Source organism: Passer montanus, unplaced genomic scaffold (assembly GCF_014805655.1).
Source record: "Passer montanus isolate IOZ18808 unplaced genomic scaffold, ASM1480565v1 scaffold27, whole genome shotgun sequence".
Taxonomy (NCBI): domain Eukaryota; kingdom Metazoa; phylum Chordata; class Aves; order Passeriformes; family Passeridae; genus Passer; species Passer montanus.
In genome coordinates this window covers 10,730,016-10,802,104 of record NW_024367372.1, presented here as the reverse complement: position 1 = coordinate 10,802,104, position 72,089 = coordinate 10,730,016, and the positions used below count along the sequence as shown (strand labels likewise).

General features: G+C 39.5%; 2 protein-coding genes across 2 annotated transcripts; one reads left to right on the top strand and one right to left on the bottom strand.

The window, feature by feature from the left end:
• Positions 1–7,521: 7,521 nt before the first annotated feature.
• Positions 7,522–14,770, top strand: PSMC1 (proteasome 26S subunit, ATPase 1). The gene is made up of 10 exons (XM_039712919.1): positions 7,522–7,543; positions 8,336–8,389; positions 9,213–9,309; positions 9,616–9,751; positions 10,191–10,224; positions 10,569–10,665; positions 10,839–11,028; positions 12,145–12,296; positions 13,549–13,703; positions 14,466–14,770. The coding sequence occupies exons 1-10, from the start codon at positions 7,538–7,540 to the stop codon at positions 14,598–14,600; spliced, it is 1,056 nt and encodes a 351-aa protein (XP_039568853.1). The 5' UTR covers positions 7,522–7,537; the 3' UTR covers positions 14,601–14,770.
• Positions 14,771–17,603: 2,833 nt separating this feature from the next.
• NRDE2 (NRDE-2, necessary for RNA interference, domain containing) lies at positions 17,604–44,197 on the bottom strand. The gene is made up of 14 exons (XM_039712507.1): positions 43,978–44,197; positions 40,177–40,285; positions 37,884–38,102; positions 35,660–35,809; positions 34,685–35,147; positions 34,084–34,486; positions 30,392–30,525; positions 28,275–28,395; positions 26,096–26,271; positions 25,032–25,418; positions 23,745–24,673; positions 21,456–21,594; positions 19,022–19,093; positions 17,604–18,381 (listed from the first exon to the last, which is right to left on the bottom strand). Exons 1-14 carry the CDS (start codon positions 44,054–44,056, stop codon positions 18,256–18,258), a joined length of 3,507 nt encoding a protein of 1,168 aa, XP_039568441.1. The 5' UTR covers positions 44,057–44,197; the 3' UTR covers positions 17,604–18,255.
• Between the last annotated feature and the right edge of the window lie 27,892 nt (positions 44,198–72,089).

Sequence of the window (72,089 nt, the reverse complement as noted above, 5' to 3'; positions counted from 1 at the left end):
CGGGCAGTGGGACCACAGAAAAATGCATCTGCTTGGACTAGCAAATCCACCCACTCTAGAGATTCCTGCTTCTAGTTTGTCTTGCTTATAATATTGAACAGTTTGAAAACTTCCACTGAAGTCCACAAAAGCCATGACTGATATTGTTCCCCTTCCCTGTACAAATGCATCATTTGTGTACCAATTTTTTTAATTCCATTTATCCTGTTGGAATACAGCCAATAACCCAGCCATGAGGTGAAAGACAGATCAGCTGCTCCAAATATCTTGGGGAGACACAGACTGAAGTTAGTTAATAAGAAGAGAGACAGTCTTCTTACAAGGCAATGAGTCAGATTCTTTTTTAATTTCCTTATATTTTATAGATAGCATTTTGATTTCCTTCTTTCTTAAAGACAGCATATTCATAACTTGGAATCTAGCATAAGTGAAAATACCATGACTATACATGCTACAGATTTTTCTGTCTGAAGAACAGATATTTAACACTAGGACTTCTACTAAACTATCATAATTGCTTACAGTACCATGCCTGCTTCTCATCTACTTTGCTGTAGTTCATACTAGTACAGGGGAGTTTGTAGTAACTATAGAGATAAAGGTCATAAATTTAGAATTTTAAACGACTAAATTTCTAATTGGACATCAGAAATCCGCTAAAATCCTCTGGAATCTCATAGTTGTGAATTCCTTCTTGTCACCTTTTGGAAATCATGACTTTCACTTGGCTATGGGAAACACCTAGAAAAAGTCAGAACCTCCAAAGCAAGATTCACAGTGTTGGGCTATGTTTAAGCCATGTTGTGTAATATCTGCTGTAGAAGAATTCTGGCATCTTTAAAGAATAAACCAGGACCAAAATAAATGGAATTTTCACTTTCCTGAATCACAGCTGATTCCTGAGACTTACCAGCTTTCTGGGAACACATCACTGCCTTCTAGGTTTCAGAGGAGAGCCCTACTTTTCTTGTAAAATCACTTTGTAGATAATATGGTTTGCATTTGCCCAAGCCGTGGCATGGGGATTTCACCCTTATTGGGATACTCACTTTCAAAGCTTTGATTGTTTCTCCACAAGAATAGTGCTTATGTTAAGCAAAAAAGACAAATAGTGTCTCATTAGCAGGAAAATGTAAATAAAAGTAAAAAAAGAATGCTATTTGTCCCTCATATTGTCGAGAAGGAAACTATTTCATGTCTTTACAAAGTCCTCCCCCCAGAGCAGAGAGGAGGTGGACTAAAAGTGGAAGTCAAAATAATGGGAGAGGGCTCTTGGCTGCCTTCCAGGGAAACAGTGAGAGTTTGCATTGAATTGCAGTACCAGCAACTTGGAAATGCTTCCAATTTACCATGCAGTAACTACGCTCCAGTCTGAACAGCCAAAAGCCTGGACTGGTTGGTAAAATACCCTGAAGTCCCTGCGAATAGTCTGGAACTTAAAAAGCTTAAGCAGAAGACAGAAAATGAAGTATAAAAATGTTGGCAGTGTTGCTAAGGAACCAATAGCAAATGTGGTATGTTCCCCTTGATTGCTTTCTGTAACCTTGATTGCTTTTCTGTAACCCTGCCCCACAGCTGCCATCACAACTGTGCAGAGCTGCTGCATGGCCAGGGCCAACCCCACCCAGCTGGCCAGGAGTGAGACACGAGGATGGAGGGAGAGTGCCTTGAGGGTGCTTACCAGCTTTGTGTAAATAAAATAACACTACCCCTTGAATGCTCCATCTTTGACAGTCTTGTGCACTTTTGGCATTCACATAAGAACCAGAAGTGATGATTTGGGTCAGTCAGAGCTGAGGGACCACATGAGCCAGCAATGTGAGGAGAGATTTGCATGTTCAGAGGGCACTTCTTAAGAAAACTCCACAGTAAATATGTAAATATCTGAACTCAGGGCTGTTTTCAGGGAGTTTACAGAGCCACAGGCAATACAGTTACCAAGAATAACAATGCAGGACCAACAAATGGTTTCCAACAGCTGCCTAAATGCAGAAAAGGGAAGAACTCTGTGACTGTGTGATGCAAAATGCAGTGTTCCCAGCTGTTGAATGCAGAACTGAATTTATTTTATTGCAACAGTGCTACATTCAGTCTCAATTAAATGCTCTCAATAGACCCATTTTCAAGTGTTATTCATACTATATGATCAATTCTCCATTTACAAATGGAGCATCTTGAGATAAAAAGACCACAAAATTAGTAATTCCTTTTAATAAAACAAACAAACCCCAAGAAAGCAGGTTTCAAAAGAAGGAAATGATGTGCCACATACTACTAGGAAGCAGACAGGCCAAACACTTCACACTATAACCATTGAATCATAACATGTTTTGGGTTAGAAGTGATGTTAAAAATCATCTCATTTCAACCCCCCTGCTGCACAGAGGGATGCCATTCACTACATCAGGTTGCTCAGGGCCTCATCCAACCTGGTCTTGGACAGAGTATTAAGTATATTATCCTGATAAGTGTAACATTTGAGTAATATGGAGGAAACCAATATAGAAAGCTGTATTTAGAGGAGGGAATACAGACAATTTAAACAACTATAAATATATATCTGAAAGCCTTTGACAGGGCTGACTTTATGTGAGACTGGGGCAGAAAGAAATCTATATCAGAAAAGGACAAAGTTTTTTTAACAGACATGTTTGTAGAAGATAAAATACAGCTTGAGAGCCACAGCACCTGTGCAGCTCCTATACTTTTCCAGAAAAGATTATTATCTCCAAATACTCCGGAATTCATCACCCTGCCAATTATTAGAAAAGCCCATATGAAGCAAGATCCAAAGCAAGCAGGGATCCCTCATTTGTCACTTTACCTGCCAGTAGCACACACATTAGACTGAATTCAGGGCCTTCTCCAGATGTTTTGGATAGACAAGATTCCTGCATAGCCTCTACAGTACATGCTGACACATCCATGAAGGGGCTGTGGCTCTTACTTGCAAAGTTATCTTTCAATAAGAGTATATTTTCTGTGAAAGAGCAAAGGAACACCCCTCCTGAGCAGCTAAAGGAACCATCTGTAGAAACTGCTTCTTGAGGATGACTGACTTGACTAACTCAACAGATTCAATTTGCATTATTAACAATAAACATAATTACATAGATATATCAACAATGCTTCCAGATAGTGCTACAATTACAGGCTGATTGAACACACTATGCATCATGAAATCAAAGCCACAATTACTCAACAGAGAATGTGAACATGGTGAGACACTTGTGCAGTATTAGATTACAGTGCTGCAGGAAATGACAGAGGAGCCATTGCATTACAGTCAACAGATTAAAGCAGAGCCAGTACCTCTACTACTAATTGCTCTGGGGAGGAGCAATTAAAGCCAACATATCTTCAGTTCCAGTGGCAAGGTGCTGAAGCTAGTGGCTCCTAGGTTACCAGGAACCTTGCTTTTCTGATGTCTCACACAATTACTTCCCATTCCCCTACACTGATGATAGCTCTCTCCCTTCTTTCCAGTTTCTACTGCCTTTGATACTCCAGTGCATTCAGCCCACTTATGCTTTTCATTGTTAGTCAGCCTTTCTTTCTATCTGCCTCAGTGGGCTATGGGACTGTCCCTAAACACTTTCTGATTTAAAGACTCTCCTCCAAATTCCTGTCCTTAACAACAGCTTTGCTGGTGTATTTGTGTGGATGTGCTCGGCCCTCTGGCCTCTCTGCACTGCTCTGTGAGGAGAAGACCTGGAGCAGGCATAATGACTTTCCTGGGTTTTGCAAAGCAGGCACACTTGCAGCATTAGATGAGTAATTTAACAACTCTGCCCTTTCATGACGGAAAACATACGAATCATTAGCAGTTAATAAAACAATGGAGCACACAGATTTGGCAAACCTTTATTACTGTCTAGGAATTTCAGACTCACAGCCTCAGTAGTAGTCAGTACAATATTTAGAAAGCATTTGTGTCTTTAGAAGTACTGCTTTCTCAGAAATGAAAGGCCTGTTTCTTTTTCTTCTCTTTTCATAAAAATTATTTCACTATCTTTTAATCATTTGATTGAGTCCTGCAAAGTGAATCCAACTAATTTATGTGAACATTGGTGTAATTACTGAAGAAATGGTCAGTTTGTTAAAACCCTCCTCAGCTATTAGTGTATCAATGGGTTTACTCTGAGGAGCAATGTGTGATAGGATCTTTTCAACATCAGCAACCCTTAATTAGCCAGGTGAAGAACTCTGTATTCCATTTAGAGGATAACTCCATTTTTGATCACTTATCTTTTTCTCTTTGCCCCAAATGTAGTAAGTTTCTTATCCCATAGTCTTTTGTTCTAGCTTTCCTAAAGCTACAAAAAACTCTACAGAATTTTAAGCAGCTAATATGTTAGACTATACGAAAAAATCGGTTTCTTATTACATTTTCCTGCCATGCAACAAGAAAGCACCATAGCAACATCATTCTGTGCTCACTGCTGAAGTGCCACAGGATCTTCTCTTACCAAAATATGAGACCCAAGAAGCCACACCACCTGGCATTTTGCTAACCCCTGCACAGTGAGAAAGGACTCCCTTTCCATTGGGTTTAAGATTCCACTTTGCTCTTGTTCTGTTCTCACTCCTTGGAATCCTTTGGGCCAAACTTTGCCATCACTTATGGGAATGTATATACTTGCCAATTAGTAGGGGGTAGAAATACCTGCCACTTCTGAACTGTTTGCATAACTTGTAAGCAGCAGAGAAGCTTAATGGTTAATTTGATAATTTGACACATGCACACTTAAAAAAAAAAAAAGGTGCTTAAACCCTTGTAATTTTATTCATTTATTGAAGGTGATGCAAGTTTAAAGCCCATTTATGAAAAGAGGGTGTCCAAATTGCAGCTTTTGAAAATGCAACCCACTGTATGTAGCTGCAATAGCAAAAATTATATTTTTCCAATCTGTAGGTTTATTTCATTTTACGCAAACAAAAAAAGCTCAAGGCAGCTAGACATATACTAAGAAAGACAAATTAATATCAACAACATAAGCAGTCCTAGTAATTTCCTGTATGTGCAAAGGGAAAATAAACCTCTTTGCTATTTACTAATCCCAAGCCCAATACTCCCCCAGCCCTCAGCTGCCCTCTTCCTCCTCAGAGGCCTGGGAACAGAGCTGAGGGCTTTACAATATGCCTAAAAGATCAGCAGTAAGCTCACTGCAGAATAAAGAGGAGGGGTAGAAAACACTAACTAAAAACAGAGCCCAAAAAACCCCATCCTCTTTGAAGAAGTCTTGGTATTTTTTGATGTGAAGAGCTTTTTATGCCCCTGAGGCTATGTTCATCTCTAACAAACAAGGACTATGTGTTCCTTCTTGTTACCCTGGCTCACTCTTTTGGTTTTGTTTTTTTTTTTCTAGTAAGCATACCCCTAGAAATCAGAGGCCCTAGGATAATATTTCTTTTTATACAATATTTATTGTTGAAAGTTCCTAATTTGATATTATCTGTACCAAACTAAAATTCTGGATGTGTAAAGTTAAGGCAAGCAGTCAGGTTACAGAACCACGTTTCTATTTCACTTCTAGGTTGCCAGCACTATTCACCCCAAGAACTGGAAGCCATTAACCAGATCACCCCAAACACAGTGTTCCCCTTCTGCAGCTCATGTTTTCTGTCACAGCTGTTCCATGTGTGTCTTTAAGTGAATGAGCTGGGAGACAATCTTGCCAGATTGTCTGAAAAATCCTTTTACACTTGCTCCCATATATAATTTCCTAATATTTATTACTACTAAAAAATCAGAGAGGCTGTCACAGATTTGTCTTGTCAGCTTATAAATGGAAAGTTCAGCTTTTACATTCATCCTACACCCCTATCATTTAGGTCATTTTATGCCATAATCCTCACAGAAAATGTCTGCAAAGCTACATGGCACTAAAATCAGGCTTTCCGAAATAAAAAGTGATAAGAATTCTCAATCATAACCAGAACTAACAATTACAGGTATAATTTAAAATAAATATGGGTATATCTTAGTCTAAAGGGAGGTTAAAGGGAGAAGAATTGTGTGAGGGAAAGAATGTTCTAGCATCTTTACACTGTAAGGTTAAAGAAATACAGATGCAATCCTGTAAGACTGTAAACTCCAAAAAGTGAATGTTATTAAAGCAAAGACTACCTGTTATATTTTTGTTTCAATGCCCTTAAAAGTTACAGAACAGCTGATAGTGTAACAAAAAGGCAGCTAATTCACAAAACAAGGAAAACAATAGAAAAGTCAAATTAAATCCAGCACCACAGTAACCCTTGTGAGCAAATGGAACCAAACCAAAGTAAATTATCAAAACCTCACACCTTTCTACACAGCTAAGCCAGTGACATTACTAATTAATAAAGTTCCCTACCCAGACAGGAATTCTAGAGAAAGTGTGAAAGAAAAAACCAACATCAAAGCAAAGCAAAACAACCCCACATCCTACTGCTGCAAACTGAAGCCTCTTTTCGCAAATGCTCTGATCTCTACACTGAACACAGTGCTGGATGTAAATATAGCCTGTATGCCGGTTGACTGGGTGAGGGCAGGCTGGCAGCACTCTTAGGCTGTGCCCTCATCCTGGCTGTCACCTCCCAGCTGACAGTGGCGTCCTTTGGCCCGGAGCAGAGCACTGCAGGCCCGCCGGAGGAGGCAGGGCTCGGCCCGGCGGGCGCATCCCGGAGCAGCCGCTGTGCCCGCCGGAGCGGGGCACTGATGGAACAGGCGGGACACAAAGTGCCCGGCATCGGGAAGGGCTCGAGTCCAGGCCGAGCTTCGCCCTGGGGAACAGCAAAAGCAGACACTAAAATATCAAAGCAAGGGCGACTCTGACGTTGGCGAGAGAGAAAAAATGATGAGGAGGACTCCATCGTATCACAAGGCTAATTAATTACTTTATTCTACTATAGTGTAGACATTGGACCTGAACTGAATGTGCCTCGCACTCACCCTTGCTCACACCTGCACAGAACTGCACTCATCTCTGGCTCTCCCGTGACTCTCAGCTGACAGTCCAACATACACACACACACACTCTCCTGGCCCCGGGGCAGGAGATCTTTCTCCTTTTTAATGCCTTTATTAAAAAGAATCAGCTCAGGTGGGGAGAAGCTGATGGGTCACACCCACGCCGCCGGTGCTCCCAGGAATGGCACGAAGAATGGTGCAGCTGTGTCCGCTGGTCTGCAGGCAGAGCTGGGGCTTCCGTCCTCACGGCAGAGTAGGAAATTCCCCTTTTTTGGTCTAACACTCCAGGTCCTCTTTCTAGTTAAGACCTTAGGTTAGGGTGAGAAGTAAAAGGATTTTAGCAGATACTGGATTAAGTTCCTCGTCTTTAGACGTCACTTAGGTCTCTTAGTTCCATGTTGGCTCGTTGTTTTTAGGGGTTTTTGCCTGAAACTTACAGGTGAAATGCATTCTCTCATCTGCATACTAGCTCTGATGTCCCTCCCCTTCCCCTGCTGCCTGCGGGGTCTGGTATCACCCCTGCAGGCATTAGAGGGGACAATGGCTAATCACCATTAACAGGTAGTTGAAGAACTCTTCTGCAACATGCAGGTAACCTTCAATTTAACAGCAATTGGTTCAACTTTTTTTAACTTTGCAACCTTAAAAAAATTGATAACTTTTTATTTATAATAGCCCTGATAGGCCAAGGGAACAAAACATCCTCACTTTGGCTAAACAGTCTCCATATTGCGCTCCACTTTGGCACAACACAGGCGCAGCAAGAGATAAGAATTGTGTTTTCTTTCTCTGATGTTCAGAGAATGTGAAACCCAGAAATATTCCTGGGAAGAATTGTGCCTTGCTTTTCTCTATGAAGAGAATGTGGCAACACTAAAAGATTCTCCTGCATTTCCCCAGGAACACCACAGACCGGCAGAACTCAGCGTAGGTACAAAAGTTACGTTTTTGTGGAGGGAGAGATTTCCTGAAAACTTCACCCACGTTCCTAAAGTGCTGCCACAAGAAAAGCAATTCTTACAGCACACACAAAAACGTTTTTACATGGAGAAGGAAGGAAGGCTCAGGAGCAGGACAAAGCTGCTGTAACGCTGAAGGCTCGCCGCCCCGCCGCGCCCCGGCCGGGCCCGCGCGGCCCTCACAGCGCGAACCGACCGGCGGCGCCTGCAGGCCGCGGCCCGGCTCGGCGGGGAGCGGGCGGTGGGGCCGGGCGGGGCGCTTCTTTTCGGTTCTGGGCAACAAGCTGGATAAGTTAGTCCTTTTTTAGACAGGAAAAATGCAGTTACGGGATTTCTGTACGTGGACTTGCCCGCAGGCGTCTCGGTTCATAAAACTGCTCATGTGTGATGGTTTCTGCCTTTTGTTTTTCTGCCTTTTGTCTAGGGTCAAAGTCAGAGTGGCGGACATGGTCCTGGTGGTAGCAAGAAGGATGACAAGGTAACTGAAACCCAAATAAATACTTACAGAGTGAACTACAAGTGTGCTGCTACAGAGCCTAGCTGCAATATGCTTTAACATTTACTTTTAAAAATAATTGTTGTGCTTGGAACTGCATAAAATTATGCTCTTGCTGGCTCTAATGAAAGTCTTTTCTGGGTGTACATGGAGAAAACAAATATTGTTCATAAATAAAAAAGGGAGCTTAAGAAAAACTGAAACTTCTTCACGGTGACTTGTTGTTTTAAAAAATAAAACTATAAATGTGTGAGGGTTAGGAAAGACTAGTTGCCTTCAAGCTGCCACTTAAGGAGCTGTTGTTGGCTCGGAGGTGACATTGCACAGAGAGCTGCAGTGGGACTGTACTGCACATGTGGGACATCAGGGCCCCCTTTGGGAAAGGAGGGCACAGTGTCCATGGCAGGCAGGGGCTGGGCTGGGGAGCTGGCTGTGTCTGATTTACTCACTCAAGTGCAGCAGGAAGGTGCAGATTCAATATTTTTCTCATTGTCTCATCTCAGTCCTGTTTGTGATTTACTTCAGGCTTGAGCCTTCCATGTCCTGTATTCACTGAAAAATGGCAGGAGTTTAAATTAGAAAGAGGGATGTAAAATAAGCAGGAGAAGAAATTTTTGAACATTCTTAAAAAATAAGAGTAATGTTTCTTTTACCCTTCTTGCTGCAGATCATAAAGAGAAGGTTTTGGTATGAAGTCCTTCACCTTGAGCCCTTTTTTAGTCTGGGCACTTAACACAGTGTGTATTGTTTACTTTTTACTATCCCAATCTTTAAATTTTGTTGTTGAATTCTTTTCATGAATAAGGACAAGAAGAAGAAGTATGAACCTCCAGTTCCAACCAGAGTGGGGAAAAAGAAAAAGAAGACCAAGGGACCAGATGCTGCCAGCAAACTCCCCCTGGGTAAGCATTCTGCCTCTGTGGAGGCCACTAACACAATGCCAAATGTGATTTATTCCTAATTAACATCAAAAAGCCTCCCACAGAATAAGATTATTGTTTTGCAAGATGCAGCCCATGAACTCCCAGGTAAGAGAGAAAGAAATTAGGGGAGATGTTAAATCTGTTTTTTGCCAGGAGTTACGGTGGGACAAGTAAGGTACAAGTTACAGTCAGGAAAATAAAGCAGGATTTCTTGTGATGAATTAGTGGTTAGTGGGTGCTGTGTCAAACTTGTTGTAAAATACTGTGGTTCTGCTTTGGTTACAGTGACTCCTCACACACAGTGCAGACTCAAGTTGTTGAAATTGGAGAGAATTAAAGATTACCTCTTAATGGAGGAAGAGTTTATCAGAAACCAAGAACAGATGAAACCTTTGGAAGAAAAACAAGAGGTGAGGTTTGAGTGAAGTGTTATTTCTATTGTTACAGTAAATGCTCTTAATTAATGTGAGCCACTTCATGAAATAAAGTACCAGCAGTGTGCAAGTTGGTGCAGACATTCCAGGTTTAACACAACTCCTCATTAATTGGCTAAATCACCTTTGGAAGAAAAACAAGAGGTGAGGTTTGAGTAAAGTGTTACTTCTATTGTTACAGTAAATACTCTTAATGAGCCACTTCATATCAGAGCAGTGGAAATAAAGTACCAGCAGTGTGCAGGTTGGTACAGACATATCAGGTTTATCACAACTCCTCATTAATTGGCTAAATCGCTTTCAGGGCAATTGCTCATTTTGTTTTGGCATTTGTTTGTTGTTTGGCTGGGGTGTGTTGGGTTGGTTGGTTTTTTCCCTGAACTCTGCCTGAACCATGCTAAAACTCAACCCTTTTGTTCTGGATAGGTGTCTAAAGCCACAAATGCTCTTAAAATCAATGGTATCCTTATAGAAGGCACCCTTTCATAAAGAGTTCCCTGGCCCCAAGGTCATCCATGGTTGTTTGGGGTTCAGGAGCTCCAGGGTTCTAAATCTGGGATGATGCATTGAGGATGGAGGAGGGGGAATGTTCACTGGTGGAAACAATAGGAAGGCTTGTGCAGATGAAGTAGTTGTCTGCCTTAAAATGGGAGGCAGCAAGGCTCATGCTGTTTGATGTGTGTCTTGAAATCAGTCAAGTTCTATTTGCCTTCACTGCTTTCTTTATTGCTGTTTTGAAGATCCCTACAGATCTCTGTTGGAGACCACTCAGTCTTATAAAAACATGTTTTTCTTGTGCTTCAGGAGTCTGTGGAGCTTCCTCTCACCCACCCTGAATATTATGAAGAGATGGGTATAAAGCCACCCAAAGGAGTCATTCTGTATGGCCCACCTGGCACAGGTATTTTACAGTCAGTAACACCTTTGCTGAGATAACAAGTCAAATAATCTACACTTGGTTGGTATTTAAAGCACTGCCAAGTCTGTCACAAATTTCATACAACTGTTTTCTTTTTTCTTTCTCTTTTCCTTCTCTGCAAACTAATCGCAATGTTTCATTCCAACTAAAACCAGGCAAAACTTTGCTGGCCAAAGCAGTGGCAAACCAAACGTCAGCGACGTTCCTGCGGGTGGTGGGCTCGGAGCTGATCCAGAAGTACCTGGGGGACGGCCCGAAGCTGGTGCGCGAGCTGTTCCGCGTGGCCGAGGAGCACGCGCCCTCCATCGTCTTCATCGACGAGATCGACGCCATCGGTACAAAGAGGTACAGGCCTGAGCTCTGCACACACAGCACTGCCAGGGCTGCACCACAAAGAGGTACAGGGCTGAGCTCTGCACACACAGCACTGCCAGGCAGCACCACAAACGCTTCTGCAGCTGAGCTGAGACTCGCTGTCTCTGCTACATTTGTATACACTCTTCTGCAGCTGAGCTGAGACTCGCTGTCTCTGCTCTGCTACATTTGTATACACTGTGTGATGTAAGCATTTGTAACAAGTAACACTTCAATAACTTCTGTGGAAACACAATATATCACAGCCTTTTCAGACTAAATAGACATGACCAGAGAGAACCTCTGTTCTCTTGTTACCTGGCAGCATCTCCAGGAGAGAGTGTCAAAACCAGAAAGAGACACTTTGTATATGGGATTCTCCAGCTGCAAGTCTATATGCAATAATTTCCTTTAGTGATCCAATGGTAAAGCAGAATATTTAATACAGAATATGTCCATTTGTTGTTTGCCTCTCGAGTAGGTGGCTAAATACTTCTGCTCTGAGAGTCTTTTACAGAAAGTTGCACAGTGTATGTCATGGAGAAGCATTGCTTGTGCCACACTAAACTGTTGTTCAGCCCATATCCAAACTGTATTACTTTGAAAATTCTGTAGGTTTGTTGGAACTGTCCAATGCAAATAGTCTTTAAAGTAGTCAGTGTTTTTTAAATAAAAAAGAAGGTAAGAAAAATAACATGTTTACTACAAGGCCACCAACCCAAAGCTGCTACCAGCCCAAAGTGCCAGCTGCTGCCTCATGTATGGATGTATGTGCTTTTAAGAATTAGGTTTTTTCCTTTTTATGTTGATTTTGTTAGGTGGGAAGAAGATCTTTCCAAATATGTAAGAAACATGGGAAAAACCCCCCAGATCTCCTTCACATGATGGCTGTTACATTCCCCAGCTACAAGAATAGATCAGTGTCTCTTAACCTAGATGTCACAACATGATTGTGAAAACCTGTGTTTTGTTTATATGGATAAACATTAATGTTTTTATTTAAATGTCTTATGGATGTTTACAGACAAAATACCCCTCTCCCCCTTTTGTTTATACCTTTGTGCCAGTTCCTTAGTGCTTTTTGTAACTATGCTTTTTTTCTAAAAGGTATGACTCAAACTCGGGGGGTGAGAGAGAGATCCAGCGCACAATGTTGGAGCTGCTGAACCAGCTGGATGGCTTTGACTCTCGGGGGGATGTTAAAGTTATCATGGCTACCAACAGAATAGAAACACTGGACCCAGCTTTGATTAGACCAGGTAAGGGACTTCCCTGCTGTCTGTGCTTAAGCCACTTTTCTTGTGAAAGGACTTGTCATAACTTGACAAACACAGGCTGGTAAAAAGACTGCAAACTTGTTCTTATTCACCATCTCATCTATGAACAAGCTTCCAAATAGGAGAAAAATCTTTGGAAGAGAAGAAATGTGTTCATTCCTTTACTTATACATAAACAATATGAATATTTTTCCTTTCTGTTAAGATGGCACAGCCATTTTAAGTAATTTTTAAGCAAGATGTGTGCAGCAGCAGCACAGCTGCAGCAGCTGGGGAAGGCAGGGCAGCAGCACCTGTGCTTTTGGGGGTGAGAGCCTAGGCTTTCCCAGAGACAGCCTGGATCCTGGGGCAAGGAAAGCAGGCTGCTCTTATTGACCTGGCACACTCCTGCCATTTGGGGGATGAATGAGGGAGACATTGAGCTTGAGCAGGCACAGGTAGTATTTTCAAATGGCCACTAAAAATGTACCGAAGCATAGTACATCTGTAGTGTCTGTTAAGTGGGAGGTAGAAAACAACACAGAGATCAAAGGAATAAGCTAAAATACCTCCATGGTATGAAGTTGCTGAGGTATGTGTTTGGTGTGGTTTTGTCATAATTTAGCTTCAGCCCATTCAGCTCAAAGCCAGTGCTGTTAGAGTACAGAGGAGATAATACTTGGCCAGAATTGAAAGAGATAGTCTGACCTTGCTTTCTACCCCAAGACATGACTTCAGGTCATTGAGTCCAACCATTAAGGTGTCATGGCCAAGTCCACCATACTAAGCCACATCCCCAAGTGCCACTACTACACCTCTTTTGAGCATCCAGGGATGGTGGCTTCACCACTTCCCTGCCAACCTCTTCCAATACTTGAAGACCCTTTCCATGAAGGAATTTTTCCTAACATCCAATGTGAACCTTCCCATGTAAACTTTAGCCCACTTTCTCTTGACCTGTTTCCTGGGTGAAGAGACCAACCCCCACCTGGCTGCAGCCTCCTTTCAGGCACCTTATCACTTCAGTTGATAAGGTCTCCCCTGAGCCTCCTTTTCTCCTGGCTAAACACCCCAAGATGTTCCTTCAGATATTCCTCACAGGACTTGTGCTCCAGACCCTTCACCAGCTCCATTGCCCTTCTCTGGACATGCTCCAGCTTAAGAGTTACTGCCATTTAAACCCTTCAGGTGTTCTTGCTGCTGTTCCCAGCAGCTGCATGCAGGAAACCTAAGAGTGAACTTCTCTTTTGCCCAGGACGTATTGACAGGAAAATAGAGTTCCCTCTGCCGGATGAAAAGACAAAGAAACGAATCTTCCAGATCCACACAAGCAGGATGACCCTGGCAGATGATGTGACTTTGGATGAGTTGATTATGGCAAAAGATGATCTCAGTGGTGCAGATATTAAGGTCAGTGCACATCACCATTCTTCATACTTCAAAGCAAAACTCAAATCTCATTTTTGCTGCATCCAAAACCATTTTCACCTGAACTGTTCACCAATTTTCTGTGCATACATCACAGGAACAGTGGGATGGTTTAAAATACCTTTTATGAGTACCAGGTACACTGCTTTACAAATGGGAAATTATCAAAATAATTGTGAGGTAGCTTGTGTTGGTAAGAGTATGTACCTGTGTTACCTGAATATGAAATTTTAAAGTAGCAAAGTAGAAACTAAAAGGAGAGTGTGGAATCTTGTGCAAGGTATCTTAAACAGTACTTCAAATAGTGCAGGATAAGTAGCATTTTTAGGAACTATGTTGCAAGGCAGATAAAAATGCAACTGTATATTAGGAAGCTTCAGCGATATCCTGTCTGCTTTTTTAAAGCAGATGGAGCCCTTGCTACAGTTACCACACATGAGCTTAAACCAGCCTGACACGACTGTCACCTCCCTGCAGAAGGACCAAGCAGCTGGATGTGCCTGTCCTTGCACAGGGAAATTGCTGTTGTTACAAAGCTGCCTTTCTGTAACTTCACTGCACTCACCTGGCTTTATCCAGCCTGCTTCAGTGCTACACAACAGTACCCAACTTCAGAACCCAGATTTGTTAACAGGCCTCACTTGTGCAGTTACTGGAGCAGTAGGAGAGATGCAGCTGCCTTTGAGGGTGTGGTTTGAAGGGGTTGCACAGCAAGTGTAACCATTCTTGCTTCCTGTGTTGCAGGCAATTTGTACAGAAGCTGGATTGATGGCTTTGAGGGAACGGAGAATGAAAGTAACGAATGAAGATTTCAAAAAGTCTAAAGAGAATGTTCTCTATAAAAAGCAAGAGGGAACCCCTGAGGGATTGTATCTTTAAGTCATCTGTCTCTCTGGGAACTTTACAGAACTTTCTGTTCTGTGCTGGTGAGAGTCTTGGTAAATCCACACAGCTACTTTGCATTCATGAACAGGTTAAAAGCTGGTGAGTTGTGGGTTTTCAGTCAGTGTAATTCTTCACTTCCCAATAAAATGTTTATTTGAACTGAACTGCTTTGGTGGCAAAGCCCTGCTATTTACATGAAACTGTCTGTTCATTGGCTTTCAAGAAAAAGTGCTGGTCACCCAAGTGCTTGTCTCAGTGACCCACAGCATGTGGGCAGGGAGCAATGCAGGTGCTCCAAATCTTAGTCCTCCTTAGGCATAGCAGGCTCTTACAACTACTCTAGCATTGCTGTTGTTCTTGATTACCTTCTTTATCTTTTTTTCAGCGGCTAACTAGGATAAATGTCACTTTTGAGTAATCTCAGTGTCATCAGTCATTTATACATGAAAATCAATGACAATTATGCAACAGTGAGTAAGTGAGACACACTTTAAAGGTAGCTTATAAGAGCAAGATGGATGCTCATTAGTAATCTTACCTTAAACATCTAAACATGTTTGGATAGGGTACTTTTAAGATTAGAGTTTATAGATTTGTTTTTCCCAGAAGGGTTTCAGTTCATCAGATAACCATCAGAATGTCTCTGAAAAGAGCCAACACATAGGCCCAGGTTCCAGGGCCCCACCTGCCCAGGGCAGGATGTGCACACTCAGAAGGCACCAGCCCCAGTGCTGGAGGTGCAGGCTCTGGCATGCAGCAGATGTGCACAGAGAAATCCTAACTACAGGTCCCAGGCCTGCTGTTCTACAGCATAACCCTGAATTCCTCCCCCCAGACAATTCTGTTGCCTACAGCTCCACTGCCATGGGGGCTCAGTGTCTGCTGGCTCCATTGCAGCCATGCATGTACTGCTTATGAAGTATCCTGTGCAGTACTCTTCTGTGAAGGGCTTGCTAAGTTCTGAGTAATTCATTTCCAAATGTTGTACATGTAATCTTTAAGGTTTATTTAAAAGTTCCACATGCAAACCAGTTCTGCATTGTGCAGTCTTTGTTCTGGGAACTTTCTGTGGGAGCAAATGCAGGCCAGTGCTCCAACAACAATGGCAGCAGCAGGGCCAAGAGGTTTTATTTTTCTCTGTAAAAATTATGTGGCTCATTGTTAAAAATGAACTCTACAGATGAATGGAGTCCTTTATTTAATCTGGATGACAGAAATCCTGAAATAGAATTGTTTTTCAGCTGGAGCTTAGAAAAACAAGTTTTATTACCCATTCTTATAAACCTTAGGAGATCTGTCTCCTTGGACATGTCACAAAAGCCAGGGATTTTTTAGCACTTTCTAATCATGGCTGTTGATCTCAGTGTTGCTTGAGGGGCTGAAGAGCTTTATGACATGCATGGCAAGAAAGGCACTTTTCATTAGGGACATGGCTGTTTCTGCAGGCTCAAAGCAACAGCCACAAAGAGATGGGTTCAGCTGCCTGAAGAACAGCTGCATTGCATGAAATGAACCCAAGGACTGTTCTAGGACCCTGTCTGCCACCACAGGAACTGAAAAACTCATTTGAAAATTCAGTTCTTAGCTTTTGCAGCAGAATTTAACTGCTATCACTTTTGCCAGAGCTTCTGAACTTGACAAGACAAAAATAAAAAATATCAGGAGAAAATGAACAGCAAGTATGTTCCCCAAAAGGACAGGAAAGCTACTGGGGACTGAATTAAAAGGCAGGACCTGCTCCAGGAAGCCTCGGACCATCAAAAGGAAGGAAGCAGCCCCAGTGCTGCTTTGGGAGAAACTGCAAAGGAAAGGACTTGGGACAGGATGCATGGAAAAAAGAAAGGTGATGGAGAAGAAGTCATTGCTGCCATTACTGGAAGTTTTCAAATGTGACTGCAGTGAGAGAACTGCAAAGGAAAGGACTTGGGACAGGATGCATGGAAGAACAGAAAAGTGATGGAGAAGAAGTCATTGCTGCCATCACTGGAAGTTTTCACATATGACTGCAGTGAGAGCTTGTTAATCTCAGCTAGGCTCCCTGTCCCACTAAAGGTTGGACCAGATGATCTTTCAAGGTCCCTCTGTGACTCTAAGCAGGAGCCCAATCAAGCTTCTCCCCCTCCCCAGGGCCCTTTCAGGGCTTTAGAGGAAATGGCAATCTGCTGTGATGGGAAAGCATTAATAAACACAGGCATAATTTGTCATGTTACTGTTCAGGGTACAGAGCAACTTCTATCTCCAATTCAGGAGCTCTGTCATTTTTGTAGAAAATAAAGATTTAAAAAATAAACCGTATTTTTCACAAAGACTAATTGATTACAGTAAAATCAGCAGCACTTGCAACTACATCAATATTACAAAGGCTCTTCAGAAGTGCTGTAATGCCATTTAAATTTTACATATTCCCTGCAATATTTAAAACAATTTTAGAAAGGAATAGATGAAATGCAGCCTGGACTGAAGTGTACTCTGTCTTGTACTGTGGTGGCAAAGCCAAGCTAGAAGTTGTGTGTCTTGGTTCAGACACAGTTTCACGTGTAATAGGATCTCACCAGCTGCATGGTCCCAATTGCTTTAGTGCTGCTAGTGACAGTTAGTTTTCTCATGAAAACTGTCTGAAGCAGTTTTGGGTATTCTGTGGCTGCAGGTATACTTGTTTCAGATGAAAATGCAGTTTCTGAGTCCTTGGGTCTCAAGAGTAGGGATGCTACACAATCCTTTCCCTGTTTCTGTTTCACAAAATAAAAACATAACATAACTGTATCTTTAAATTGTTACCATATTTCATATTACTTTTCTAGGACCTTGCTAAAAGCCTCATGGACTATAAGCTCCTTTTAAAATAATAATGGAAGACTATGCCTTCTTGGTGAGAATCAAATACAGATCAAACCTCTACTTCTCTTACAACAATTGCCTGGAAATGAGTCAAAGCCAGTAATCAATTACAAAAATTTGTTTAGAAAGTGAGCTGCTTACAGAAGCATTATGGACACGTTTTCATTTTTAATACACTCAGTTCTATTAAATTAATACACAAAAAACAAGTCACTTTTGAATTTTCAAATATTCAGGTATATTTTTCAGAAAGATTTATATTTAAATGGTTATCTGTCAAAACATACCAAAACAGGTGCCTGCTCAAAGAAAAATTTAGCTTTTACAGTATATGTACAGATGTAATGGCTGTTTGACTTGGCAGTTGCATATGCACAGCCATACCATGCTGAAGGAAATCACTGAAGTCTGCCAGCTGGAGGACAGTGCAGCATCCATTTGGCAGATGTTTATTTCCTGTGCTGCTCATCAAGCCATAGCTGGCATGTACTGAACCTCTGCTGAACTCTAGGGAATGTAATTTCAAACAATAGAGTAAGAAATGCAGACAACTTCCAACAGGAGGCTGTTGAAGAGGCTATCCCAGAGACATGGATCCGTTATTGTGGGCAAAATGCAGTGCTTGATTCCAGAATACTTGCAGGTAGTAGAACTCCATTGTGATAGGAATTTATATAAAATATTTAACAACAAAAAATGTCAAGTACATAGTACCCAAGTCCCAACAGAGTTCCTGTATGAAAAGAGATGGATCTAGTTGTTAGCTTTGGAAGCAGCTTCTGTACTTCCTCCACTCTGCTACAGTCTTCTTTTAGATCTCCAGCAGCAGATCCAGCTCTTCCATAGGCACCCGCACTCTCAGCTCTTTTTCAGTCATTAGGTCAAGCGTCTCCTGCACATCCTCAGGGAAATACTCTACTGCATCCATATAGAGCACCTGGAAAGACAGCAGGAACATTTTCTGTGCTACCTCTCTAGCAAGAAACACAGCATAAAGTAGACAGCAACAAGTCTGTAGCAAGATCATAAGAAATACCACGTATTCTTGAAGGTAATAGGAACAGCATTAGTACTCCTTCAGTGACAGCCAAGTAGGTGTTTAATCAAGTCTTCCCAAAGTCATGCTGAGTAACTTTATTCCAAAAAATAAAATGGAGGACAAGAGGCATTGGAGCATTTGCAGCATGTACACACATTACCTGAGGAGTTGCAGGTTCTCTCAATTTTATGTATTATTACATAAATAATTTTTTATTTAGCTATGTATTTCTGATACTACCATGCTCATGATAGAAGTCTGAAAGACTCAATCATTTCTAGATCACAAAGGATTTCTTACTGCTGTGCCTCAATGCAACACCTTTCTGTTTGAAACACAAACTGCAGTGGCTATTGATCATGTTTCCATTTAAGATACATTTCTTATTTGCAGAAAATCCTAACATAACTTCCTCAGAAACCTCTCCTTTTATTTGCATACAACTTCTTACAACAATTACTAAAGCTAAACTTTTTTTCAAATACAAAACTTTAAAAAATAAAGTATGATGACAAGTTTACCTGTTTTCTGTGCTTACCTTTGCCCAAGGACAGTTTTGAAGGGCTTTATAGAACAATCCTTTACTTTTTTCTTTCTTTCCTAGTGAAGCCTATGTGATAAAAAAACATTCACACTTCAGTGCAGTAATAGCTGAAATACTGAAACAATTACTTCTGAGACAAAGAAATGATTGCTGAAAAGCTCAGTGTTCTTCTGAGAACACTGAAAATGAGAAATCATTTTCATTATATGTTGTGGTAGCTATGTATTCTGTCAGGTTACACTCTTAAATGTCTTACAGGAGTTTCAAGGCTTTACTTGTAAGACAAGGAAGAGAACCAGGGCTCAGCTACTCAAAGGAACCTGGGCAGACCAGGAGCAGAACACGGTGCTTTGGCCACTCTTGATGTGGTATCAGATGCAAACTTGCTGATGGTCCAGACTCATCATCAGATCCTTATGGAAAGGGCACTGGTGCCAGTGTCAATCCCTGGGCTGCAGCAGCAGTGGCTGGCCTGCAGCAGGAGTTCATGCTGCTGACTGCAAGCCTTCCAGCCTGGCAGCTCAGCCAGACTCCAGCCCACATCCCTGCCCACTCACCCAACCCACGTTTCATCAGCAAAGACAAAACAGATCTATAGAACTTAGGGTAAAACTGAACAAGCACAGCTTCTTCTATGACTACATCTGAAAATTTAAATGTTTCTGATTGATTTTGCTTCTCTAAACAATGTTATCCCAAACTATTACTGTATTTTCCTCTATCTTATTAGAATCTAGTAAATACTCCTTGTTGTTCTTGTGGAAAAGGTATCTTCCATGAATGAAGCACTAGTGATAAAATACATTATAGGTGATCTTCAGGATTTGTGCATACTGGGGTGTCATTATTAGTTTGTAAACAATAACAGTAATTCAGTTGTACATTCCTACATACAAAGTTGTATAAAATATTTACAAACATGTATTTGTGTAGAAATGGTCACAATTAACAGTCCCACACAAGAGATCTCAAACACAGAAGAAGATCTCTTCTTCCCCTGCCTCCCCTCTATTTCACAGCCTTCTGACTGCTGATCCCCTTCTGACAGCTTATTACACCAGGGGACAAGAACAGAAGAGTAACACTGGGGAATGAAAGTTATTACTTGAGTGTTTTCATCTCCCATATTGTACTTTGGAGAAGCAAGAAAACCAAGATGGCAAAGATGACTATATTATTTTATTTATGTACTTCCATGGGGAACTATGGAACAAACAAACATTATTGCTTTTCAGCATTAAACTGCAATGCCAGTTAAGTAACTTTTACATGCAGCTTTTAAGAATCAAAAGACTGTCAAAATTGAAGGCAAGTTACAGAAGCTATAGCTATGTTTTGCCTACCATGCATTTATTTTGCATATGAACTGCACCTCAAGTGCTGAGGGAGCTGGCAGATGTCACTGAGAGGTCACTCTTGACAGTCTTTGATTGATCACATCAACTGGGAGAAGGACCCAAAGACTGAAGAAAGTAAAACATCACTCCTGCTTTCAGGAAGGGGAAGAAGATGTACCAAAATGAACTACAGGCTGGTCAGCCTCACCTTGTACCCTGGGAAGGTGACAGAACACCTAACCCTGGAAACCATTTCCAGGCACAAGTGAGAAGAAAATCAGCAGCAGACAGTGTGAATTCACTAAAAGTCATGACTGACCAACTCAATAAACTGCCATGATGAAATGACTGGCCTGGATGATAAGGGGAAAGCAGTGGACATTGTCTATGTGGACTTCAGTAAGGCTTTTGATACTGTTTCCTGTAAGAGCCTCCTAAATAAGCAGTTGACAAAAGAACTGGATGCACAGACAGTGAGAAAACTGTCTCAAAGAGGGCCCAGAGGGTGGTGATCTGTGGAACAAGTCCAGTTACAGGTCAGTGACCAGCAGTACCCCTGGGTACTACTGGGACCAATCTCATTTAACACCTTTGTTAATGATCAGGCTAATGGTGCAGAGTACACCCTCAGCAAGCCTGCAGACCACACCAAACTGAGGAGTGGCTGATACACCACAGGGTCATGCTGCCATCCAGAGGGATGACAATGGGATGAAGAAATCAGCTGACAGAAGCCTCAAAGTTCAACAGGAAGTGCAAATTCCTGCACCCAGTATATGCTGGGGTCTACTCCACTGGAAAGCAGCTTGACATCCATTGGTATCTCATGGCATACTTTTACTGTGTGACAGACACAATGTCTGCATCTCTATTAAGACTACACTGTCAGGAGCTATTACTCCTAATCCACATGAATTACCTTTTCCCTGATGTTCCCAACAACAAGGAGCAGTACAAGTCAAATGTATTTCCTTGCAAACCACAGAGCCACAGCAGCATTTAGTATTCATTTTCCTAAGCAGTATTCCAGCTGTGTTCATGAGAATTTCAAATATGGCAAAACAAAACAAAACAGAAATTTTTCTTCTTACCATGAAGTTCAAATACATTCTCCATAGCAGTGGACAATGGGTACCATTTTCACTCTGAACTGCATGTTCAAACAGAGCTACAATCCGATTTGTTAATCCGGTTTCAGGAATAGTGCAATGTATTTCACCAGCATCTGCCCTGAAACACAGAAGAAACAACAGTCCTTTAAACCAAGCCAAGGGACCACATCTGGGTAAGAAGGGGTAGAGAACAATGCACTGTTTCTGTTCACAGCACTGTATACAGCTAGGTGTTTTATAATTTGTGCTACAAACTCAATGTTATAAACCAGATTTTTAATACTTGCTAATGCAATCAACACATTTCTAAATAGAAAAATTGGGAAAAAAATATAAATTAAGTTTGTGAAAAATTCCTGTAGTATGTACAAAAATAATTTCTCCTTGAACATAATAATCCACTATCATATGATCTTACAACAGCCTACTTCCAAGATAAATTATCATTCTAAGCTTGGCAGAGCAGCTCAAAAGAAATTCAAGTCTGGATGAGCACATCGTCTTCTGTTGCCCAGGCAAGTTTGTTCAAATTTACCCATCACTTTTGTAAGGCCATACATTGGTCTGCAATCAAGGTCAGAATTACAACTCTGGATTTCAACCACAATTACAGCAGCAATTTTCACCCAGAGATTCAAATCCCTGAGTTCCAGACAGAACACAAAAGCAGGTATACAGTTTTCACCAAAGCACTGGTTTCCTTCACCAGCTCATACAGACTGGCTTACTTTTGCTGCTTGAGCTCGACAAACCAGACTGGAGCACTGATGGCACATCACTTGTCTGTGCATGTTCTCTTAGCCTGCCAGCTTGATCCACTCACCATTAACACCTGGCTCCTAACCTATCTTTTTTTCATGTGTCTTTGAAGTAATTTTTCCTCTCATCTTAACCTTTGCCATGAGGGAAAATTATGTAACTTACTCTGCATGGAAGCCTTGCACATAACAGCAACTTAAAAACATTCCTGTTTTACCCTTTGTGCTCATTTTTCATCTGAATTCCATGCGCTTCAGGAGAAATACAAACCACAATATGAAATAATAGTCAGACACAGCACAGACATTTTCTTATTTTGTCACAACATCACAAAACATTAGTTTTATGCATGACTGACAGGCCACTTATCTCCCTGTTGCAGTAATTCAGCTCTGCTCTTGCAACCCCCAGCTTGAGCCTGATAAATATAATCTATAGGAAAGGCTTTGCTAGCAGTGAACAATCTGGAAAGGAACTCAACCTCACAGAGAAAATAATTCTGAAATTTTCAGTTCCAAGTAACAGTAATGAAAACCTATCATAGTGTTAATCTGAAATTAACAGTAAATCAAATCACAATCCTCCTAGAATTCTTATAACAATTTAGGATGACACAGACTAACAATTCAGGAATGTCACTATCATGTCTGAAGGCCTGTTGCCAGCCTGCAGCTGGCAGAGAAGTGGATGCACCATTATTTCAAAGTATACTGGTAATTGTGTAATTTCACCAAGTGTGAATATTGTGAGCTTACAGCTCTGTAACACTTCCAGGTAAGTGTTTCCTAGAAATCTGTTGTCATGCAGACACTACCAAACAAGCTGTCAATGTCACTGGAGATATGTAGGTAGCAGTGGACAGGCAGCTCCAAACAATGGTTAAGAGACTAAGCTCTAAGAATGAACATGTACCTTGTTCCCCTTATCTCCTACCCTTTTCTGCTTTCCCAGGAGCAAAAAATCTGAGCCCAGACCACTGTGAATTCATGGAATTTCCAGCATTTTCTACTTAGTAACAGCCCCATATGAAAACTAAACTCTCAAGGACTCACTATGGAAACAGATCTGCCACAACTGTATTTGTGATTCAGGAGCAAAGTAGGGCAGCCAGCTCAGGCAGAAACTGCAGCATAGCTCTGTGTTATGCTCTTTATTGCTGTAGTACTAAAAGGCAGCAGTTTCTAAGCTCACACTGTCTATCTTGGCCATCTAAGCAGGCTTAGTTATTTAAAAATTCCTTAAAGAAATGTGTATCATCCTGATGCTAGTAGCAAGTCATCAAACAAACTCAAACACAACCTGGCTCAGGAGAAAGGACATAAGGCTATCACCCAGGGCTTTTATTCTGTTCAAGATTCTGCCACTGACTCCCTGTTCAGCCCTGAACAAAAACCTCCAGCCAAAGCTTCTTCACCTGCAAGAGGAGAACTCTGAGAGCATTTTCCCTCCTATGTTGAGTGATTAGACAGATTCAAAACAGCATAATTGCAAGGGGCTGCAAGGTGTTACCTCTGGACCTTCTCTGTGAGTTTTTTTCTCATCTGCTCTGCTTGGATTGCAAACAGCCACGGCTCTAAAGACTTAGTAGACCTTGTGACACTATCAAAAAATCTTCGTGCTTTGCTGGCACTGTGAGACTTCCTTTGGATGTGGATGTATGACCTCCAAAGAGACTGGTTGCTAGGATACCGTTTCAGAGCCTCTGTTAGTGCCTCTCGCAGGGGATTCAAAGGATAAACACTAATTTTCATGTGGAATCTCAGCAAATTTGTATGCAGCAGTGTGACAGCTTCAAGAGCAGTGGGAAAATTCAGAATGCCAAAATTCTCTCCAGTATTTTCACATTTCTGTGAACCAGAAACTTCAAGTTTTTCTGAAGCCTGTGTATATATTAATACTGCAGCATCAATCCCAACAGTCAAATACTGAAACAGAGCATAACAACCAACCAGGTTAACCAGCTGATCAGTATCATTGCCCTGATCCTGATCAGAAACTGCTGTTTTACTTAAATAATCCTGCAGTGCATGTTCATATGTTTTACGAGCTTTCAAGACATTCACAGGCAACACCTGTCCCCTGTAGGGCACATAGGGTCCATTTTCAGTCAGTTTGGTCAATATGTGAACAGCACGTGACGTGACAGCTCCTTCCACACTTTCCAGCAGCTCCGCCTCCAGCTGAGCGTACAGCAGGCTGAGGCTGCAGAGCTGAGCACTCTGCAGTCCTCCTGTCCCTGCTGTGCCAAGAGCTGTGTCAAACACCTTCCTGGAATCCTCTGTGTTACCAAGCAGCCACTCTAGGTAGGCATAGAGCTTCCAGAGAGAAAGGTTGTTTCGGTTGTCAGCTGCTTTAAGAAAATTCTTGGCCAACTTTTTACTCTTCCTCCCTTGTGCTTTTAGCTTCTTTTTCTTTTTTGCTTGGAGACACTGAATTACCTGCAGGGAAGAATAAACAGAGTGTATTCTGAGAGGGATGGAAGCAGAAAGGAGAAAAAAGCCCCTCATAGCAATTTTTTATAATATAATTACAAAATCATATGTTATCATACAATAACATTATTTTTTCAAGTTTTGCATAAATTTGCTACAGGTATGCAGTCTTTAACATGTACTGAAGAAAAGGGGTTTTAGGTTTTCTTTTTTTCCCCTTGTGCAATCTTAAGTGGCATTTTCTGATTTGAATACTTAGTCCTGCAAGACAACTTTCATCAAGACTTCTTAAAATTCAGTATAAACATTATTACAGAAGAAAGCCACACATCACAACGTTGATTATAGGCAGACTCCTCATTACCTTAGATATTTCATACTGTAGCCAACAAATGGCCAGGTTAGATTTTTCCTTTCCTGTAAATATCTGGGACAGAACATGGAAGACATTCTGTATGAACTCCTCTCCTTCTTTGTAGTGGCCTATCTGATGTCTGCCTCGTGACATTGTATCCATATGACCAATACTGTTGAATCCAGAAAGTGGAAAATCCACAGAAGTCAGTGGTTTGTCATCATAAAGCACACTCTCAAAGATGTTATTTTCATCCATGGCAATATAGAGACCAGAAGGAAAGAGTTTACTTGTACATGGAACTCCCAGGAATTGCAAAAAAGAGTACAATAGCTGATGTTGGAGCTTTGGATTAGAAAGACGGATTAAAGATGGCCCAAGATCATCAAATAACACCTAAAAAAATCCAAATTAAAACAAATTCCATTAATTTATGCAACCAAAAGCAGCAAAACTAATTTATGTAATTAAAGAACCTTTTCAAATCAATAGTATTTAGAGTTATCATTAAATAGTATAAATGTCATTCAAATGAAAAATGGACAAGTTAAACAATCAGGTTTTCCAGTCAGGATGTAAATTTACTATCAAGAGATTTCTTTGCCTGTGAACAACAAAGAAAACTTTAAAAATGAAGGTCTGGAAGACTTTATTCATAGGCCTTTTAACACATTCAAATTTGAAAATCCATGTCTGACTTGACCTATTTCCCAAGGAATAAAAAATATCCAACTATCCGACTTGAAGGCAATGAAACCTTTGTTTATTTAATGCACATCTCTTCTTAAACACATATTTCTGTGAGATTTCTCCACACAGATGACAGAACCACTGAACAGCAATGACAGACTGTTTTGCCTGCAGACTTTCCAAAGTTTACCATGAGCCTCCCATGGTTTTCAGAAGTCTCAGCACAAAACCTCAGGCAAATTTTGAATTTCAAAGAAAAAAATCTTTTTTCCAAACGAAGAAAAGTATTTTTCTCCTAAAATATCCATAAACATGGCAATTAATTCAAACTAAAGCATAACTAGGCCTTATCATCTCCCCTTGTTCTATTATATCACAGTGACCTGTCTTTCTGGATCTTCACAATCTTCTTCAGTTTCCTTTTTGGTTTTGTCTGGCCTCCAAGGTAACCAATGCCTTGCCTCCCGGGAACATTCAACATCCAGCCAAATATGCCACTTGGGAAGAGTTTTATCTTTTATTTCTTGATCTTCATCTATGTCTTCCTCATCTTCATCATCTAAAATCAAATCAATATATATACACACAAAATTATTAAAGAAAAATTATCCCACCAAATCTAAAGGCCAGGTATGACATACACTTTAACTACTTTAACAATGGAAATAAATATAGTGCTAATAAAAAACCACACAAAACATAGCTGACATTTTCCACATCACAGTTCTGGGTTTTGACTCCAACTCTGAAATAGGAAGGTAGGAAGCTTCCAAACTTTCAGAAGCTGTGAATCAGTGTCAGCACCCAAACTTTTTCACAGAGGAGAAGGAAAAACACTGACAGCCTGTGGAGCAGTTTTATCAACAGCAACTTGCAAGCAACAGCCAAGAGTCAGTCATCCTTTTGTGCAATTTACATTCTTCACTTCATACCCGAGTACAAAATTTCAAGTATCAATACTAGCATGCATAAAACATTTTAAGAAAACCACTGAACATAAAAAATTGTACTTTAATATTAAACTCTGCAAAACAAGTTTGGCCATGTTGCTTTATAATAAGTGGTATTTTCAATATTTTAATTAATTTGCAGTTGAAACCACCCATGTAGTTACACACACACACACAAAAGGATGTGCTTAACCACATCCCACTTTTATGATAATCTTTCTGGACTATTGGATACAATTACCATATTTTTCCTCTTAGAGCAATATATTAATTCTGTGCAGAAACTGATGAGCATCTATAGGCAAAGGGAAAGCTTGTAGAGATGTTTCTTTTTTATTGCTGAGGAAAAAAATTGCCCTCAAAATTTGATGGTTGCCTGCATTATAAAAATCAAGCTATTTCTACACCACCTCCAAACTCTTGATCCTGGTATCTGTCATTAGCTAGGTGAAACACTCCCAATCCCAGTTCTTCTTAAATTAAATTTGTAAAACAAACAGGTGGATGCAAGATTTTTACTCTCTCTATATTTTTGTGATCAATAGTATCCCCTTTAGTCAGCAACTCTATAAAAAAAGACAGCATTTCCACAATCTAATCAAAGTTTGAAGAAACCTGACAGTTTTAATGAACACACTCAATTGAAAATTGCACCTGGACTTTAGGAGTTGACAAACATGGGGAAACCACTGGTATATACTGGAGCTGCCCAAGACTGGCAGTGGTCCTCTTCTCAATTTGTGAACAAAATGCCTACAGCCATCAAAAATAAAACTGCTGAACTCAGTTAGGGGCCAAGGAAATTCCATCTTAATCCAGGGACAAGGGAAGCACATAATTATCTTTCAGTTCCTTTGCTTACTAAAAGCAGACCCAAACTTGCCTCACCAGAGCTGCTACAGCAGGAGTAGCAAAAGCAAAGACCACTCATCTCTGGTCAGACATTCCAGCCTCCTGCTTCTCTGCAAGCTATATCTGCCTGAGAAACAGTCCTTGACATGAAAAGAACTACTGTAGCCCACCATACAGGGTGAGACTAAGCAGCAGGGAGTGTTTTCTGCATCCCTGCTCATCCAGAAGCACTTCAGACAGGTAAAGACACAATTCCTTCATTTTCTGCATCACAAAAAGAAAGGAAATGTTTTCCTCCTATTTTAGCAATACCTTTGCCTGAGAAACTAAAGTCTGATTCTAGAAATAGAATCATAAACCTAGGCATCCTTGAAACAACTGTCATCTAACAATATAATCCCACTTCACCTTAATAATATGGTGAAAAGGTCTTATGGGAAGTAGCTTCCTCTCACTTTTGATGGGTGTGACTCTGCCAAGTACTCACACCTCTGGCTTTTTCAACATGAAGTGGAGGATATGCCATCCTCCTCTAATTCTCACTGCAGGAAGGGCAACAATGTTCCATAAACAGTATCACACACAGAACATTCCACCCATGCTACTCCCTGTGAAATATGATACACATTCTCTTGATATCAGTAAATATATTTTAAAACTTGTATGCAAAAACATGACAAGAATCAGATTATATCATTCTAATAAAAAATGTTTAGAAGAACACATAGACATACAGCTACACATATTGAGACACACATACCAGGTTTAAGAACAACCCAGCCACCCTTTTCTTGTTGGTGCATCCATGCTTTCCAGCCTCTTGCTCCTTTTTCTCCAATTCGTGGTTCTCCACTATCCCAAAAGGGTTCAAAGAATTCCACCTATTGTTTTTGACAGGACCAACCAAAACAAAACACATAGAAAAATAATTTTTGCTGTTGTACAGACATTATCTCTGTCAACTTAGGTTTCCCAGACCCTACAAGCATGTATCTGGATATAATTTCTGTATCTGAAGACTTTGTTAGATACTGCTTAACATTCAGCAGGCACAACTGAGCACTTCAGTTATGGCTGTGGCACACAAGGACTGTCATCAGCTCTTCTCAGAAAAATAAAGATTGTTTTAAAAGGTAACAGGCTTTAAAGAAAGCAAAATACTTTTGTGCCTACAGTCCTTTATAGATCTTTCAAGGATAAAGATCCAAAGTCCCTAAAGTGTGGTTTTCAGAACCCAAAACTCCCCTCCTCCCTAACTTCTACAGCACCATGAAGAATTTGGCTAATGGAATGATAATTCAATCACACGCCTATGGTCAAATCAAAATGTTACAGTTGCACATAAATATGACTAAAGACAAGAGGAAAAAGATCTATAAGGACTTTAATCTTTCAGGATGGCCAAAAAAGGTCAGGGCACTGTCCAGTGAATCACAAGTTCAGGATTCTAATCCTAGTGACTTTGTCATTAGAGCTCAAGATACACAAAACAGAGGAGGAATTAATGAATCTAGAGATGACTGCATACTCGCAGTGACAATCTCTCACCCATTAAATGCTTCTGCTGTGTACCAACCCTTGGCTTGGGCACTGAGATGTGACTATTAATAAAAACATTAATAAAATTTACTCCAAGAAAAACCAAGCACCAACACATGAGAAAATTCTAGGCTTACAGCAAACTGCAAAATATAATTCTGCTGCTTGTGGATTTATTCTTTGCTGCAAGTGAGAAAGCGAACTGTGAGAACAGTAGGGAAACAAGTAATTCCAGACTGAGTCACAACACTTCAGTAAGACAGCAGAATGTGTGATCAGCTAGTAAAGACCAGTAAATCTGGCATTTTCCTATTTTCAAGAACTGCATTTTCCAAACTAAACATGGTCGTTTTGAATCAAGACTCCTTTTCATCCTGCTCTAAGATTTTTTAAATACTACAGATAATCATGCAGTTTTTCAAATGACTGGAACTGTAACTACATGTATCTGTGCAACTACACCAGCTCCTCCACGACAGCTATGACTGAACTCTAAATTTTAGCTCTTTAAAAAGACACCACTATTTTTTAACCTGTAAGATTGCTCCATTTGTGGGTATTAATCAAGAGAGCAAGAACTGGAGTCTGAGTTTCTGGGAAGACAGTGAGGTAACTACAGCAAATTTAATTTTATCTTCCACAGCAGCCCAGCTGCCTAAAGGGTGGCCTTTCTACCACTCATTCCAAAGGAAACAGTTCCTAACAGTTCAGTGGGATGATGCTACTGGCATCTAATATTAACTTACTTATTACTAGTAGGGTGCATGTGCAACATCCTCCTGAACAAATTAAGAGAAAAAGTGATTTAGTACTTCAACATTTACCATTATAAGCTGAACAGAATCTCATGGGTCAAATAAAAGGCACTTGAGAGCATCAAAGTCTTCCTAATGTAGCCATCAAATTAATGGAAATAGGTAACAGAGAACCTAAGAAAATTTGGCAAAAACTGTCTGAACTGAAAGATTTTATGTCCTATCAGCTCTCTCCATCACCAGTAACAAAACAACTGCATTTTGGGGAAAAGAAGCAGGGCAAGTGCTACCTAGACACAGACCTTGGTCAGCTAGCTCCATTTTTTCAATTTTTAATTATTAAAAAAGATATGAAATGACTGGTTATCACACTTCTACTACATACAGTGAAAGCAGTCATTTGGCCAGTAGTTCCAGAGGACCCACAAGCATTTTTTCAATGCAAGCATCAACTTGAAGAACATCTAAGTAAGCAGTTATCCAAAATGTTTCCCTATGGCCTTAAAAATTCATCAACATTTTTCTGGTACAGCATTTTTGGTAATACATAAAGACACACACCCATTTAAATGGAAATTGCTACCTGTCCCCTTGTTGGCAGATCTTTTACACTGTCAGGTTTAAAGAAGGTGAAGTCAATCAGAGCCTGAAACAAAGACACTGCTTTCTCAGAATGGCCAGCCTGTCTCAGAAAGTGGCATTGCTGAATAAATATAGCTGTAAAGAAAAGAAGATAAAGTTTTAGTATTTCAAATTTGTTGCAAAGTATTTTATGACAGCCCACAAACATAAAGATACACACACACAACATGCTGTAGAACATAATTGCTTTGGAACAGTATCAAAATCCAAACCATGGAGGGTAACCAGCATAAATGCATGTCAAAATGGTCACAGTTTAATGAACTTAACGATTGCTCACTTTAAAGGAGCCAAAGAGATGACTTTTTATGCCTGCCATACATGCACTGTCCTTACTGATGGGAAGTTAGACACAGTGCTCTGCACTTCACTGTATCCAACATCTGCCACTGTGTCACAGCTCTCTCTGAAGATGCTGGGCATTATCACAGTGCACACAGGAGCTGATAACAAGAAAAATCCTTTTTGCCTCAGTTTTGCATGAGATATTTACATTGATAATATATAATTTTCATTCCAATTGTCATTCCCTTTTTCTGTATGTAAGGCCTGAGTTAAGAGAAGTCCAGTCTTCTGGTCAAAATATTACTGCTCAAAAGTAGGGAAAAGCCCTATACCTCACTTTTCAACAAATTATTGTCTAACCACTGCCACAGTGCTACTGCACATTGAACTTCAGTCTCAGCTTAAAAAGGGAAGCCAAGTCCCAGTGTTCCTCTCCATATTTTGCAACGAGAGCCTTCAGTGAAGGAGTTGGAGAAGTAACAGGTATTATAAACACCCCCATTATGAGGCAGCTCAAGGACATTTCAGTGATACTCAATCACTCCAAATGACACTCCAGTCTTAACACAATGGAAGCCATTTAAATTGCTTTAAATCATAACAGACTTGCAAAAAACTCCAAGCCCACAAAGACTTAAACAAATCACTGACAGCTTGGAAAACAGTAAAACAGTTCTTTAAATACTACTGTTCCTTCACTAAACACACAGTCTTTGGAGGGTTTTAAACAATTCAAATATTAGGTGTCTAGATACACACATGTAACAACACAGGTTAGCAGCAACTGCTCTTAGTCATCATGATCTTCTATTTATCACAAGGGAAAATATTTACTCCTATTATCTGCATTTAGACATGTATCAGATACATAAAAACCTGAATTCAGCTAGAATATACACACTGGGCATTTAATCAATTTTTTTCTGCAAAGTCAATGACTATTCCTGCTAACAAAGGCTCAGATTTCTGAAGGTATTTAAACAACGAAAACAATTATTAAGTTTATAATAACAGTCTTCCCAAGTATTTTAACTAATTTAGGCACTGTGTCAAACTGACACTGAAAAAATTGTCCTTTTCTACTCTCCCAGCTTCAAAGATGAACTTTGATTGAAATACTCTGAATGTAGAAAATGCCTCATCAGGATTTGCTGCCAAACTGGTGCCAAAAATAAATTACAGTGCAAATTTTTCTGCATTTAAAGAAAAAAGTATTTGATGAAATGCAAGGATCAGCATTTTCTTTGTGGCAAAAACTGAAAACAGCATGAATACATACTTAATTCAGTCCATGATGCTAAGACAGTTCTGCAGCTGAACTGACCTAGAAGATAAGGATGTTTCTCCCCAACCAGGGGGTATAATTTCAAAACCAGAACTCTGTTTACAGAGCAAAAATTAAGAATACTTTCTATTAACCTGCTTTATATTAACAGTTCCTAGTAAATTTAAATTATTACAAATTATCTCAAAATTTATGTAAAAGCTGATCTACCATTTTAAATTCAGCGTTACCTTTTTAAAATTTCTCAATACTTAAAAAAACACCTACCTATTTCCAAGCAGCCAGTACTCCATACTGAACTGAACACTAGATGGCACAGTCCCACACTATTTAAAATTAGAGCTCTTACACTTTGCCCTTAGAAAAGGTCAAAGGTTGAAGATATAAGCTTAACGTACATCTACAGTGCTACTCACCTCATAATCAGTTTGTGAAATATTCTGTATATTTATCTTAATGAACAATTTGGTAACCTTCCTAATAAGTACACTGTCAATTAAAACTCTGCCCAAGAGTTACATAGTTGAGTCAATAATAAAGAAATCTCAAATCAAGAAGTCTCCCAGTGAAATTTCTCTAATCCTTTCATTTGAATTCTGAAGAGGAAAAATAAAATACTTGAGAGTGTTCATAAACAAATCACTGTAGGCTTAAGACAGAACAACAAGAAGTTACTTGTAGTTCCATTCCACTCATGAATTTGAGTTCACTTTCAGTTTTAGTTATCTATGGATATTGCCAGCAAAAAAGTATTCAGAAAAACATCAACCTAATATTAGTTAACTTGCTAAAGAAACTCTATTATAAAAAATTCTTATAGCAGTTGATGAACTGCTTCATGAGTTTGTACTTCATGAGTCACATACATTCAAATATGTGCAGGAAAACAAAATGGAAGAAAAACCTTCTTTCCAAAACCAGATTCTGAATAAAACCTTTGTCCTGAGAATCACTGGTTGGTGTGCAAAGTGACTGAAATATTGCAAATCAGACACGCAGAAGCAATTAGAATCAGGCTGCACAATATCCACTGGCCAGCAGAGCATTTTTCCTTTGCAGCACTTTTTGCAGTGCTTGATCCACAATGAATCAGCCAAAGACCAGATGAGATCTGAACACCTGAAATCAGTTTGATAACCCAGCATCTCCATCTATAAGTCCAGACTGGATATTGCATAACATCATTGCTCCAACAGGAATTACAGGAATGGATAAAAACAAGAGGTTTCTAGGACTATGATGCACATGAGAAAAAATGGACTCCTCCTTAGTCTCTTAGATTGAAAACTAATTTTAAAATAAAAAAATTTTTTAAAACCAAGTAAAAAATACTCATGGTGACACTAATCTTTCCCCGCCATCAATGTATTCACAGATCAATAATCACAATGACACACCAAGGTAGAGGAGTAAAATTGAAATGGATAGGTTAAGTCATGTAGCTCCAAATAAATTTAAAACCATGCCAGAATGAACTGAGCATGAACTCATTTCTTTCCTGAATCCACTCCAGCATCCTAACTATCTGACTTATTTTCCTTCCAGGGATAATTATATAATAAATTATAAAGTGGTAGATGTATGCATAGAAGAAATACAAAAGGCATGATCACATGGTATTACAGCTTAGAACTCCCTATCAGACTGGGATTCTCAACAAGATTTCACATCAGACTTGTAATGTTCCTTCTCTTGTCTGGATTAAAGTAATCAATTGTAAAACTTCCGAACAAGAGATAATTTCTCTTTTCACAAGTCTGCCTTTTATAAAAGCACATCTCCTGGCTGTTGGCTGTGATTCTCCAGTCTTGACATTGTACTATAAACCACTCAGCACATTAGACTTTAATGGATGCTGTATCATAAACTGTCCTGGGGAAGAGAAGGATCTGCTGTATCCATATTTGGTTGGAATATCTGCTTTAATTCTCAGCTAAGAAACCAGGATGCCTGACATTTTGAAGAGAAGAGAAGCTTCATGCAATACACAGAAAAATCTGTTCTTAATGCAGTTAAGCTGCTGCAAAGAACAATCTGACCATAATATGCAGAAAGAACCTTACCCAGCATAGCTTCCTCAGTGCCAGGCAGCAGAGGATGGGATACCATGCTGCCATCCTGTACAGCTGCCAGTGTTGTCAAACATTTTCCATAGAGACTGTTGATCTTTGAAACAGAAAAGGTAGTGAACTGACTTTGACAGAACAGAAGGTATTTCTTCCACATCTCTGGATTATTTGGATGTAAAAAAATTAGCTTCTGCCATTCTTTGATCACAGCTGGTGGTTCCCAGAATTCTGTGCAAAGCTTCAGCCTGGCAAGTTTCAGATCAACATTACTTGGATTGCTTTCAATTGCCCTCTCTAAAATGGCCAGTTTCTTTTCCAAGATTAACTTCAGTGATTTTCTCCTTAATTCCTGCTCTCCTGTACTGGCATAAGGGCTAGGTCCTCTCATTAATTCATCCTAAAACAAAAAAAAACATCATTACAACCTTAGGAAGAATGATCACTAGAATCACAAGTATGCTGACATTTGTGAAGATGAGTTAACAGTTCACTCCTCACCAAGAAAAGATATACAGTTCAAAACTAATGAAACGACAATATAGTGTTCATGTATTTATTAGTTATAATAAGCAACAAGGTCCGTTAAAATACATACCTGAAAGGAAATAAATTCCATCCAAGCATTAATATCTCTTGGGTTTTCTCTAACTTTCTTGTTATATTCTTCCACTTTTGTCATTAGACTGGAGTTCATGTTTATCCCAGGCTCTTGACTTGTTTGCTGTGTATTTACAGACTCATTGTCTGCACTCTTGCAGCCTTTTCCTTGTAGCCACACTGTGGTTGATGGATCATAAATGCCAAGAGGATTTACTTCTGGTGTGTCAGAAGAATCATCAGTTTCCACTTGGGAAACTGGTATAAAAGCAGGTGGATCAGATGGAGAATTTTTGTTACAAACAAGAATCCCATCTGTGTTCAGCATCTTCACATTGCTCTTGGTAAAGTAGCGCTCAGGTCGACTCTGTGCTTGCTTCCTTTTTGATGCAGAACTGTCCCAAATTATGCACTGTTTCTTTGCATCTATGCCAAGACAGGACTCCCCTTTCCTTTTATACCTTGGAAGGGGAAATACACATTAGAAAAGATAGCTCCTTTTTGAAAGAAATACTTTCATTCAAATTAACCCAAATAATGTATGCATAGACCTTCAACATTTAAGAACGTGGTAAATTTCTACTTAAAACTTCAACTTACCAATTCCTTCAGTACCATCACACTAAGCTTCCTCTGAATTCAACAATATATGTCATACTCAGAAAATAGCTCTTGCTGAGCTTGCCCAGGTCCCTCTGGATGTCATCCTGTCCTTCAGGAGCATTAACAGCACGACTCAGCTTAGAGCTGTGAAACTTACTGAGTGTGTACTTGATCCTGCTGTCCATGCCATTGATGAAGAACACATTAGGTAGCAGTACAGAATCCCTAGGGATATCACTTGCCACTGACACTAGCCCAATGCCAAATCAAATTTTGAAATAAGCTACTCAGTTATTTTTTCTCATCTTCTATGTAAAAATGCTGCAGACAGACTCAAGTGACTCTGTGATAGCTTGGGTACATTCCATACCTTGCTATGTCCCCACGATACAAGGATTTGTAGGCCCAGTTTGCAGGGTCAGGTTTCTTGTCTATCCGGAAGGTGTCTGCTCTGGGGTCCTGGATATCATCCAGCCAAATAGAGCCACTGCTGGCAACACCTGATGCTTTCTTACCTAGACTGCACACAAGGACAAGAGAGATATTCTAAGCATTTGTGCATATATTCAGCATTCACATAACCCAAGACACAATTAATTTCTGTAGTTCACAGTAATTTAACTTACTCAAAGTCATTGTGCATGATCCACTCTTGCAAAGTCAGTCCCACACTTTGAATAAAACAATTAGAAATACCCTAATACTACCATGAAATCAAAACACTGAAAGTCCTTGCACTTCCAAAATCTGAATTTGTGATTATGAATGGTAATAACCAGATTTAACCAATCAATTTAATCAATAGCTCGGCACACTATAATCCAAAAGCCACATATTACTACTTTCAAAATTTACTCTTGTCTTGGCAAGATGTTACAATCAAGAAAAACAAGATAATCTGTAAGAGGATTGACTAGCTGTAATTACACCCAGGCATTTGATAAAACAGTGTGTATCAAAGTGGTTTATGGATTACAGTTATACAAATGAACTTAAGTGGAAACTGCAACCTGCCTCTGAACTCTAGATAACTCTGAATTTCCAATCTGGATTCATGGTACAATTATGTGAGTTTTAGAGTCTTGAAGAGCTTTCTAAAACTTCACAACACTTTTCACATTCAGAGTAATTCTGTGAGACTTTTGAAAATTCAATATTCTCTCAGCGTCAACAATTTCTGGAAAGTAGTAAAAAAAGACACCATGAAAGAACTTCAACACTTGCATTTGGGCAAAGCACTGGCGGTCTGGCCCAGCGTGGCAAACAGCTCATGAACCACACCCAGGCACCCTTCCAGCATGGATGAGTGATGGGACTGAGCAGAATGGGTTTAGCACCCAAATTTTTACTGTCCTTCCTCACAGTCAAGGAAGCCTTAGCCACCCCAAGCCAACAAAAGTTCTCATGAAGGAGGAGCCACACTGGGCTGAAGGTATCCGACAATATCGGCAGTACCTCTGCCACTCTTGCACAGGGAAACGATGGTACCTTGGCACAGACACATGCCACCAACCGCCTTTCAGCACCTGATCAATCCCCCTTGAGAAAAGTAGCAAACTGGGGGGAATTCAAGACCACCCAGTCTACATCAATTGTAACCATTTCTTAATGTCACCTAACCCTCACTCTCACCCAGTCTACATCAATTGCAACCATTTCTTAATGTCACCAAACCCTCAGTCTCTCCACAGGAGTAGCTGCAATGTGTGAATTACAGCCAGAGCTGCTGATGCCAAAGAAAACACAGGAGCCAAGGAATCAGAGAAAGGCAAAATGGCTGCTCAAACTAGCAAACATGAGAATCAGGAGAAGGTGACTCACTGCCAACTGGACAGGGCCACCTTGAAATGTTAAAAACCCAGCAGCCTGAGGAAAGCACTGCTAGGTATGCCAAACCTGGATATTTGCTGCATTCACAGAGCCACTTTTGCTGCTCAAAGATCATGATAATCACTACATGCCTATTCCCTTGTTCCATAAAAAATGACATCTCAACTAATTACACAGTACTTTAGAGCTCCTGGAATTAACAAAGCAGATTTAACAAAACAATTTCAATTGCTCAAATACTCATACAGAAATATTACAAGCAGAAAGTATGAAGCAAAATATATGGATATAAAAGAAGTATTAAGTCATAAAACAAATTTTGTCTTAAAATGAAAAAAAGGACACGTTAACTCTGTGAGAAGGAAGTTACATCATAAGGCAAACCCAGTCACATATTAAGATTTTTGCACTAATTAAGAATGTTTAATGCAATCACTCTCCAAACCCTCACAAAAGATCTGTGAAAGGAAAGAAGATGCTTACAAAAACTGAACATAAGCCTCTACATGACTCTAGAAATTTATTTCATTACCACCATACCATGCTTTGCTCTGTACAACAGCACTTCACTGACTACTTTAGTCACAGTTTTTTGATATGATTAAACAAATGGTTCTAGACCTAGAACCACCTAGTTTTGAATGCATGTTTAGTCATACAAAGCTTAGAAAAAGATGATCAGCCAATGGTAAGAATGTCAGTTGAAGAGACAAGCACAAGAACACAATGAATTTACATCTTGCATAGTGTTAATATTTACATACTTTGCTGCTGCTTCCTTTTCACTGCTTTTGCCACTTCCTTTGTCCTTGATGTGCTTAGTGTCCACCTCTGATTCACTGCTACTGGAATCCCCTTTGGTTTTCTTTTTTGTCTTCTTATTGTGGTGATGCTTTTTCTTTTTCTTTTTCCTTTTCTTACTTGTCTGTTTCAGACTCTCATCTGTATCACTCTCCTCTGACAACTCAGATCTTGAGGAAGTCCTGCTTGGAAAAAAGTATATGCATTTACATAAACCTATACAGCTAAGCAGTAAAACTATTGTGGACCACCACCGTAAGAAAGTTCAGAACATTCTATTTCTTATCTTTATTCTCCCTGTATTTTTTGAGATGCTAGCAGTAACATACACAGCAAAAGTGATCTAAATCTGCATTAAATCACAACTACATTTTTCAGCTGCTGGAATTACTGACAGCCAGTCTTAATGTTTTAATTGTCAAAGCATTTTGATGGGTGATCTGTACAAATAGCCATCTGTTACCTTTGCCAAATTAAAGCAGATGACCGAGATGATAAAATTTCCTATCTTTGCTAAACAACTTAGGTCATGCTAAAAGACTGAGAAATCTTTCACTGTAACCTGCAAAAGAAACAAGTCTTAATTTTTTTCCCTTTTTTTATGACTTATATAAGAAGCATCAAAATGACACTTTAAAAATCCCTTCCCTATTAAAAAAATCAAATCTACCAACCAAGAAATAATTTTTGATGACTACTGAACTAATGTTATCATATAATAAGAGTATAATGTAATAAATAACACTATGTACACACACACTGTGTAACAGACTATTGAGTTATTGAGAGATCACACAAAGGACACATAGTTTTGTCAAAACAAGTGTATATTACTGTACATACCACAAAAACTCCCACACTTAATAATCAAATGAATAATGGAGGTCTTCCCTAACCCTTAATTAAAGCACAAGCTCTTTCAAATTTTTTTTCTGCAGTCTTTCAATGAAAGGAGTGACAACTCTCATTATTCCTAATACATCAATAAAAGAAAACATTGTATTTCAGAAATAAGGCATCTCAAGCAACAGCCCTGACACATTTTTTTAAGGACACTAAGAAAAAAGAAACCAAAGAAGAACCATTAGTAGATCTTTAAAACAAACAGGCACACTTCTGCAAATGAAACAAAAGAAACCTCTCAAAACCACCTACCAGGTTGGAACAATTAGTTTTTATTGAACTGAGATGAAACCAATTAGTTTTTATTAAATCAAGTACCCAAGTAATAGGCAGAACAACTCCCAAACAACAAACACCCAAACATTTTTCTGCATGCTATTTTTTAACAAAGTCCTTTCCTAAGATGAAATTAATATGGTGGGTTTATTATGTCATTCTATCTGATGGTAACTTGCAAAATCCTTAGCCTTGTGACATTAAAGTCCTAAAAAGATTTGAACAGACATAGCAGAATATATGACTGATAAACAAAACATTGATTGCATTTCAAACACACAATGCATGTAAGTGCAAGACTAAGTATGGAAAAAGATGTGCTTAGGTATGCTTGGTTTTATAAAGATATTCTCTATCATGACCACCAACAAACATCATAGACAAGGGAGCTTGTATCAAATTAAAAGAGACTAAGGTTTTGAATTTGACAGGTACAAGCCGACTGCATCCACTATTGAGTGCTAGTCACAGTGTAGATAAGGCAAGTACAGCACCAGTGAACTCAGTGAACCTGTCAAAACCAGCTCTTCAGCAAACGTGGCTGCTTAGAGCTTATTTCTGCAAAAGGACATCATCACCCACTTCAGCTGACCAGCACGTTCTACAGCCATACTCAACTTGATACATGTGATATTTCATTAGTTCACATCAGCAACTGTTTTTCAAAAAGTAAAAAACTCAACTGTGAAATGGCTGATTTTTCTGGTTTCCACACAGAAATCATAAAGATGATGCTTAATCTTTACATTATTTCAAGGGTCACTTTAGACATTCAAAAGCTAATGAAGAATGATGATTGCTCACTTTCCTCTCCATTCCAAAATAACAATCACTTAAATGCAGCTCTGAGAAAAAGAAAACGTGAATGCAATTGCATACATACAATTTCTCATTATTTTAAGTTAAAAGACATGGAAGCATTATTCATTCTTTTACACAGGACTCAGTTCAGGCATTTTTAATACTGAACAACAGAATGAAAAGCAGCTTTTAGCTTCTGAATTTGGTCTTATATAACAAAAGGTAAGCAGGACAAAAGAAAGAGGCTATTTCAAAAGACACTGAAGTACACTCTACCTTCTTAATGGGGATTTTTCAGGAGTGAGACTGGCAGCTTCTGTAGTGCGCTGGTGCAGTAACAGTGCATCTTCTGCAGAGAAGCTTGGGTTGCTAAGCCAGTCCAACTCTGTAGGTAAAAAAAAGTGTGAGATCAATACAAATTAGCTGGCTGTGCTTTTTTTAAGTTGGGAGTTAATCTAGTCAGCAGACAGTTAAATTCACAGCAGATGTCACTAAGTCATGTGCAATAACTGAGCATATTGGAAAGCACTCAATGAAATTTCCATTTAACTCATACTGAAAGCAGATTCCATGTTTAATACACATCTCTATTACATTAAAAAAGAATCTATCAAACACTCCTTTTTATTATTTAAAAGTTCTAACTTCATATATTTATAGACTGTATAAATCTGTTATATATGTATAAGATAATCTTCTGTATCATAATATAATTACTACTGTATGTCAATTATACATTAATTTCTATATACAATAGAGAATAGAAATATTTACATATTTTAAAAATGAAATTTAAAAATTACAGAAAAGTGTAATTAAACAAAAGGTTTGGTTAATGAATGCAATAAAGCTTATACAACCTTACAAAACTGCACTTTACTGACTGTGAGGAAAATATTCTTAAGACAGTTTTATTGATAGGCACATCCATTACTGATAAGAATACCCAAGTGTTTTATACATGGCCAAAACGTGGCACTGCATTCTCAGCTCTCTAACCACTGAAATATCATCAGACCTTTCAACAATGTTAAAGAAAGCTATTTGATGCTAATTTGGATGCACTAGTCAGCATTAAGCATTCTGCATCCAAATCACCTGGTAAGAACGTGGAAGGGAAACTTTTTGTCACCATTTTACTGATATTAAAAGTTTCATAACGATTTTCAGAGTTTTCATTTCTAGAATTCCTTTAAGCATGTGAAATTTTTTAGCTATTAAACAACAAAAGTTATTTAGTGTAAATACAGAACTTAACAGCAGTCCCTCCAGTGCCACACTGACACGAGGAACAAATTTGGTCCCCGTGCCTCTCCTCCATGCTCTTTACAATCACTTTTGCCTCAGTGTTCTTCCTGTCACACTCTTGTCTTTGTGCTCTTGACTACACTGACCTCTACTCCTTAAACAGCAAGAATTCATTGTCTGTCAAGCCATATATCTCTCTTCCATGTAAAGTATTTCTTTCAGAAACAGAATTTTGGTATGAAAAGCTTTCTTCTGTCTCATGTCCCTGAGCTGTTGTCCACAAAAGGATTTAAAGCAGAGTAGGCTACAAAACAGTTTGTTAACCTAAGTTAAACATATCAAGAAATACATAAAATAAAGCAAAGCTACAGTTTGTGCTTCCCAGGAGTCCACCCCCATTACAAAAGGCCCCATGAGGAGTGATCACCTCCCTGGCTCTTGAACCTCCATCTCTGTGCATCCACAACTCATGGCACTGTCAAGACCAAAGCACACCTCCCATGACCAGCCCAACCAACGTGCTGCAGAATCCACCAGGCACCATTCCCAGCCTGCTCATGAGGCTTGGTTCTACCTGAGCAGATAAGATCAAACTGCATCTTTAATGCACTGAAGAATCACTCTGTGAAAGTCAAGCCCTGTGGCACAGTCGATACACCTCTGTGGCTACAGCTGAGATGCTCAGAATTCCCCAAGGACAGCATCTTCTGAAGAATTTTACCAAACTGACCTAACACTCAGACAGAAATGAGCAATTTTTGCCATTATGCAACGTGCAAGTTCAAACTGCTTGTAAATAATCTCAAGTGAATCAGTTAGCTGGATGCCAGCATCTCAAACACCACAATGCACTGCAGATACCATCTCTTCACTTGTTAGGCTTTTTTCTTGTGGAATGCCTAAGAAGTTTATAATTTTTACAGAGCAGATATAAAATACCTACTTTTCAATAATATGCATGTATTTGTTAAGTGTTTATGAGCAGGAGTAATCGAATGACATTCTCTTTATACCTCCTCAAGCAAAAAGAAAAATTAAGAATTTACAGTGCATGTCTACAGAGACAATTTTTAAGAGTTACATGAAACCTTTTGTTGCCTCTCAGGATCCTGAAAATCTGCTTTCAGCAAAATTCACTGCATCATCTGACCTACAGCACAGTTCAGCCTGCAAATAATGCTTATTAATGTCAGCAGGGTTACTTATCACCACTGCTCTCATCATGGCTACAGATAAATTCGCAATTTATCTTCCACCAAACACTAATCAAGCTTGACAACATAATTATATCAAAGCATATAGAAAATTGCAGCACTCTAGAGGCTGCTGCAACTCAGCAATTGAACACAGGAAGCATAAGCATAGCTTCTGTTTCTGTTTCAGACAGCATTTCCACTTTAGAAATGGTTTAGGAAAGTTTTTAAAAGTATGAGGAGACTGGTTGGCTGCATGAAACATGACCAACACATACACATTATTACTTCAGCTTTTACAGTAAAGCTATGAAGCAGTCCTAAATGTCTGCTAAAAGCACCTTTGTTTTACATAACACTAAAATCAAAATACTCTGGGATTATGATGCACTTTGGCTTCACATCAGGTCTGAGCAGAGAACCATCTATCAGAGAGACAGATGCCTGTCAAGTTCTCAAGTTCTCACAAGCTGAACGTGTGAAATTTGATATACACCACCATAAATGTGGTTCTGAGTTAATATTTAATTTTTACAACTCACATTAAAATGTCGTTGCCAACAACAAAGTACAATATTTATTAAAACATAAACCAAACAGATTATGTTCCACTTTTGTCAATAATTCTCACACAAAAAGCTTCCACTATACCAAAATGTAAGTCATAAGCGATGCTAACAACTCAAATCTGGATTTAAAAGTCAGTCTTACACCTTTTTCTTTACAATGTGATCTTCCAGACAGGTGGCCTGAAGTGACATAGGCTACTTAAAGGCTAAATTCCTAAAGTTTTAAAATATAACCAAAGTCTTTTTACCTGAGAATTTTACTGCATCTCTGCCCGACAGAGCAGCTCCTCTATTCCTACACACTGTATCTTGGGATCTTATTATGTCCACTACTCCCTCCACCAAATGTCAGTAGCAGAAAGGGTCCTGAATGCAGCCAGAGCATCTCTGCGCTGGCAGTGAGTGTCACCCACCGCGACGCCGGCAGGGCTAACCAGAGCTGGCCAGAACACGAAGCTGAAGCACCACACCGACTGCACCAAACGCACAAGGAATGGAGCCTAGGTGAATAATTCCTTGGTTTCCCTTTGCTGTGGCGTCTAGGGAATGGGGAGATTTAAGGGTGGTAGAACCTGACAAGCAAAAGGAAGGGTTCTTTCAAATCCTGTTCAGTAAAATTAGTAAACTTAGTACCTGCTTCACCGCTTGGCATTACACCAGAAAGTGTTACTTACTTTAGTATCACTATTTATTTTATTAATAGTATCACTCTCTAGACAACAACTACAACAGTCAGTGTGATACAATAAATCATAATCTCATTCGTAACCTTCCAAAAAAGTTCTTTACAACTATGATTCGGCTTAATACGCAAGGAATTAAAAAACACTTTTCAAGATATCCAAAGCTAGTGGGGGAAAAAAGAAAAAAAAAAAAAGAAAAGAACAAAACCAACGGCAAACCAAAAGCCCCGTGCCGCGCTCCGCAGCCTCTGGGGGCGATGGGCCCGAGCCGGCGGCAGCACCGCGAACACGGCGGGGCGGAACACGGCCGGAGCGGGGCCGGCGGCGTGTGCCGAGGGCCGCTGGAGAGCTGTTAAGGGAAAGACGGTTCCTCCAGGACTTTACCTCTCGTGGAGCCCTCGGAGCTGCCGGCGGCGGGCTCCCCGGGCTGGGCGGCCCCGGCGAAGGCCGGGAACAGCGCCATGGCCCGGCCGCCCCCCGCCCGAGCTGCCGCCGGCAAGATGGCGCCGCGGCGCGGAGCGCGCTGGGAGCGGTAGTTCTTCCGCCCGGCCCCAAGATGGCGGCTGGGCAGGGAGGCTGGGTACTGCGGTCACTGCCGGCGGGCGGCTTTGTGTGGGCCGCCGCCTACCGTGCGCCCTCCGCCGCCGCACTGCGGGACTGGAGCAGGGAACTGCTGCGGGAAAAGGCGGGAGGCAGTTTCCAGAGCCAGCCCGTCCTTCCCACCGCCCTCATCCCTCACGAAGCTGTCCGGGAAGGAAGGCCCGAGCGGTGTCTGCGGGGGCTGGGATGCTCGGCTGTGGGAAGGATTGCTCGGCTGTGGGAAGGATCGCTCGGCTGTATGGAAGGTTGCTCGGCTGTGGGAAGGTTGCTCGGCTGTGTGGAAGGTTGCTCGGCTGTGGGAAGGTTGCTCGGCTGAGAGAGGCCAGGCGCTCTGCTGGCAGCCAGTGCGTGCGGGCAGAGGCGCCGCCCTGGCAGCCTGGGTCAGGCCCTCAGCGAGGGCACGGGAGCAAATCGCCTCCTGCCCCTTGGCCTCCTGAGCGGCCGTCACCCGCGAGCCTGATGGCATCCCTGAGCCTGCCCTCCACAAAGGAACTGCAAAAGAATTGTTTATGCTTTTCGCTTTGTGCTTTCTTGGACAGGATGTTCCGCTTCTTAATTATGCATTGTCTGAAACAGTATTTCCCTTTTTTCCCTCTAGCCAATGCCTGATTCTTGTATTGTGAGGAAAAAATAAGCACCCTAGTCACATTTTCTGCAAAATTTTATACCCTATTAATATAGTTCAGTATTCTTCTTCAACTAACACGTTTGCCTATTTGCTTTGTATGCTAAAGCCACTCCATAATATTTTCCTTGTTGAATTTCTTTAGTTCTTCTAATTCTTACTAATACTAATGCCCGACCAGAATTTCATGTAATGATTAAGATGTGTACAGTGAGTTTAGGGATTATATGGAATGATGACGACTGGTTTGTTTTGTGCTCCTTTTCCAATGCCTTCTGATCATTCTGTTTGGCTTTTGTCTTCTCCTGAGCTCCAGTATCTGTCAAGAGACCATTTGTGATTGGCAAAAGGTAACAGGTAACTAAACCACTGTGTGTAGATGATAGAATTAGCTTCCCTATACACACTGCTTCACATCTACCAAACTGATTTTTTGGTCATTTTATAATTCATTTAAATACTTCAGTGACCTTTCTCAGTCAGATTTCCAGTTGATTGCTGTGAATATCTTTGCACTACCTGCACACTTTGCACTATCTGCACAACTCTACAGGTCACTGCATTTGCAGTCTTTTTTTAGATGTTGATGACCTCATCCTTTAAAAAACTCTAAAACTATTTCTTAATCCTTGTTACCTACCTTAAGTTTCAACTCTACAGGTCACTGCATTTGCAGTCTTTTTTTAGATGTTGATGACTTCATCCTTTAGAAAACTAAAACTATTTATTAATCCTTCTTATCTACCTTACATTTATTATTAGTTCATAAAATACTATTCATCAATAGGAGATAAGTATGAAAGAACAGAGAGAGGATTCAGAACAAAGCAGTGATCATGGACACTGATAGTCTGGAAGTCATCAAATGAGTGGGGCCTGATTGCCAACTTGGAAAGTTTGGCTTTAAGTGTGCACTCACCTACTGATGTGGAGCCAAGTTTTTGTTCAGGTTTGTTATCATCTGTGAAGTTTGGTAGTAAAACATTAGAATGTAGGAAATGTAGTATGCAATATATAGAAATATGTATCCACCTGTAACTCATACAGAAGATAGGGAAAACATCTAAATCTAGAAGAAGCACATTACCAATTTTGAAGAGAGAATTAAAAAATAATTACCTTGCCACATGCACTTAGTAGCCTTTATCTTGAGAACAGAAAATGTATGTAATTTTGCAACCTGCAGTTGTCTTTCTGTCTGCCTGGCATAATTTATCCAGCCAGTTTTAGAACTCATGATCAGTATCAACCAAATTTAAAAGAGGGTAACAGGTTGTTACATTACTGCAAATCAAATGAGAACAGGTTGGAACTCAGAGCAGCATTTTGAGTGATTTGATTTTGAGCAAAACTCCAGTATGCACGCAGTTCACACTGGGTGACTGACCTACTGAAAAAGTTGAGACAGAACTCTTCTGTTAATAGAAATATTTCTTATAATCATATTTGGATAGTTCCTGAAATCTGTAAATGTTTATTCTGCATACTTCAGCAATGGGAAAACTACTACCTATCTACAGAATAACAATTATTTCCCTCTTCTCTTATGAGTGAGACTCAAAGCCCTTTCAAGCTTTTGATGCTCTAGTGCAAGATAAACTAAATAGATTTAATAAAAAAGCATTCAGTTTATTTGCTGAATGTAATTTTTCACACTGTCTCTAAGCTGCTCACCATGATGGTAGCTAATGGTTTCTCAACAAAGAGAATACAGAAAATGTGCTTTTTGAGAGTAAAGCAAATGGCCAAAGAGAGAGTTTATAAGAATCCTAAACAGAGATTTATGCCATGTCCCTGAAAGTTAATCCATATTATGGCTAAAGGATAAGAGAAGGATACATTAACAAACTGTTATTGTTGCCATACATCTGTTACTGTGGCAAAGAAAAACCCCAACCAAACAAACATATTTAATCCTACCACAAAATTGAAAGCAGTTATCTTCCATTATCACAAATGAAGTTAAACTTGTGTGAATGTTGCTTTTAGATTATTGCACAAGTAGTTACTATTTAACATTAGTAGAAGTTGGCTCTGTAGTAGTCTCCTGCTTTGACATTTCCTTGTATTATTGAGTGAGCAGTGCCCAAGCTGATGAAATGCAGTTTTCTGCAATGTATCCAGTGTATTAAATAAATTGGTTTCCTCAGTGCAGTTGAGCCACACTTTCCCTTAGGATTTACTAAAAAGCCTGACCAAAGGACTTCTTTTTGTTTAGAGTAGAGAAATACTCAGCAGTTTCTTCAGTTCTATCCTAATAAAAGCAAACCATCAAGCCTTTAACAGACAAAACCACAGTAGGTGCATATTTAGCAACACATTTCAATTACTAATGTTCTCTTCAGTTTTAATTATCTGTTATATTACTTATAGAATAAGTATTCTGGGTGATGATATTGTATAATACTGCTATTACATTTAATGTATCATATTTTCTCCTCAAAGGACCTACTTTGCAGGTCAGTATTTTTATGCTTCCTGGAGTATTTTATACAGAGATTTTGAAAATTACATTACAAAAATGCAATTCTACTGCTTTCTTAAAATGCAATAAACAATACCTGAATGAAATCTTAGCAGTTTAAATTATTAATAAAATAGGACCATAAAATTACATGGAAAAGGTGCAAACATTTTTCCTTCAACAGATAAAATAAACAGAAAATAAACATATACAAATTGATGGATGCATTATTGATAATATTTTCACAAAGGCTGTCAGGCTGTCTTTCTAATGTTTTAATAAATCTCGTGGTTTATTTACTGATCCAAGTCCTATCTGTGAAATCTTCACTTATTAAAAACTTGCTGGGTAGATCATTGTTGCAGGTATATATGTGATGGACATATGAAATAAAGATAACTGGTTCAGTTCAGGTGTGCATTCTGATGCTACACTTCCAAAACTTAAAGGAGTTCTCTTGACTTGATGTTTTCAGGCTGCATGGTAGTGCTGGCCTTGAACTTCAAATTGAAGCCATGGTCAGACTGATCCTGTAGGCAAGTTTGAAATATGTGTACACTGTTCCATTATACAAAACAGAAACAGCAACAAAATTAATATGAAAAATCTGGATCAAAGCCATAGTCTAGACAGGTCTGTGAGGTGCTTAGACATAAACCTCAGGCTTGTAAAGTATTTTAAGTTCTGCTATGTATTCATGTATGCATATGTGAACATAAGTCTGTATTTCTATAACATTCCAAAAAAAGTGGGGTCTCAATATTGTTCCCAGTACTGTGAACAAAGCACAGTAGGAGAGGAAAGAGGTATTTTTCAGACATAAGCACAGCATTTTGTTTGCTAGAATGGCCCACTAGCATTTTATACAAGCCTTCTCGGGTGAAGACTAGAGAATTTTAAGAAATACAGAATGATTAAAACTTCCTGTACATATCCAGACCTATACAATTTTATCCAGTTTCTTTCTGCAGAGAAAAGAAGAGAGGAATTTTAGTTCTTAAAAAAATGCAAACCAAATCAACCAAACAAAAAATCCCACCCCACATCCACCCTTGTTTTTTGTCTATGTTTATATTTTGAACCCTGTAGTTCTGTCACCTTTCTTTTTAAAATACCACAGGAACAGATCCTCCTATAAGAAAAATGAACTTGACATTACTTCTTTTAATCTCAAATCAAAACAAGTGTTAGATGCCATTTTGTCAGAAAACATTCAACTTACTGCATAATTTTCAGGTGACTTTATGGCTTCATTGTGCAGCCACGGGCGAAGCTTCCAGTTACTGTAATGAGGTGGGTTTTTTAGTGCCTTGGGATCATAGAATCAGATGTTAATTTGGAGGAGGAGTCATATTCCTAATGAATCTTTCAAAATGCAGCCTATGAAACAGCATGCTTAAATAGTCAGTATTTTTAAAATAAATAAGCTATACCAACAGTCAGGATTTTCCATTTTCTATTGCATTTAGCAATTCTGCATTTTCCCTGAATTTAATGATTTCTTATGTAAAACCCATACTAATTTCTCATTAGGCTTTTCCCCAAAATAAAGTTGATCTTGCCATTTATCCCTAGTCTCTAACCTTTTGTGGACATATGTCTGGAAAGGATGGTCTGAGCCAGAGTTCAGCCTTCTCTGCAGAAAACTGCACCACACAGGTGTGTTCATATATTCCATTTTCAAATTTGTTGGGCTTTTCTAACCCACAACTCCTGTAGAGAGACAGGTCCAGAACCATGATGCTCCAATGCTTAGAAACATCCTGACTTCCTCCTTAATTACATTTATGTTTATATCCATCTGTTTCTGGGCCAGCAATTTCCTATGGCTTAAAATAGCTCTCTCCTTCATGAGGGTGCTAACCTGTAATCTGTGCACAGGCAGCAATCATATGCCTTTCTGCCATTAAGCAATTAAAGAATTTTCATGCTCAGTCCACTGAATTTTTTGCACTTTTCTCTGTTCATATTCTGAACTAGAATTGTACCCAGTATTCAAGACACAGTGGTACTTCTCAGTCTCTACTGGAAATGTTCTACAGCCCTGCATTTAACATACAGTTGGCTGAATCATACTAGAGGCTCATAATGACCATAATGAATAATTATAATTGGGCATTTCCAAGCAATTGCTTCCCTTATATGAATTTCCCCTATTATACCAGAAATTCTTGTTATTAATCCCTAAGGACACTGCCTTCTATTCTGTATTGAATTCAACTTTACTTCCATAGATAATCTGTTTTATTGGATTGAAATTTTTGATATTAATGCCTCTAGTTTTGCCATCAGCAAGCTTAATTAGCACATTCTTATTTTTGTGTCATTGTCTTTGTTAAATAATATTGGCCAAATGTTAGTATAAGGAGCCCCCACTGAACTCCCTTTTTGGTCACATAGTCCCCTTTCCAGCACACAGCTATTCTCATCCACTTCTTTATTTATTTCTTGTGCTATTTCCCATTTCACCTAATAATCTCACAAGTGCAACATTGTCAAATACTTTGCTGAGATAAAAATTAATTGCACCGAACAGGTTTCCATCATAAAAATTCTACTGCCTTTAAAATACACTCATGCTCTATCTTTGATAAACTTGAACTGCATTTTATCCCATCTTCCATTTATTTCCATACTGTTCATTAATTTCAAGCTTTATTTCAAAGCTTTGTGTGTTGTTGTAGACTAACAGAATAATTGCAAATATAGCAAATGTTTATAAAATAAAAGTAAGCTTGTTATATAGCACCACCATAATACCACAGGTGGATTAAAATCTCTACCACAAGCCATAAAACTTCATTCCCTAGTTTTTTCACTAGTCAGTAATGCTCCCCATCCCTTTGAATAAGTTGAGCTCTCCTAGTTTAGCTTCCATCTCACAGTTCTTTTCACTTTGTGTATATTCTCTTCTGGCTTTGACTTTCCTTTCTACACCTTTGTCTGTTCTGAAAGCTGCAAAATTACTCATTAGGCTGGGGCATGCAATAAGATTATACAAAACCTTTAGGGCTTCCCCTTCTTTATGTGCTAGTTGCAATTTTCTGCCTATATTGCTAAATAGTCTTTTTGTTTCAGTCTTCTACGAGACCTTGAGTCTGCACCTCCAAGACTCCAAATCATCATTTTCTTGATTCATTCATTTCACTTCTTCATTCTGTACAGAGCTTTTCCTTGTTTTTCTCTGACTGTGAAGGTAGTTACTCATCTCTCTTTCATATTTAGAATGTAAATTCCAGACATTTTTTGTATCTCTGTTAGATAAATTCCAGATTTCTTTCATGTTTAAGCCTCTGACTTACTACCTCAATTACTCTGTCTAATTTATCAATATTTATTCTTATAGTATTAAAAAAGTTCTGTAGAACTTTGTCAAAACAGTTTTGTTTATTCTTCCATTTCATTTGGATTTTTCAGCCACGTGAAGATGGAGAGAAGACTGTTCTGTTTTTACTTTAATCACAACAAGTTTCTTCCCCACCTTCACTACCTATATAAATTAATCTCAAATAGCATCAGTTTGTACCCAGTAAATAAATAAAAAAGTTTTTGTTGTCACTTGCACGAGTACCTGAGCTGTAGTGGCATTAGCAGCCCACATTTTTCACTGTACAAAAGCATTTTTTAATGTCTTCAACCTTGCCAGAAATCTTCCTCATCTCCATGTTTTGCCAACAACTGAGCTGAGATGCCTACAGATTTTCCTTTATCCAATCTCCATTTATGCTGCAAAAATTACATTATTTCAGCTGCCAATGAGACCATAAACTTTCCTCAGTTTTCTAGATAATTGCAATTTGTAAATAATATCACATGGATATCCATTTTTGGTATTGAAAAGTTTATTACCAGACAATTTGTATAATGCTTGAGTTGTAGGCAATGTCACCTCTCTGCCAGAATGTTGTCTGCTGTCACTAGACCACTGATATGACAGGCATTGAAGCTAGTTGATAAATACAGCTTAAAAAAATCTACAATATAATGACCTGAAATCCTGCTGTCTTCAACTATTACACTCCTTTCAGCACACTGAAGATTATTAAACCTATAAAAAACCCAACCTAATATACCTAAATTATGGATGCCATCACTAAGTCATAATACTGTATTAACTAGGACTAATCAATTATATATTTATTAAAATTGAATCCTCCATCTTACTATCATACAGACTGCAGTTATTCTGCTGATGTGCTATTCCTTTTGACCCTAAAGCATCAGTATGCTGCACAACTTTGAAAAGAGAATGCACAGGTAAACTCTGTAACAGCAACTGGAAATTTAATTTTCACATAGAGAAGAAAGAACATTAATTTTATTTTTATGGTTGTTCCTCAAAGAACCATAGGTATGTCCTCAAAGGTATGTCTGTGCTTTTTTCATGCACTTCTTTTTCATCTTACCTGTCTCTTAGTGTTTTGCTACACCCATTAAATTGCAGTTCTTTGGCTCAGAAGACTGGAATAAAAGCAGTTCTTTTGGCTCAGAAGACTGGAACCTTGTTGTACATTCATTAAAGGTATTAGGAAGAAAAGTAAGGATGATGGCAATTCACACCTGGTTCTTAGTGCAAGAAAAAGAGTAGCCTAAATAATTTGAATGCCCATACACCTGCATCAGGGTAAGAGTGAAAATATAGATACAATTTTATATTCTGTAGGGTTTTTTTATACACACATACAGGAGTGGAGCAGTTTGAAATTTACAAATTCCCAAGAAAATTAAGTACTTCAAAAATCTGTTAGTCTGTACCACAAACATGAATATGCCCAACTTTAATGTTTGCAACCATCTTCATTCCCATGTGACCAGGATGTTGGACTAGAAGATATTCTGAAGGCTCTTCCAAGCTGACTCATGCTATGATCCTGTATAAATTCTCTCTCTAGAATTCTCTGTCCACAACCACTATTCCACACCCAGACATGCACAAAACCAGACAACAACCCTCTTTCAGAGAGCTCGTAGCACAGATCTGTCTCCCATACATATTTATTGCCTTTTTGGTACTCAAACTCAGGATGATCATGACCACACATGACCATCTGCTCACAAATTGCCAGGCATATATTGTTCCTTTTCTTTTCCCAGACACTCAGTATTGCACACCAATCATTTATCTATCCCAAATACTCCTTTTTCCCTTATTAAATGTTACATTCTTTTTTAATTCCCCACAGATTCTTCATTACTTTCTTTCAGATCATAAATTTTGTTCAGAGCTGTTGGGCTTTCATGAACCCTGAGTTCATTTTCTCAACTGCAGCCATTATCTGAAATACTTTCTACCCATCTGAATATATGAGGTTTTTTGGACTTTTCACTTATTTTCATGACTTCACTTTATTTATATGAAGTGTCATGTAAATATGGACAATTTCCAAGATGCTTCAATGGCAGTTTTTTATTTAATATACTTTGCTTTGATAAACAATTCTTGTCTACTCTTTTCATTATTATCCACATTAGATATGAGCTCTTCTTTCTATATTTTAGCCTAGCAATCAGGTAACCATTATGAACTAGAAAACATATATATATTTAAAACAATACGACAAAAAATACATATATAAGTAAATAGGAAAGCAGATAACAATTTGCACAATTAATTAATGATTAAGAAATTATTGTTAGTGTTCATCAGTATATCCAGAACAACTTCATTAAAGTATAGTTAATCATGGTAGAGAATCTTGTGCTGAAAGCAATATAATGCTGTAGCTGTATTTCCTAGGAATCACAACCATTGATTCCCCATATTTAGGGCTGCTCAGAGTCCTAAAATCCCAGTAACACCTAAATGGCATTCTACCAACTCTGCTATCAAAAGGGTATCAGTGAGTTTTAGAATTACGTACTTCTGAGCTAAGCACATTGCTGTTTTAATGAAGAAAGTACACCATATGCTTAAATCAAAAACTTCTGGCACCTTCACACTGAAAGGGGAAGCTGCACTCCACCCCAAACTATGTTACAGCCCTTGGCAGAAGCGCACAGTAGCCTCATATGAACTGTGGAATCTCTAAACACTGTCAGAGCAGCCTTCATTTAGGAAGAGCTACATAAAGCAGGCTCTGCTAGGTTCATCCAAGTTCATTTATAGACACTGCACCTTCAGTTTGTGGGTTGGTATCCCTTATTTGTTAGCAAAAAATCAGGAACACGATACTAGAAAGGAAAGGGACTCCAATGTTGACATTATAGAAATTCTTGAGCAGCCATAATCGTTAATGGAGGCCCTGTACTAGAGTACCACTACAGAAATATGAGCCCTGAAGACTTTAAGACTTTGTCTGTAAAGTATCCTATTTTAAAATGCTAAGATCAGGGTTTTTCTTTGGCTACTGGAAGTAATTACTTTCTTTTGCTATTCAGTAAATAACTATTTCAAAAAAGTAATTACTAGGACTAGCAGTCACAGACAAACCCAGAGAGAAGGACATTCAGATAATCAGCACAGTGAGTTAGTGAGTTGTCAGAAACATAGATAAGGTGGGGAGAGGTTCTTGGAGAGACTAAGGAGGAAAGGGAGGAGAGGGAGGAGAGCAGTAAGAAAGGCCAGAGTCAGAAAATGCAAATAATGTTAATTAATAGCTGTAGCCAAAGAGAGTTTTCTGGTGATAGAATTTGTTTTTCTCAAGTCAAAAGAAATAGAGTATTTTCATGTATTGTTCTTCCCTGTTGTTCAGGGATCTTCTTCCCTGGGGTTGCCAGCTGTGTTTTGATAGTCAGATGGGGTGGGAGATTTCTCCAGCAGCAGATTCTGGCATATTTTTTTCCTGTCAAGAAAAGAGCTTGACAGTCATCAGTTCCTTTGCTTGTCAAAAGGGAATCTGTTTGCTCCTTGTCAAAGTGCCTGCTCTGCATTTATTACCTTTGTTTGGACTTGTTTCCTTTGTGCAGTGATGTTTTCTGCACACAAGGATTCTCACCCTCTCAACAAAAAGCACAGCTAGACCCATCAGATGGCACTCCTAGAAGGGATTTCTGAAGCCTGATGGTCATCAGCCTCCCCTCACCCTGTCCACTTCCCCCCTGCCAAGCAGGGTGGCGTGACAGAGGCAGCTCCAAGGACAAGTCATTTATTCCTCTGCACTGTCTGGCCCCACACACCTGGCTCTGGGACAGAGGGCCCCAGCAGCAACTTTATTTGTAGCCTTTCCTTTGCTGAAGTCGATGACTGGCAAATGTCAGGATGGCTGGCAAATCCAAGGCTCTGTTGCTTCTCATTCCCAGCAAGCCATGAAGTGCCCAGTGGTACATGGCTCAGTGAAGCAATCGAGTTTTCAGAGAGTGCTGTGTGTGATTTTTAATTCTGTAACCCTGAAGTTTTCTAAGTTGTGGTTCAGTACTAAATACTGAAGAAGGAAGATAATCCTGTTGTCATGTGCTGAAATCAAATAATTTTATTTATTGATGGCATTCCTAAATTATTTTATTTGCAAGGGAGAAAAATCTTCTCTCAAATCTCCAACTAACTACCATAATTTTTCTTTTTTTTAAAATTATTTCACCTTCTCAAAACATTTTTGGTGATTGCGAAAGCATTGTTTTATTTGAGATTACTCCTAATTTACAATGGTATAGTTAATAAAATTAATGAAATTACAGAAATACAGCTGAACTGTGGCTACTGTTTCATGATAAAAAATGTCAGTAGTACCTTAAAACCTTCTTAATACTCCTGTGCCCCTCATCTGCACCAACAAAATTGCTTGCAGGGCTTCTTAACTAAGGTTCATTAAAAAGTTGCCAGTCTAAGTCAAGGAACTGACTGGAGTTAAAAAAGAATTATTGATTGTGATAATCACTAGCACATTCAGTTGCTAGCACAACTGCATGGCTGGCATGCCACAGGCAGAACAGGGAACAGGAGCAGGGAAGCAGGAATATCTCATGCTGATAGTGGTGCCTGGACAGCAGCAAAAAACAGCCTGTGCTAGATCAAAATTAAGAACAGGATTGTAACACCCATTGAGCCAATTCTCAATTATCTATGATTAGTTTATCTTCACTGCAGATTTTCTGTGCCACAAATGTAAAATCAACCACCCTGCCTCCAGCATAGGTATTAGCTGAAGCCCATGACTGTACAAACATCTCTTGCAAGACTGTGTCTGGCTTGGGAACAATGCATGCACCTTCCTGCGGAGCCAGAGATCATAAATTCTGTCAAACCAAAGTGGCCTCTGTGAAAAAACAGCTGAAGTTCTTCCTCACCGTGTTCCCAGAACCAGGAGTGACAGACAGCGTGCTGCAGTCACACCACATTGCTTCCCCTCAGGAGCTGCTCAAACCTCGCTGGGCTCCAGGCCAGCTGCAGGCGCCTTCATGTGGAAATGATCCCCAGCAGGCAGGATTGTGGGAGGCCTTTCAGGTCAGGTGAATACGATACACACGAACGGATCCGCTTTGGATATCTGACCCAACAAACTCCCACGGGCAACTGGGGAGATAGCACTGAAACATCAACAGCAAGAGTCCTGGCCAGGTTCTGGAGGAAAGTATGGGAAGAATGAAAAGGCCAAAATGTCATAGGTGACACCAGCAGTGAGGTATTTACACTATAAAGTATTACTTGCAAAAGAAAATGGGGAACATTACAATTAGGAGGAGTAGGGTGTTGAGAAGTGTTCCATGTTTGGGTCAGCTCCAGCCCAACTGAGCTGCATGACCCTGAGGATTCAGCTGAAGTCATAAGGTGATTCTTTCTGGGTTGTTTGTTACAGTGCTAACACTGTTTACAAGCACAGTTGTTTCCTACAAACTATGATCACCTCTCAGTGTGGAAGTACATTTTAGTTCTGGATAGCATTTTTTTGTAGCTGATTATTCTGTTTTATTTGCATTGCACCATAGAAGTGCTTACCATTTTGGATAATTTTGAAAGAACATTGTTTCCCATAGAAAAGCAAGCCAATTTACAAGTGAGCACAAGTAATTTTACTTTAATGTAATCACTATCCCAGTTTAATGGATGATCAAAAATTCACAACTAATTATTTTCATACTTTGCATATATTCAGATAAGGTGCACAACTCCATAAAAACAAGCTAGCTTTAGGACTTGCAGTTCTGTGTGTCTTGCCTGCCCTGTATAAGCAATACCAAACAAAGCCAAACAAGCTGTTGGCCTGTTCTTATGTTGCAATCTTGTGGAATATTATATTCTGTCAGAGTGTCAATTCCTTTTAGCCGCCAGAGTTGCTCAGAATTCTACATCTTTAAGGGTTTTTGCATTAGGAAAAGAAATTGATGAAAAGTGATATGATCCTTGATTTTAGGAATAATGGACATTACAACTTGATTTATGGAGCACAAAGAAATTCACATGAATAGGAACAATTTATTTGCCTGTGGTTCCCAGACTTTTTGTAGGCAGCTGCATTCTAAAAGATCTTCCTTCCAGCATTTCTGATGTCACACAGACACAATTAGAGCAAGTTCAAAATTACTTCCTCAGTTCCGAAATTATTTCTAAATCCTCAGAAAATCATCTGAATCTTTCACCCTCCTATTGTCTGCACCTACACAGTACCCAGGGTGAGCACAATATTTTCTACTGCCAATTATGTAAATCAAAACTGTAATTATTTATTGTGGTCTCTGAATGGAAAGAGGCTCTCATGGCCCCTACTTTGAACAAAACAGTTCAAAAACAGTTGAACTATCCAAAGCCCAATACAGTTAGCATGCTCTTCAGACTTCATTTTTTCATATTGTCAAGCAGATCTCTTTGGAATTGTACAGAATCTCTTAGCTTAGCCAGCTAGCACAGGTGATCCCATGGGGCCATCCACTGAAGCCAACAGAATTACTGCAGGGATGGATCTGGCAGTACAGCATGCTGAAGTGAGTTCCCTCAAGCAATAAATCAGCACAAATGTACAAATCCAACTGTGTCTGAGGGTTCTGTTTTGCAGCCATCTGTACAGGCTTTTATTGTTAAACAGAAGTAAACCAAATGTTAGATTAAATGATACTCATTGATTTATGCATGAAGGTAAAAAAATACACACAATTATGAAAGCTGAAAATAACTAGATGAAAATGGTTTGAATTATTAAAAAACCCAGAAAACATTATGTTTCAGTAAAACACTAAGGTAGACCCACCCTAAGACATGTTGATATTGCAAATTAACACCAGAATCCCAATATGACATTTTAAGATAATCTGATCTAAAAGATACAGCCAGCTGAAGGCAGTTTGCTGTATGCCAGTTTCTCAGACAAAACAAGAGAGCTGAAATGTTTCCTCTTTTGTAATGGTAATAAAATCTTGCATCATTTTTGTAGAAGAAAGAATGTGCTTGATTACTGTTTGCCAAATCAATAAGTAATTGCATGGTGAAACATATTGCTACAGAAATCCACCAAGGTCAAGAACTGAGTTAGTTCTAAAATGTACATGAATACTAAAGTACTTGGAGCTGTGGTTGTTCACAGTAATTCTGGAAGCCTTTTAACAAGTCATGCTTCAAAGTTTAGAAAATATTTTACTGCTAGAGTACAATCCTTCATGGGGATGGACTGATTCCTCTTACCAGCAGCAAGTAATTCATTCAAGGACCTCATCTTGCCACAGATGTAGAAAGATACTGACCCAGTCTGGTCTTCAGTCTGATGCAGAACAGTATTTTCTACATAGCAACCTCTGAGCTTCCTATGATCTCCCTGCTGTTTTGGAGCTGAAGAAAGCAAAGTGGATGCCAATTTCAGTTAATTTTTTTTTCTGCCATTTTGCTTTATCAGTAACTACCATTTTAAGAATAAGGCACATAAATAATGACACCAATTTATAGATTTTTTTTCTCAACATAGTAACTCAACTCTGCAGATTAGATGCTGCTCTGGACAAAAACTTGATCCACCTTCTGCTTTCACTTGTATTTGGGGCCAGCTTCTGACCACTTTAAGCAGAGAAACACAGCAAGGGTTTAAGCACTGAAGTGATCTCTGATTCAGACAAGATTGATAATCCCATTAATTAACAATATTTTGCCTTTTTAACACTCTTTTAATTGCAAAGAAGGCCACAAGTAGAAGATACACGAGCTGTGGACAATCACCACTGCAGAAGTCCTTCCACGCAGTCACTAACCATTCATACTGTGAAGTCTTCCTGTTTCTCCAGTGTGCTTTGGCACAGCAGTTTCTCTGCAACCTGGAAGCTCCTCCACCCCTGGAGCTGTGTGTGACCAGCAGGTGAGACCAGCCAGCTGCTGTCCAGGTTAGCACTCTTGTCTCTGCACCATCATGGCCCTCACTGTAGAAACCTACCCAAGAGCCACCTTTTCCAAGACTCTGGGACCAAGTTCAGAAATGTGACATGGATGGAGTGTAGCCATACGAGGAAATGAAACCAGCTTTTTCTTCTGGAGATGAGGGAAGCAAGATACAACTTGGGACCTCAATATATGATGCATGGACAGAGGTCCAGAAGTGGCATAATGGTGCCACTGGTGTGGCAGGTGGTGTGGAAGCATGTCCACACCATCCTGCACATCCAGCACATCAGACTGGGGACAGAAGTTTGATGCTGCCATTAGCACCAAACGCCTGCCCCAATCCAATGGATTAATCCTGAGAGCCCTGGCTCTGTATCAGTCTGTTTTCTTGTCATGGATTCTAGGATAGATAACAAGCAAGTTAAAGTTTACATCCAGGAAGTCAATCACATGCTGGAACTGATCAAACCAGTACCACAATGAAAGAAGGCTCAGAGCCATAACCCCCTGCCATAAAACCTGTGAAAGAATTAAGTCAAACTGCTGGAACAACAGGGTACTATAGAAAAAGCTCACTGTGTACCAGGCCAGTTTTAATAAACCAGACAGGATATGGCACACAACTACTGACTGTAGGGCTTCTCATAAAGCAACTGGTTCTTTAACAGCCCCTGGTTTCCAGCACAATAAATGCTCTTATGTGGGTGGGAGTGTCAGCTACACAAGAAATGTCTTTATGATCCTGATATAAGAGCAAGAGAAACCACAGTTTGCAATTACTCTGGGTAGAAGACAACATACTTTTATCACATACCCCAAGATTTTAACCGTGGTCCCATCTTTGTGCTATGTTAGCTAAACAGCTGAAATCTATGATCCTCCAACTAAAGTAACAATTTTACAGTATACAGATCATACTCTAACTGGAGTACATGAGGAAATGGTTCACCAAAGTATGAATGCTATCATCCAGCATTCACTGGAATCATATATTAGTGTTCCATCAAGCATTTTCTGGAATTAAATATTAGTGTGGAATTAAATATTTTGACTTTACATAGCAGGGACCAAGTCAAGAAGGTGCAGTTTTAGGTACATGATGGATGGGAGGACACAGAAGCTGTATTAATAAAGATCTAAAACATTCAATCACCTTCTGAGGAAGGCTAGTAAGTGGCTACCAGAATGGCTAAGACACATAGGGAGTTATGATTTATTTCAACAGGATGCATGGAGAGGATTGCCTGTGTCCTGGTGCTGGTGACATATAGTAAATACATACCTTCTTGGGTTTTGGTAGGGGTTTTTGTTGGTTTTGGGTTTGTTGTCTTGTTTTGTTTTGTTTTTTTAATGAGACAGTACCTTTCAAATGAGCAACAGGCTGCCAATCTCAAGGAAGGCAAACTACTCTGAGGAAAACTACTCAGCAAGTAGGTTATATTGGTCCTTCCTGAAGGCTGGAAATACATTCTCACAGATTAGCTCTGGGTCAAGAACTGATAGTAGGTGATAATGCTACACTAATCCTAAAGCCTAAAAATAACTGACTTTAGCTGTAGGTAATACTGAATGGGAAATTGCAAATTATTTTATCAATAAAATTTAGTGGGTACTGTAGACATGTAAGACAACCAATCATACTTTAAGGGCTCCTAAGAATTACACTCAAATTGTAAACAATGAGAACAACATGAAATATTCAGCTATTTTTCTATAAAGACTGCTAATAATCAATAGGAAGTCCATGCAAATGGACACAATTAAGATACCACTTGCTCCTGATTGTGTATCTTACATGCAACTAGAAATGCTTATTCAACAACTAAAACAACCTCTTAACAAAGGCACTCCTTTACTTAATGCAGCTGTGTGATGGATGAGAGCCCACAATCATGGCTCCAAAATTAATGAGACGAACATACATCTGAACTTAGCCAGCTGGTACATGGAACAAGACTTGTGCTGAATATAGCACCTTCCTCTGTGATGGCTACAAAAACCACACACCAATAGGATACAGAGATAAAAGAGGTACCATGCAAACTTTGCTGGGTGGAATTGGTGTAGGACCACAAACACTGAATTCATTTAATACAAAAATTCTAGCAAATAAATTCTCAATATTGTAAGAATTGAAAGCTGTGGTAACCAGAACTGCAAGTTGGCTACCAACAGCTTTACAAACTTCCATACAAGACTGGCAAGGTACCTGGCAGTACCTTTAGTGACACATTAATCTGTCACTGTGGTGCCCATCACTAACCCCTGAAACCATACCACAAGCAGCCAGATATGCTTTATCTTGTATTCCATTTCAACTAACTAGAATATAGCAGGTTAATCACATTTGGATAGCCATTGAAAATAGTCAAAGACAAATCTTAGAAACTATATTCCCTAACTTGGTAAGAGGCAAATTCAATGTAGGATGGCCTAAAACTATTTAATATAATATTGAGGGTTGTATAATGCAGCTACAAAGGAGTTAATATTGCAGTTGTCAGGAATTTGTCAGATGAGTGCCACTCATAAAAATCATACCCTTATGCCAATTTGCTGTCATTCCTAAAGTCTTTAATAAAAATATGTGGATACCTATAGTAGCAGGAGATTGTTTGCACTGTAATACACATGCCATCAATGACCTTAGCAAACCATGCCCACTGGGCTGTCATGCTGAGGATGCACCTGCCTGACCACACCTTCAGAATTACTTAGTATGAAATACTCCTCTGGTATCTGCATCTGGCAGCAGCATGTATATGGCAATAGGTTTGAATGTGTGTCTGTATCCACCTTCAAAACTATCCACTTCAAAATAATGTAAATTTTGGACACAGAAAAAATTGCTATCATATATCATATGTGGTTTACAGATTTACAGGTTAACTTCTTGTTGACAGAAAAAAAAAAATAAGGTGTCTTATTTTGTACTGTTTAAGACATAGTAACATGTGGCATGACCTTTGAACCACAAGATAACTTCCTCAAAAAAAAAAAAAAAAGCCAAGCTTACCTAATATCTGTCTGAAACTGTAAAACCTTTAGCTGAAAGACAAATAAAAATTGATTTATGATAACAAACTGGTTCAAATAATGAAAACCAATTATGCTAAGACTTCTTTGTGGTGGTAAGCAGTGCTTCACATCATCAAATTCAGTTGACAGTAATCTAAATGGCAGTTTGTGCTTAGTGAATTTTTGATCAAGAGTATCAGAGTAGATATGAATATTTGCAAATGACACTAAATGGAAAAAGTGTGATGTAGAGTATTTTCTAATACAGGTACAACTGGGAAAAATCAGGCATCCTCCTACGTGTTTAGATTCCAGGTACTACTGGATTTTCCAGCAGCTGGTCAAACCCTGCAAAACCACTGAATGTTGGACAATTTGCTTATTTAAGTGTTCCACCACAGTATCTGACTGTATCACAACCACTTAGATCAACCACTTTCCTAACTCACCTCAAACTTTTCAAAAGCAAAGTAATAAGGTCTTCCTGAAGAATCATTTTCACCTAAAAATAAATTTGCACCAGTTAAAGAGAAAATAATGTATAATAATACTTGATGTACTAATTATAACGTTCGTGTGTTCTTGTGCATTTGTTCTTGGCTGACCCAAAAGTCACTTATCAAGTTTATCTGACACCAGCTTTTATAAAAATAGAAAATAAAACAAACAAACAAGCATCATTTTAGCAACTTTAATAGCTGTGCCAAAATTTAATCACTTGGGCTGAATATTGCCATGATGATTGTCTGCTTTGGCCTGTACAAACTTAATTCAAAACTGTTCATATTATACTCTAATAATAACAGCTGTAGAAAAGCCCATGGAGGAGTTAATAATTTCATCTTTAGAACAGGACTTGACTAGCTTGCAGCAAATACAGCACCATCACACTCCAAACAAAGATGCTACAGCAAAATTCTGAATAACCACTCACTAAATAGCACCATCTAACCTGAATGCTGAATCACACAGATCCAACAGAGCTCCCCAAAAAACTGCGAGGCTGTCATATAATGTAAACAACCAACTTTAACTTCAACTCTTCCCAGCTTTTATATGCTTAAACTTGCAGTGTAGCACCTTTATTTGATTGTGTTTACAAGTGTACACTTGTGTGCACACATAAATTCCACAAAAATACAAATCAAATAGAAAGAGTGCATCCAAATAGTGCAAGTTTTAGAAGAAAGCACGCATTACCTGAAAAGGAAAAATTCAAACTATTCACCTAACATGAACATGTAGCTGCACATTCTGTTATTTGGCAGTACCATTCAGGCTCCATGAGATGGCAGACCTGCATACATTTAACAGATGTTGGCGTAATGACATTGCTGTAAATACACTGGTTTTTAGATGGTTGCTTTAAACTGCTGGGGCATGCTTTCATTCAGAATGTTTAGAATGTGGTATATTTAGAACTGTAATGAACTCTGCTTACTACCCTATATTGCTTTTGCCATACACTCTGATGGCTTTGGACATGGCCTACATAAAGCATCTGTAAAAAATAAAATGTAGCATCATCACTCATGGCGATTGGTTGGGAATTACCATTACTTGATCAATGTAACTCCTTCTAATAAACACGTAATTGGTTTTTATTCCCATTGATTCATTCTAGAACTTTTGATCATTTAAGCTAACTCTAAGAATATACTGCTGCCCTGAACACACCAAAGCCCTTGAAGCTATCTTTTAAATAGTCTGCTTTACAGAAGAGTGTTTGGGGCAACAATGACTTACGTGTTAACCTACAATTAGTGTACTTATTTCCTGTTGAATGATGGGATGATGTCACTTGTAAAAGCTTTTTCCAGGTTCTCTGACATTAATGTAGTTCTATTATTTGTACAGTCATTATAGGATTATTATAGTAAATTAATACAACGAATTTGTTTTATGAGTCATATTAGGTTGTTCTGGAAAATACTCCAGAACAAGGTGATGCCTTTAGCAATGCTTTATACCAATTTCCTTTCCATTTGTTAAGATGTCAACCTGGTTTAGACCTAAGGTGTTCAAACATGAAATTTTCAAAAACATTATCATACTTTAAATGACCAGGTAAGAAACAGAATGAGTTTGCAGTCTGACTTTTATGTTTCACTTATAGCAAACTTGGACTCATAAACATTATAATTACACAGGCATATAATTTTCCCATAAAGGTTTGATTGCACTTGTTCCACTTGGCTAGGATTACAAGGAAAAGCGGTTAGATTGTTTTTAATATTTTGAAAGAGTTCTTTGGAAAAAAGACAGTAAGAAGTGTTCATGCCAGCAGGAAAGCAGTTTGTACTCAGTAGGGCTCTGAAAAGGAAATCACGATAATTTTAAATTAAAAACTGATCTACTTCCAGGTAACCAAATGGAACAAAGAAAACAAATTACCAAGGAATTTAACTCAAAATTCCTACACCAACACATCGTCATCCTGAAAACTGTAGTTAGGAAAAAACTTTCACTAGAGTGAAAAAATTGGGCTGTTATGTTCACATGCAAATTGGTAATTTTTTCATATGTAAACATGCTCTTTAATAATTGCTTAGCAGCAAAACCTTATTTAAAACACTGCTCCCTGACACACTCACAGGCTTCTTGCTGACTCACTCTTCAAGAATGGAATTTTGAAAAAGAGCAATGAAAACACTCCAGTAACAGAAATACTGAAGAATTTAGATAATGAGTGTCTGTAACCTACTTCTACCTTTAGACACTTATTGTATCAAGCTTCACAGATCTGCCAGGAAGTTCTTGCTGTTTTGAAACCCCCGTCGTTTTTAAAGCAGTCCTGTAAGCTCCTTACTGGTGCAGAGACGACTTTCATTGCTTCTGGTTTATCTGTGCTTATTTCAATTAGGGACATACCAAAAACCCCATACAAGTGCTTATGACATCTCTGCAGCTCCTTTTTCAATTAGAAACATACAAAAAACCCCCACACAAGTGGCTAAGGCATCTCTGCAGCTCCTTATGCAACAGGGCTGTACCGGGTTCTGGCCAGGCCCAAGGGGGCAACCATCCCCACATGGATCAGACCGACCTGGCGTGCCTCGGCACGGCTTCCCAGCTCAGGGCCGATTGTGCAGAAGCGCCTGTGTTGTGTTGAAAGACTCTGCAGGGTTTCGGCCGGCTGTTTCAGCCCGGTCCCGGCCCGGCCGCGCACACCGGGCCCCGGCTGCGCCCGGAGCCGCGCTCGCTGCTCACACGGCAGCGCAAGGGCAGCCTGAGCGCCTTTGCTCTGCCACGCTTTGCACCTCCGGCACCCTGTGCTGTGGAGAAGGACTGAGAAAAGCGGCTTTTTGTCTTTCTGCCGCTTTTTCACGTAGAAACCCTGCCCTGAAGAGGTCACTGACTGAGGAACAGCTTCTTCCTGCCACTTCTGGCTCATCAGCAAAGCAACTTGCTATTGCTGCAAGCTGCAGCGGTACGAAGAGACTGCAAATCTTCCGCTGGGACTGCTGATGCTGCCCAAAGGGGCCGAGGGCGCCGGGGCTGCGGCCGGGGCTGCGGCCGGCGCCGGCCGCGCGCGGCCATTCCCGGCGGGGCCGCGGCCGCCCCCCGGCAGCGCGCTGGCACGCGCACCCCAGCATCCTCACTTGACGCATTGCAGGTACCGCGCGGCCAATCAGAGGCCTTGACTCTTACCAGATAACCATTGCGGAGTCCCGTTAGCCAATCGGGCGCGCCTTGACAAAGTGCTGCCTCAGATGCCTCAGCACCGCTTCCGTCGGAGCGGCCGTGCCAGGCAGCGGTAACCTTCCGCGAGAGCATATAGGTCCCGCCGCCGGCCAGCGGCTCTCTGGCGGGAGCTGCCCGCCGAGGGACGGAGGGAGCCGGGATCGGAGCGGCCGCCCCAGCGCTGCCTCCCCCTCGCTGGCGCTGCAGGACCCGGCCGCGCTCGGGGTGCAGCCGCCATCGCCCGGGCAGCGAACGGCCGCCGGGTCCGGTACAGAGCCCTCCCGCTGCGGCCTCGTTGCCTGCGGGAAAGTGCGGGGAGAAAAGCGTCCCTGGGGCGGCCACGGGAGGCTCCGGGAAGGCGAGGCGGTTTGCGCTGTGTCGCCCGGGCCATTGCTGGCGGGTGTAACGTTAATGGCCATCGGCAGTGGAGAGCGGGAGAGGGAGCAGCGCCGAGCCGAGCCACAGCCTCGGTTCGGGCGGATCCCGAGAGCCTCCAGAGGAGCCGCAGAGCTCCCGTGCCAAGCGGGCGGACGGCATCTGCCAGAGCCCGGCTGGGAGCCCGCAGTGGCGCTCGGCTCATTGCGGGTGCCGCCACAGCGCCTTGGGCAGCGCCGGCAGGAGCCGCAGTGCTGAGGGCTGCGGGAGAGGCAGGGCGTGAGGGCAGCCCGGTGCCTCACCAAACACCCTCTGTGGCGAGCTGAGGTCCCCAGCTATTCCTCTATATCCTTCCAAACACCTGCCATAGGTGTACCTGCTTGAAAATGCACCTGCTTCCCCGTACCCGCTGACCACGTAGTAAATCCACTTCACTCTGAAGTGCAGGCTCGGTGTGGCTGTGTTTTCATGCCAACACATTTCTGCCATGCGAGATCGCTCTCTAAAGGATGCTCCCTGGCCCCACTGGTGGCTGAGGGCTTGCTGCAAGCATCTCAGGACAGACAAAATTCTAGCAAAAACATTTTTTCCAAGAATTAAGCTAGATGACTACTCGGCAACCATGGACCCCTCATAGAACAGTTCTTTTTTTTTTTTTTTTTTTTTTGCACAAGCTCATCAGTGCGTCCTCAGAGAACAAGAAGAGACAAAGAAAGATGTGGGAGGAGGAGTAGGAAGATATCTATGTTTAAGTGATTTAACCCCATAATAATAATAACAAAATAGCCTATTTTGAGTCTTTTGCTTTTTGCTTATTTAATGCTGAATATCTTGTTTCAGTTATATTTTAGTTGGGTGGATTGGTGCTCCGTAAGCCCCTAAAATAGAATATGGAGATAGAGACAGCAGAAGCAGAATGGTTGCCAAAGTGAAATGATCTGGAGTGCTGAGCACTGCATCAGCCCACACACAGGCCCACCCCAGGATAGTGATGCAGAGAAGTCTTAGATGGTGCTCCCTGCTTAGAAAAATGATGTCAGTATTGGCAGGCCTGAAACTAAACCAAAGGCTAACCAAAATAAACTCATTAAATGTACTTCCCTTCCATATAGCATAAAACCCCCCATTCTCAGTGCAGTGCACCTTGGTGTTAGGCTTGTGCTCTTTAACGGCGCTGCTGACAGCTTCACAGCCAGCACATAACAGTGCACTTACTAAATATAAGTACTTCATTAGCATCTAGAATACTTCTGCTACCACAAAAATAACAACAAATAGCCATACTGTGGGGAAGGTCAATGCTGCTTGCCAGGAAAGGTGTGCACAGCGCGCTACATGCCTGGGACAGACTGGAATTTTTAGGCATATTTTTATTCCACAGAAGCTGATAGCCTCAGAATAAAGCAGGGAGAGCAGAGGTTTAATTTGGTAGCTGATGTGAACTGTAGCCTCACAAAAATGTGGGGAAGAATATGAAGCCTCATGGGACAGCTCTACTTTTTAAGTCTATGAAAAAAGATGGCTTTTCTTGGTACAATTTCTGAAGTTTCAACAATGATGGGAGTTGCTTTAGGATGGAGACGCATACTCTGAGGGTTAGACATTTTAAGATTCTGAGCTTCACATGAGCTAGCATCCCCAAAACTAAAAACCTAAAGGTCTACACAAAGAACTGGATCAAAGAGAAACCTTAAGGGCGATGTCAGAACCTACATTCTGGAGGCATCAGATGTCCCTGTTCCCCAAAAGAATTATAAGAGATGAGCCCTCAGGAGAGGACTTCCTGGGTACTGCCATGGAATGTTCCCAGGGGAGAGACAGTCTGTCGGCTCTCAGATCATAGGTTACAGATACTGGAATTTATATTTTATACTAGAAATGCATCTTCTCTTCAAGGCTGTTGAAAAACATAGGGGTTTTATCTTCCTAGAAGTGTTGATATGTTGGAGAAGTTATTTCATTATGAGGTGGGTTTGTTACTGGTGCATTCACAAACAACATAAAATAGCTGTCCAAAGAAGTGAAATGATTCCATAGTTTTCTTCCTGTGTGTGAGACAAAGGAAGAAGTGTCATTTGGCAATGGTGCTGGCTTCCAGCATCTGTAATTTGGGATGTGTCTATACTTCCCACCTCAGGCCATCTTTGCAGAATGGCAGATCAGAATGCTGGATGTGTCTTGGATGACAGTATTTGACATCCATTATTAACTCAGGTGGTTTTGATCTTGTAGCTTCTTATCCTCAGATAAGATTCTATCCCAAACTTACTGAAACATCTTGATTCAAGTGTTTGAGGGAAAGGAAGGGAAGAATAAATCCTTAACTCATGCAGATTAATATGGATTTATTGACTTCAGAGTATGTTTACACTGCTGAAAATCTGTACCAGAAATTATGATTCTGATTTCAAATTATGATCACCCTTGAACCACATATTAGAATTGTTTACTTTTGTTTAATTTTGTGGAATTGTTTACTTTTTTATCATTAGCTGTAGGTCCATTCCTACAATTTGTAGTTAAGTGAAAGAGGCTTGGCCATTAAAGGAGGTATCTGGGGATTTTAAATACCTATCTGCCTGTATCATATATATTCTTACATTTGTTAAGTTTATCTGGAACTTTTATTGCAAAATTGATATCCCAATTTGCCCCATAGGAGTATTCAGATGAAAATTAATAACTCACAGTCAAAGGGGATGTATAAAAAACACCACAAACAGCTCATTTAATAATTTCCAACATGTAAAAAAGCAGTCCTAAATATCTGTGAAGATTTTTTTTTCCTATATTAAGCAGGACAGACTGACATGAGGAACAACATTACTGGGGATGAACAAAATAGTTTCCAGCCTTTCTTCAGCACTTAAATGCTGAAGGATATTTGTGTACCATTGTTTATTGTGCCATTATAAGCTATATATTAATTCGAAATCTGTAGCTAATGGCAACAGCTATTCAGCTTTTATCAATTCTAATGCAGAAATGTAATATATATAGTATATATAAAGTAAACTAGGTTTTGGCCCACTCATTTTTCCAGCATTTTCTTAAGAAATAAAATGCAAACTCAAGACATTCCTAATAAGGTGAATCTGACCAAAAATTTGCTTGTTTGTTACATTATATCACTTAAAAATTTGAGGAATCTATCTATTGAAATTAGAAATGAGTTTTTATAACATTAGAATAACCATTCTTGTAAGTATTGTTCTATACAGAATATTTTTTAATGTATTTTGTGGTAAAAATATATTACTTTCCTTTGACAGATGTGTTACCTGGATTCATCATCAGGGAATATAGTTCTTATATATGTATTTATCAGTGAAAAATCAAGACCTAGGTATGCTTGACAATGTTATGTAAAAATATGTAATACTTAGGAAACACACAATGCATAAATATCCTTTCCTCTTCTGCATTTGATTCTTGAAAAATAGTGGATACAATTTAGCTTTTATCTATAAAAACACTAATGGTAACAAAACAGAAAAATGGAGCGAGTGAATTGTTTATATCATGAATCATCCAATGTTTACCTTTCTATGAAACTGAAATTGCAAAAACTGAGAAGAAAAATCCTGTTTTCACATATTCCAGTGTCTCTAGAGAACTCTTCATAAGACTGTGAAAAAAAGATTGGGGGTTTTATGACTGTGTGGAAAAGTTTTGGGGTTTTTTCATTTATTTTACATTGCAAGTGTTAAAAAAAAGAAAAAGGTAGGGAAACCTTTGGTTTAAAAGAATTGTTTAATGATGTTTAATCTGCAAGATATACGAGTGAGACTGTATGTGGATGCAGGTCTGTAATTCCCATATTTACAAGTATTCTTAAGACAGGATCTTGAAGGTTCCCAACTCAAACTATGCTAACTATAAAACATGAAACTTTTCAAAATATTTGGTCTCAAGGATTCCATTTTACATAGGTACATGAAAAAGAACTCACTAATTTAATTACCATGTGCAAATAATTTAGTTCTAATGGTTAAATTAATTTCATATAAACATCTGAAACTTTACAAGACAACAGGCACTCAACGTAGGCAACAATCACTGATTATTCAATTACATAGATGGCCTTCGAACACTAAGTGCTCAGTGAAAATCCATAATTGTGTGTGATTTTTGAGGTACACCCATGGGAATTAGGCAAATGTAAATTAAATCACAAATATATAAAAGATTGAGGAACTTGGGGCTTTATTTAATCTCTCTTGGAAGAGAAACAGTTACCTACAGGAATATGTATGTACCCATTTAAAAATACTCCAAGATTGGGAACTTTAAATGTTAACATGAAAGCAACTTTTATTTTCACTTCTTGTAAAAATAAATTATGTTCTAGCTTTTTATTTCAATGGAGTTCCACCCACTTATTTGCAATCTTAGTGATGCTTATAGTTTATGAAGATATTTGCTTAGGTTTTCACAGCTGCCAATGGCATTTAGGTGGAAAACAGTCTCCCCAAAAAACATTGCCTATTTGAAGAGAATTTTGTAGACAGTGTAAAAAATTGATATACCAAGAGAATTCCAGTTGACTTGAAAAACAGTACGATAAATCTAGTTTGGGTAGCTCACATATATAACTGGCAATATTATACCCATGAAAACTAATCACTAATTTTTTCCAGTTGCACAGATGTTGCATGCACATACATGCTTGATTTTGGCTTCTTGTACTTCTAACCTATTATAAAGTGGTAATCTATGCTTATTGCCATAATATCAGCCTCCCAGCTGTGCATTAATGATATGACAAACTTCTGTCCATCTCTTCTCACAGCCGTTCTCTCAGGACAGATGTCTGTGGGAAGTTTCAATTTATTTTTGGGATTTTTTAAAACTTACATATATATAAGAAAAAAGTTGATACGTGTGAGGCCTTGTTCCTCAGTGCTCATGTTAACAAACAGCTAAAGCTGAAAAGCACACCTTGTATGTAAAAGTAGTAATGTTTGTTATTTGGTCAGGTTCTCAACAGAATTCCTCCTTATGTCTTAGGCTGCTCCCAAGGAATGGGAATGTGAAGTCTCTGCCGAAATAAAGACCAACTGTAAGACTGTAATCTTGCCATCACAGCAAGGCAAAATTTAGGAAAGTAATACTAGGTAGAATGGTTGCAAGTCTTCCACTGTAAATGTTTTATTTATTTTATAAATAAATTTATGAAATAATATTTTCTTACTATTACAGTTCAAACACAAGTCAACAAGAGCATGCTTAGAGAGTAAAGTAATTTAGAACAGTAGATTTATCCAGTCAAAATTCATCTTGTCAACTACTTTATAGCCCTCTGTTCATAGAAAAGCTCTATGGCAATGGGATGGCGAATTTCTCTGGTGTCAGGCACAAACACTGAGTAATTCCATGGCCCAGTCCAGCTCCCACTGAGATTCAGGAGATTTTGAATGAGGCTGTAGAAGATCCTGGCAAATCATTTGACATTGTATATCATTGGAATGACAGGGGCATTTCTTGCCTGCCCACAACTGAATGTAAATTTTAAGTGAACAAAGAATACTGATCAGGGTCTGGCTGTACAATTGAGTGAAAGCAAATTTACAAGGAGCAGGGAGATGCCAATTTAGATGATTTTTTATTTGCATTAAATAGGCAGCAGAAGATTAGTATTCTGTTTTGTTTACATTTATCATTGCCATATGTCAAATTAGGAAAAAAAAAATCCCCTTAGTCAGAATGATATTTTGGAACATGAGCTGTGAAATATTTTCAAACACAGAATGATGCAATTTAAATAGAAACTACTGCAGAACTCAACTGTGGCACCTTACTTGATCATCCTGACTTTTTTTCAATAAACCAAGACAGCTATATTCCAAGCTACTTTAAAAAACTTGTTTTCCATATTTAATTTTGAATATAAATGAATTATTAACATGATCCATCAAAAGTCAGGAAAAGTAGACACAAAAGGTTAAAAAAAAATAATAGGAATAAATGCACAGCAATCCTTCTACTCAAAGGCCCTGTTAATCTTTGGTAACATTCATTGAATGTTACTGAGTGGCTTTCTACTTCACATTTCCAAGTTTCATCACGTCTGTCCAAACACTATAATGCTGATAGTTTGTAAGAAAATCTACATAAATTTTAATTACTTGTCTTATAGTCTCTCCTCAACAGATAAATCTAATCCCTTCACTTTTTAACAAGTGAAGATTTGGATCAATGGAAGAACATATTACATGTGCTTAAAATTAACTTAAAGGAGATTGAAATAAAGCACCCACATTCTAAACTGTCACATTTATATGTTGGTAAAATTATTCTTCTGATAATACCTTTTCTTTGCAAGATAATAGTACAAATTTATTAGCCCAATATTTGTGTTGAATTCAGTGTTTTTATAATGAGATCTTCTTCACCTGTGTAAGACCAGCACAATAACTGAACAATTGGTACATGAACATTGTTCTTCACATGTCCCTGTGAGTCTCAGAGAGTTCCAAGATTCACTTACCCAAGCA

Bases quoted from the DNA above. Each gene is read 5' to 3' on its own strand.
- PSMC1 (XM_039712919.1), top strand. The intron at 12,297-13,548 runs GTAAGGGACTTC...TCTTTTGCCCAG, and splicing joins CCCAGCTTTGATTAGACCAG to GACGTATTGACAGGAAAATA. The intron at 13,704-14,465 runs GTCAGTGCACAT...CCTGTGTTGCAG, and splicing joins TCAGTGGTGCAGATATTAAG to GCAATTTGTACAGAAGCTGG.
- NRDE2 (XM_039712507.1), bottom strand. From the start codon at position 44,056: ATGGCGCTGTTCCCGGCCTTCGCCGGGGCCGCCCAGCCCGGGGAGCCC. The intron at 40,286-43,977 runs GTAAAGTCCTGG...TTTTACCTACAG, and splicing joins CTCCGAGGGCTCCACGAGAG to AGTTGGACTGGCTTAGCAAC. The intron at 21,595-23,744 runs GTAACACCTTGC...TCTGTGTTTCAG, and splicing joins CTCACAGAGAAGGTCCAGAG to GGCAGATGCTGGTGAAATAC.